General features: G+C 37.1%; 4 protein-coding genes and 1 long non-coding RNA gene across 6 annotated transcripts in view; all 5 read left to right on the top strand.

Moving 5' to 3' along the window:
* Positions 1-2,005, top strand: part of LOC145106459 (G-type lectin S-receptor-like serine/threonine-protein kinase LECRK3) — a 2,506-nt gene extending 501 nt beyond the window's left edge. The window contains exon 1 of the mRNA XM_079043429.1: positions 1-2,005. This exon is cut by the window's left edge and continues 501 nt beyond it. Coding sequence (XP_078899555.1) covers positions 1-1,959 — 1,959 coding nt within the window. The 3' untranslated portion in view covers positions 1,960-2,005.
* A 29,027-nt stretch (positions 2,006-31,032) lies between these two features.
* LOC145157722 (G-type lectin S-receptor-like serine/threonine-protein kinase LECRK3) lies at positions 31,033-33,513 on the top strand. The gene has a single exon (XM_079076722.1). The coding sequence runs from the start codon at positions 31,036-31,038 to the stop codon at positions 33,418-33,420; it is 2,385 nt and encodes a 794-aa protein (XP_078932848.1). The 5' UTR covers positions 31,033-31,035; the 3' UTR covers positions 33,421-33,513.
* A 3,487-nt stretch (positions 33,514-37,000) lies between these two features.
* Positions 37,001-37,324, top strand: LOC145120155 (uncharacterized). Its single transcript, XM_079055968.1, has one exon. It carries the CDS (start codon positions 37,001-37,003, stop codon positions 37,322-37,324), a length of 324 nt encoding a protein of 107 aa, XP_078912094.1.
* Positions 37,325-38,585: 1,261 nt separating this feature from the next.
* LOC145120152 (uncharacterized) lies at positions 38,586-39,107 on the top strand. Its single transcript, XM_079055957.1, has one exon. The coding sequence runs from the start codon at positions 38,586-38,588 to the stop codon at positions 39,105-39,107; it is 522 nt and encodes a 173-aa protein (XP_078912083.1).
* A 9,850-nt stretch (positions 39,108-48,957) lies between these two features.
* On the top strand, positions 48,958-55,239 carry LOC145157719 (uncharacterized). 2 transcript variants are annotated; one of them, XR_013737217.1, is made up of 2 exons: positions 48,958-49,602; positions 50,262-55,239. It is a non-coding gene; the product is annotated as an uncharacterized LOC145157719 (long non-coding RNA). The 2 variants fall into 2 exon arrangements; XR_013737215.1 differs by having other exon boundaries at positions 50,253-55,239.
* The last annotated feature ends 16,850 nt before the right edge of the window (positions 55,240-72,089 follow it).

The raw sequence follows: 72,089 nt of genomic DNA, 5'->3' as shown, positions 1-72,089 counted from the left end.
GATAGTTTCGAATTTCCATCAGATACTATGTTGCCCAACCAGGTTATGGAGAAAGGTGGAGAGATTTACTCAAAAATGAATAGAACTAACTTCTCCAGAGGAAGGTTTCAGCTACGTCTGCTTGAAGATGGGAACCTCGTTCTTAATACTCGAGATATAGCAACCAATTATGCTTATCCTTCATACTATGCCACTAAAACTGGTGATCTCTCCAATCAGTCGAATTCTGGTGAACAGCTGATCTTTGATGGAGTCGGATACTTGTATTTATTGAGAAGAAATGGCAGCAAATTTGATCTTACTCCAAGCCAGGAACTTCCATTTGGAGACTATTATCACAGAGTTACGCTAGATTTTGATGGGGTTTTTACCCAATACTATCACTCCAGGGATTCCACTGATAATTCAAGCTGGGAACGTGTATGGTCATATCCAGAAAACATATGCCTTAGTTTCCTTGCGTCTGAAGGAAGTGGGGCATGTGGATATAACAATGTCTGCAGCCTTGATCAGAATAATCGACCTAAGTGTGAGTGCCCAAGAGGGTTTTCATTGCTTGATCCCAGTGATCCATATGGTGATTGCAAACCATATTTCTTTCCAAACTGTGACAAAGGTGCCTCAAATAGAGAAGATATCGATTTTGTGGAACTCAAGGATATTGATTGGCCAACATCTGACTACGTCATCATGAACCCAACTAGTGAAGTTGACTGCAAAAACTCCTGCTTGAATGATTGTTTCTGCGCTGTTGCAATTTACAGAGGCAATAAATGTTGGAAGAAGAAGCTTCCACTCTCCAATGGAAAGGTTGATGTTTCACTTAATGTGAAAGCTTTCGTGAAATCTCGGAAAGGCGATCTTCCTCTTGAAAACCCTCCTCATTTTTCTGGAAGCAAGAATAATCGGCAAAGTTTGATAATCGTGGGTGCATCCCTCCTTGGTACCTCTGTTTTTGTAAACATCATATTGTTTCTTGTCATTTGTCTTGGTATCTTTCTAGTCTACAAGAAAAACACTATTAAACTGAATCCAAGTGCTGAAACAAATCTGATTCGTTTTAAATACCAACAACTTGTCCATGCTACTAATGGGTTCAAAGATGAACTGGGGAGAGGAGCTTTTGGAATAGTCTACAAAGGGGTAATGGGGACAAACACTGTGGCAGTGAAGAAGTTGAATCAAATGGCTCAAGATGGTGAGAAGGAATTCAGAACCGAAGTCAATGCTATTGCAAGGACTCATCACAGAAACTTGGTTCAGTTGCTTGGCTTTTGTGATGATGGTGAACAGCGGTTGCTAGTTTATGAGTACATGAGTAATGGTACTTTGGCCAGCTTTCTATTTGGAGAAATGAGACCAGGTTGGAATCATCGGTGCCATATAGCATTAGGCATTGCAAAGGCACTCTCGTACCTTCATGAAGAGTGTAACACTCAGATCATCCACTGTGACATTAAGCCTCAGAATATACTTCTTGATGAGTATTATAATGCTCGTATTTCTGACTTTGGACTAGCGAAGCTTTTGGTGATGAATCAAAGTCGAACAAATACTGACATTCGAGGTACAAAAGGATATGTGGCTCCAGAGTGGTTTAGAAACGCTCCAGTCACACTAAAAGTTGATGTCTATAGCTTTGGTGTGTTGTTACTAGAGATTATTTCATGCCGAAAGAGTGTCAAAGAAAATGAGAGTGGTAATCAATATGAAGCCATCTTGACTGATTGGGCATGGGATTGCTATCAGGAAGGTAGAATGGATTTGCTTGTTGAGAATGATTTGGAGGTTCTTGATGACTATAAGAAGCTAAAAGTGTTTGTAATGGTTGGACTTTGGTGTGTACAAGAAAACCCTTTGTTGAGGCCAACCATGAGGAAGGTCATTCAGATGCTTGAAGGGGTTGTTGAAGTGACTGAGCCTTCATGCCCGTTCCCTTTCTCTCTTACCTTAGGTTAATCTGGAACTGGTTTTACATTTCTTGTTTAGAATAAATTCAGTTTATTCCTATATAGTTGAAGAGTCTAATCAAGTAGCAGATAAAGATATTACATGCCCATTGATGTTTGTTTCTGTGACATTTATATCTGTTGAATATTCTATGTTAGCATCTAAGGGTGGAGTTGCTTAAACACACCATTCGTTGAGCAGCCAGTTTTGCTTGGGTTGAGTTTGATTTTGATCAAACCCTCTGTGCCAAGATTATTACATGCAAAAAATGATGGCTGCTTTATATTCTCTCTTCCTCAGATTATGTGATTGTGCATGCCCATAGATCTCTAAGTTTAGTTACCCCCAAATAGTCTTTAACATTTTTGGAGATGTAACTTTAATTAAAATGATGTATCTCATTTACTTGATCATTCATTAATGAGAACTCCAAAAACAACTTTGAGGCTGAACGGTATGGGTGAGGGAAAGAGAGAGGAAGCTTTCCCTCTCAGCTCAACACCATCACTTGAGTGAGGGAAAGGTGGTGAGGGAGCCCATTCCCTCACTCACTCTCTCCTATTCCTATTGGCTAACTTTTTTTTTTTTAATACTTATTAAATTATATACCTACTAAAAATTATAAAAAAATATATCAAAACTCATGGTTTTTAATTCCCTACAAAATGAGTATAATATTTATAGGAAATATATTAAAAAAAATAAAAAAATAGTGAGAGAAACTTCCTACCCATTCCTTGGATTTTAGGTGAGGGAAAGGAAAGTGAGGGAAAGGGTGATGTGGCCCAAAAAAAGTGAGGGAAACTACCCACCTATACCCTCCGGTCTGAGATGGATGGGCTATCATTCAGGAACATGTCATCATTCCCATGGATTGCCAAAGGGTTTGGGGGTTTACCTTTTGATGGAGTAATACAACCAAAAGGACAATTTCTTTGACTGATTTACAATAAGAATACTGAGAACTGTATCAACCCACCAACCGCTCCATGTTGTTTTAACCTCCTGCTTATGGTTACCATCGTTTATGATTTGGCATGTCTAGATCATTCCTTGTTGAAGATGCTCCGATTTTTTTTCTTCATGACAATGTGTTGCTGTCAGAATATTACATTTTCTATATTACATTTTCTGAAAGTGTTGTATTTGACCGATATGCATGAACATGTTCTTTTCATTTTTATACAAGTTGCATTTTAGTAATTTATTGTGAGGGCCGAAAAGTCCATCTATTGCTGATTTTTAACTTAGAGGGTGTTTGAGATTCCTTTTAAAACTGATTTTTTGGACTTTTGGCTTTTTTTAAAAAGCTAAAAGTTTGAAAAAGTATTTGGCGAATCTAAAAGTCCTTTTAAAATGACTTTTTGGCAAGAAGAAAAAAGTGGTTTTAAAAGTTAGGAATTTGTGACTTTTGGTTCTCTCAAAAGTTAATTCAAACACATTTTAAAACATTCTTTTGGAAAAAGCTATAAGTCAAAAAGTCTTTTTGTTGAAAAAGACTTTTTAGGTTAAAACGCAATCACAAACACCCCGTTAGTTATTAAATATTGTCATAATTAATTGGGAATTATCCCCACTATTAGGGATTTTAGAGTATGATTAGGTTTCTTTGCAAAACTATATATAAAGCCATTAGATGTCATTATTTTTAGGGAAATTGACACATTAGCCCCAACAATGTATTTCGATTTTGTCGAATCAGTCGCATAACTTATTTGTATGCTTTATGAGGGAATAAAATTGTTTTTGTCGGGTCTAATTGGTCACTTTGAACAAATTGAATGGGTAACCAGATTACTTTTTTGCCATATAGACACTTGTTTACCTATTTTCCCTTAACCCACATTGACTTTGAAAAGACCCACCTATTTCGAAAGCCATTAGTTGACCATCTCTTCTTCTATTCATATGATTCAAAGCAAGCAATCCTCTCATATTTGACATCTTCCAATGAAACACAATCGAAGGAACCGACCCTTTGACCATTCTGGCGTTAAAATTAATGGCAAACAAAGTAGCTTAACATGTTACGCAATCATAAATAATTAATCAATAAAAGAAAAAAATGATTTACCAAACCCCCTAAATGAAAAAGCTTTAATGTGCAGGTTTCATCCTCTTGCCGTTGTTATTCTTCTTTTCAATATTTTCTACTCCACATATATATGCTTCACTAGGGGTGGCAAATCGGGCCATGATGTCATGTTTTTGTCTAACATGACACGACACGACAAAGTTTTAAGTAACATAAACACGACACGACACGATGTCGTGTTTTTTTAACTAACACGAAAACGAATCGATTAAAAAACGACAAACACGACACGACACGACAAAGATAAAATAAAATAAAAACTAGTTTATTTAACTAATACTTAATCATATATAACACAACAAACACGAAAAATACGAAAAACACGACAGACAAATGCTAAATCGTGACAATTTCGTCTCGAATTTTAAACACAAACACGACACGACACGACGTCGTATTTTTTACACTTGACGCGAACACGACACGAACACAAATTCAAATTTCAGTTTCGTCCCAATTTTGTTTCGTGTCGTGTATTTTTTTCATAGCTATTAAGCCTACTGTTCTTCAATTTTTATGTATAATTATAGCTTTATAGCACTTTTTCTCTTTAATGGAGGTCTCATCATCATCATCATGTTTCTCCCCACTTTCGGTTTATCGACTCGATTTCACCCACCTCTTTGACCCATGTATCGTTTCTCCTCCAAACTAGTTACCCGATTCAACCCTTCCACCACAGGCAACACTACGTCATCTTCTTTCGCAACATCGTCCTCTTATTTTGGAGTTTCCATCTCTCATAAACCCTTGAAATCGAAGAATAGTCACACCCTTTCTCGGAAAAAACGTGGAGCATTCTATATTGTAGTTGGTGTGTTAGAGAGATTTAGCGAGAGAGCAATCAAAGATGTGATTTTTGTCAAAGGGAAGCTAAAGCTTTGGGCAAATACATGGTTTTTACACAACATCTTTTATTGGGTTTAATCGATGAAGATCGTTCTCTTGGTGGCTTTCTCGAATCCGACATCACCATAGACACTGCTCGTGAAGCTGTTCGAAGTATTTGGGATGACGAAGAAGAGGGTGATAAAAAGGAGCAGATCACCTCAACGCCTGCCACATATGTATCGTTTTCAAATAGCACAAAAAGGGTGTTCAAGTTAAGGGGAAAACACCCTTAAAATCGAAGAATAGTCATACCCTTTCAAAAAATCATCCGTTTGGGTTGGAAGGAGAAGTCAATTTTTTTTTCACAAAAATTGTATTGTTTGAGTCTAAAATTTTCCCTGAACTCAAACAATACAATTTTTATGAAAAAAATGGCTGCTCCTTCCATCCCAAAAACTCAAAAAAATAATAAAAAAATGGTGTGACCTTCACATTTCAATCAAGGGTTTGTGTAACTTCTTCTCGTAAAGGTAATCTTCGATCTATATTTTCCAAAACCCAAAATTGTGGCCTTCATATTTATCGATTTTAAACTTCCTGTAATGCCCCGATTCTCGAGTATCAATTTATGGTTATAAATTCTCATGATTTCAAGGTCTACTCGACGAGTTGGTTGCCTGACTCGTCGAGTAGCAGCGGGTTGGTCCACGTGTTTAAGTGACCTACTCGCCGAGTCCACGAAGGGACTCGACGAGTAGGAGCTGGAGGATGAAACCCTAATTTCCGGGGTTTGCACCCTATTTAAAGGATCATTGGCCTCCTCAGCCTCCCCTTACAGCCTCTTGATAGTCCATAAACCCTAATCCGTGTGTGTGCATCATTCTTGTGTGTTTTAAGCTTTGGAAGGAGAATATTTGTAAGGAGAGCTTGGAGAGCAAGTGACTAGAAGCAAGGAACATGTGGGGATCTGATATCTACCTCAGTTGGCATCTTTTTCGAAGGTATCAAGTCGTTACCTTGACCTCATTTCATTCTAGATCTCGTTTGGTTAAAGATTTGGGTTTTTCTAGCATATTATGAAGCTATTATTGGGCATGAGCTCAGATCTGAAGTTGTAACTTCAGATCTGAACTCTCTTTGGTCTCTAAGTCCATAAAGCTATCAACTTTGGCAAGTATGAACCCCTCCTTAAGTGTAAAACTTCATTGCAAGCTTGGTTTTGTCATTATAAGACTTTAGAGCCTTGCATGGACGTAAAGTTTGCAACTTTACGTGATAAACATGCCGTGGGAAGCTGGATCTGCAATATGGAACCTTAAGATGGCTTAAAAAGCATCTGAATGGAAAATGGACTGAAGGGACTCGGTGAGTTGCATGGTCAACTCGGCGAGTCCGATGAAGATTGTCGTGGGCTCGGCGAGTCAGTGGAGTGACTCGGCGAGCCAGTTAGGGTTTTCCCAGTTGTTGGCACACATGAACTTGGCGAGTTGCAAGGGAAACTCAACGAGTTGGCCAAGGAGTTTTTGACCGCAAATATTAGGAACTCGACGAGTCACTCAAGTGACTCGGTGAGTTGAAGAGTTATTCAAGGAACTCGACGAGTGGATAGTTATACTTGACAAGTTGAGGTCAACATGGACTGTTGACCTTGACCATTAACTTGGGCTTTGACCAAGGGTTGACTATTTGACTTCTGGGGACATTTTGGGAAATTGGAAATTTATGGATATGGTTTTATGGTGAATATAGGTGGTGGAGTTGTGAGGTGAGTTATCCTCACTATATCAACAGGGTCTAAGGCACCAAGGCCGGCCCTTTCTCGGATTGTATACTGGTATTTGTTTGATATGCTTATTGATCTGTTAGATCGGCATCTTAGTAATTAGGACGTTATTATGTTTAGTGACCTGGTTTAGGTCGGTTTCCTGGTATATAGGATGATACTATGTTAGTGACCAGTTAGGTCGGTATCCTGGTTGTAGGATGTTTCTATGCTATATGATCTGTTAGATCAGTTTGTTTGTCTATAGATTGTTATGTGATTATCTGTTATATGTGCACATGGTTCTTTGATTGGGGTTGGGTTGAGGCGGGTCCTGCTTTGTGCTGTAGGCCAACATACCCAGGGCGGACCGGATAGACTGCAGACCCGGGAGGGCACATAGTCAGGCCGAAGGCCCGGCGAGCGGTCCGGATAGGCTGAAGGCCCCGAGAGGGCGGTCCAGACGTGCCGAGGCTTGGAGAGTGGGCCAGATAGACTGAAGGCCCGGTGTGGGCGGTCCAATCATACTGTAGACTCAGAGAGTGGACCAGGTGGACTGAAGGCTCGGTGCGGGCGGACCAGTCACACTGCAGACTCGAGATGCATGGTTGTTCTGTATTTGTTGATATGATATGATTATGATTATATGAGGTTGGTATTTTGGGGGTAACTCTCTATGCCTTTGAGCTTACGATTTCAGTTTATTGTTTTAGGTGCAGCGGATGACCGCAGGAAGGCGAAGGCATGACCGTACACTTCCTCGATTGATGATTATGATTTCTGGGAACTCTGATGTATAAACCATTTTGAAAACAAATTGTAATAATTGAATGGTTTCAAATGATTTAAAAAGTTTTAAATTGGCTCGAATTTTATGGGTGTTAAACTTCCCATCTTCAGCCATAACTTTGATATTGGCTGCAGGGTTTAAGCACTTCAACAATTTGACAAACAATCTCACACACACAGTAATAATGCAAACGAAAAATAAAGCACAATTTTTAACTTGGTTCACACAACTAGAGTCAGGACCCATACTTAGTATGCCTATAGTGGCTATATCGGTGAAAGTGTAGTGACTAAAGAACATGGTTTGGCATGCGGAATTAAAGATTGCACAATGAACATGGTGATTTGGGTGTTCAAAAGATGTATTGAATATGTATGATGTTACAAAAAAGGACATAGATCTACATCTACATAAATAACACACACTCACACACTCAACTTTTACACCTCTCAAGCACACCTCTACAAGTGGACTAAACCCACCTTATATAGAGGTGTTTACATTTCTCTCTTTCACTCTCTATCTCATGTCAAAAGGCTAATGCACCACATGCAAGTGGGTCTACAAAAGTCAGACATTTACAAAGTCAATCATGAATAACTTTGTACCCCAACATTCTCCCCCTCAAAGTTAGGAATGAATGACCCGCTTCAAATCTTCCAAACTCAAGCAACTACGCGATTCGAGCCTTAAGGGTGACACATGTCAAAATGAACTTCAAATCTTCAATTCTTCCATGATTCTTCAATTTGGGCTCTAGGATGTGAGACCATACGAACCAAGCATCAACAAATGATTAAGAGTATCCCAAACTCCAATTAATCACCCAAAAGTTGAGCATAAAAACACACCCCAAAAATCTTCAATAAAACGAAACCCATTTCGAAACGAAATCACTTCCAAACTTCTAATTGCATCATTTCGTGTACTTCAAAAATTCAAGGTCACTTCGGTCTTCAAATCCGCGTAATATGAAAAATTCAAGTTCGAATTTCCATATAAATTTCTCCCCCTTTTTATAATCGAAATTTGATTATAAAACCATCAAGGAAAGAGAACGTGCTCTATTCGGAATTTTTCGTGTTAAAACTCCCCCTTAACATGTGGCATAAACTTTGTGCTTCAATCCGGAAAATCCAAAAAATCTTCAATTTTTAGCTTCGTTCACGAACCGCCTTTGACAAATTTCTCAAAATGGGTAGAAATTGTCAATTTCAAAATTCTGCAGTGACCCGATGCACCCAAAACAGCCAAAAATGCGAAACTCTCCCCTTTCCCGAAGCTGGGTAGAAAGCGTCAATTCGCATAAACTACAGGGGCCTGAAATGCATTTTCTTCAATTTTTCAGCAAAATCAGTCCATTTTCGAATTTGGTATGAACAGCCAAATTTTCGAAACCTCAGGGACTAATTTCGACAATTCTGCCCTTTGTTCAAAAATTGTCGAAATTTTGACCATAGTGTCAAACTGTCGAAACACCAGGGGCTGTTGTCAAAAATTCTTTATTTCCCAACTTTTATCCAATTGTCGAAAATTTGGAAAAAGTGTTAAACTATAGAAAGTTTAGGGGCCATTTTCGTAACATTTGCCTTCTTCTTCAATTCGTACAAAACTTCATCCCTTCGTACGATGAAATCATCTGCCCATATGAACGAAAGTTTTTCTCTCTCCCCTTCGTTAGATTCAATCAGAGTACCAAACCAACGAAAATTTTTCCACTGCCATTTTAACGAAAACGAAGGCACACGAAGCCTCTGAATCTTGTCTGAATCATTCAACCACTAAATCAAGATCCAAATAAAAAAAACTTTCGTTCGTTCAATAGCAATTCATCATCAAGAAATCTGAACATTCGTGCTTTAGCCCCAAAATCGATTCCATAACTCAGTCCAAATCACGATTCCAAACATTCGACTGTAAAATCAACGACCTTACATGAACTCTTCGTACATCAACCCAATCGACTAAATTACCAATAGCGAACCATTCGATTGTTAACCCAAGCACCTCGATTCCAAATCTTCGTACATCAACACAGTTCTTCCCAAATCAAAATTATCGATCATCACACCAAAGGCTTCGATCGAACGACTCCAAAAACGAATTCTCAAGTCTCAAACATATTTAGTCTTCAATCAACCATCATTCGCTTTCAAAACCATCATCAATATCACACATCTTTTCGTCACTGAACAACCCTTCCTAATTCGTTTCCAAACCAACGAATCACAGTTCCAAAATCAAGAGTCAATTTCGAAAATTACAAAATTGACTGCAAACAATCCAATATCGACTTCCTGTTTGACTTCACAAACGACTCAAACAAGAACAACCAATCCGATTTTGATTTCCCCTTCCAAAATTTAATGTCGCAAATCAATTTCACTTCACCAAATCTTCGAAATCAAAATCATTCACCCTTATAACTCCATCTCCAATTGATTTTGACATCTAAAGCCTCAAACCGACTCTTATTAACCAATTTCAGTTACACATTCACCGAATCATCTCTTAAGTCTTGAGTTTGACTTTTCGAAGTCAAAGATCAAAAACACAAAATCGAGGATTCCAATACCAAATTGTAGATCAAACTTTGTTCAAACATCTGTTCTAACCATGTTCTTCACAAAAATTTAAGATTTCTTGAACAATTTCATCAACCTCAAATACTCAATTGTCGACTTCACGGTTTGAACAAAATCGATTTCTTAGTCATATCTTAATCATTATCGATTTTGAAACACAAGAAACAAAACCGATTCACAAGTTTATAATAACACACAAGATTAATCAACTTGTAAGGATGACAAGAATAAACCGATACAAGAACATGGATACCGCGTATGTTGAACATGTACATCAGATCAAGGCTTACGGAAGAATTAACTCAAGCATATATATCAAATTGATTTTGGAGAATCTTTGGGCTTGTTTTATTAAGATATTGATCCATGGACTCAAAATTTGGATCGAATGAAATGGTTTAGTGACTTATAGTGGGCTTCGAAAAATATAGATTGGATGAATAGTGACTGAACAACAATTAATATTTGATTTTGATTTTTTTGATTTGATCTTAAAAAAAATTATGTTGGATCATCAATGGGGTTTGAAACGGATTAGATCCAACGAAACAAACCGATCAAAATTCAAAAACGTAACGCATGAATCAATGAGATTAAGAGAGATCATAGAGGGAGACTCTCCAAAATTGCTCCAATTGTGACAAATGTTGCCAAATCGAGAATCGTTCTTCAAAAAATCACGTTGATCACTGAAGACCCGCTCTGATACTAATTGTAGTGACTAAAGAACATGGTTTGACATGCGGAATTAAAGATTGCACAATGAACATGGTGATTTGGGTGTTCAAGAGATGTATTGAATATGTATGGTGTTACAAAAAAGGACATAGATTTACATCTACATAAATAACACACACTCACACACTCAACTTTTACACCTCTCAAGCACACCTCTACAAGTGGACTAAACCCACCTTATATAGAGGTGTTTATATGTCTCTCTCTCACTTTGTATCTCATGTCAAAAGGCTAATGCACCACATGCAAGTGGGTCTACAAAAGTCAAACATTTACAAAGTCAATCATGAATAACTTTGTACCCCAACAGAAAGGGTGAATCAGTCTCCAAAAATTAACCATAACGATTTGGAGTTTTTAGATGATTACAAGAACCCGACAAGGTTTGTTATGTTTGGTTGGCAAAGCCGATTTATTATCTTATGCTCTTCCTAGGTTTCTTAAGGAAATGGTTTCTTTTGATGATACATTTATTGTATGAAATAGGTTTTTTTGAATGAAACACAAAATAGATTAGATGAATGATGTTGGTACATTTATTGTAAGAAATAGATTTGAATGACATTAACTTTTGTGCAATGGATTGTATTTTTTGTATATGATATTTTATTTTCTATTATGAGACATTAAATGCAAATTTAATTTGAAAATTAGTAAATCTATAAATATATTTTTTTAAACAATTAAATTTACGATATACAAAAATGTGTGTCATCTTCATTTATGACATGACCTTTCTTGACAGGGGATTTAATGATACACATTAATTGAGTGACGTAAATGCGCATCGTAAGGTTACGACACACAAATGCGTGTCTTCTTCTTTTATGACATGACCTTCTTTGACACGCATTTGCGTGTCATGTGTACTCTTTTATGACACGCAATGCGTGTCATTAAAAGGTATTTTTCTTGTAGTGAATTAACAGTATTGGGGCACCTACTCACTTGATCGACATAAACAAAAGGCTGTGGGAACTGGGAAGTGAGAACAAGGTACATGTGGTCAAACTTGACAAAAGTTCATTAGAAAACATTTGTTTTTTATTCTAATTTAATTTGCATAAAAGATTTAATATTAGCATTAATGTTAATTAATTCAATGGTTTGTTAACAGCCTATTACATAGCTTTACCAAATTAATATGATTAAAGGTTAAAAATCACGTTTTTTTTTTTTTTTTTTGTTTTTTTTTGTTTTAACTTATACACTTATATTTCAGATAGAGTTAATGTATTCAATCAATTAAGAATTCTACATAATAAGACAGGTTAGTATTTAACTGTGCTTTCTAAAAAATTACAAAATACCTCTATAATGTTAAAACTTATGTTTTTATAGAATTAATTAAAGGTTATATTATTTTTGTGTTTTATGGGCATTGGAGGATCATATGTAGCATTAGATATGTTAAATTAAAGGTTATATTATTTTTGTTTTTTAACGTGGGCATTGGAGAATCTTACATAGCATTCGATATGTTATGTCGTGATTCATATAATATATATAAACAAAAAAATATGTTATTTGTAAAAGCAAATTATTATGACCCGATCAGATTATTTTGACCATTTTTATTGACGGGATCATGTAGTCATTTGTTAGTGCCCCCACCCGATAAAATTTCTAGATCTGCAACTGTTGGTTGGCGTGTACAAGAAAACTCCGCGGTGAGGCTGTCCATAAGGAAGGTCATCAATATGCTTGAAGGATGAGTTGAAGTGGCAAAACCTGCATGCCCATATCCTTTCTTTATTACGACTTGCAAAAGTGTAATTGCTCTACTACTGTCACGGTAACCATTGTTCTCTATGTTTTTATTATTATTTACTTAGCTTATAACCCGTGAGAACCACGGTTACAAAATTAATTAAATTTTAATAGTAAAAATTCAAAATTATTAATCACTTATTTTAAATAAATTATTAATTAAGAGATTTTTTTTAATTATATAAAATTATAATCATTGATTTAAATAAATATGTAAAATTATATCACTTTATAATTTGTATTAATTTTATTTTAATTTAATATAATTAGAGTAAAAATTTAAAAATTGAAATGGAGAATAATAGGTTGACAAGTGGCATGCATTAATTAGGAGACATAATAGGTTGACACATGGCAAAAGAAAAATAAAAGATGCATTAATTATGAGAGCTAATATGGTGACACATGTCAAAAGTAGAATAAAACTATTTTTTTATTAGAATAGAAATGTGTTATCACTACCTTCGTAGTTGACTTGTAATCCACAAGCAAATAAAGAGTGGAAACTACTATTGATTATCACACTCTGGAGAAAACTAGGTTGGTTCTCTTCCAAATTACACCACAACCATAAATTATAAAGGGGGGCTATTTCCGATGGCTAAATCTGTCTGTAACACCTTTTACCAACAAATATCTATGGATTTCGAAAAAATCCATCCACAAAAGCATTTGTAATTTTTGCTTGATTGATTCTTACAGATTTACTCTCACTGACAAACAAATTATATTAAATGACATATTACCAACAATTTTTTTAGTTTTTTTTTGAACGACAAATCTAACATATTTCACCAACCTACTCCTAGTACCACCTATGTCTCTCGGACGAGACTTGAACCCTCAACCTCAAAGAGAGAGGACAACACCTGATATGGTACCGCTGGGCTAAAAGCCCTTTAATTTTTAATAGAATAACAATACAGATATCCGATGGATATTATTACCATTTTTAGTGATAGAATTCCTTTACCTCCATTTCAACACGTGCTTCCAAGTCTTGTACCTAAAAGAATGTTTAGAAAAATATATGTAACTAATAAAGAATATAAATAGAGAAATTAATAACATTGTACTTTCTTGTTTTACCAAAAACTGATTATATATATATATATATATATATATATATATATATATATATATATATATATATATATATATATATATATATATATATATATATATATATGAATGTTCAAATGAGAACATTTAGAACAATTTTTACCCAAACATTCTTAACAGAAAAAAGTGCACCTAACTTTTAAAGAAGTCGAGGGTATATGCGTAGTTTTTCATTTGTTTACGAAATGAAAGCTATTGAACATCTATTTGAATGTATACCATCGCAGCAACACCACTTACTCCCCACCTCCACTTTGCCGCTGCCTATCAACCATCAATCGCACCACCATATTCCATAATCTTCTCCAATAAGCATAGCGAGAACACCACTGTCTCCACCACCATATACCCTAATCTCCACCGCCTCGGTTAGGGTTCAGAAGCTGATAACATATGAACAAAGTTGGAATGATAAAATTCATGGCTACATAAGCGAACGTGTTGAAACTAATTGGAGCAACGCTCCTCCTCCAACTAAGCTTCAAATTGTACAACTAATCCTCTCACTCTCCCTCAAGGTCATTGATACATAAGCATCTCACAGAGGAATTATCTAATTTTGGGAGAATTTAGGAGTAGTTAATCAAAAGATGTTGAATAGCTTCCCCCGCTGTAATTTCTCTTTCTATTCCCCCACATTTGTTGATTTTACGTCCAACGAAAACTCAAATTTAACTCTGTGGTCTTCAAGCTCTTCAGGTACTTATCTATTCTCTTTGTTCTGTATCACATATTCACATATACCAAATTATACATCTGACACTGTTTTATTCATTTTATCGTTACAAGTAATCAAGTATGCAAAGTAATGTATCATTGCGAGGCCTATATTGTATATTGAGCAGCAGTCTGTTTCAATTTTCAGTTGTGAAATATTCATTTTGTGTTAATCACACATGTGGTAGATTACTCATTGTGTTATGCAATTCTAGGTCCCCAAGGGTTGCGATAAGCTTTTACAGTTATCATCTATGTAGAAACAGGAAAAACTCTCACCAAAACAGGTCGAGCATCTGTATAGAATGGAAACTGTCGATGGAATGAGAATTTGTCAGAATACATTTCACTTGCCCATGATATGGTTTCAAAAGGGCTTGATCAGTGCCTATATAAGCTTCTTATTTCAATGGTCTGATCCTTTTCTCGTTTCTAATTAAGTTTCAGTTCGATCAAATTTATATTTACCCACATGCTTGTAATGATCTATGATTATTCCACTAATAAGATGTCTTATGTTTTTAGGCAAAATGGCTAGTTGAATAGTCTATGTGATGGTTTATGCATCATCTTTTTTAGTAGCTTTCCATACCAGTTCTTGTATTTGGTTCCTACATTATATTTGTAGTACATTTTCATGTTAGGAGTATCTATTATCATGTAAGTAGCTTTCAAATACCATTTTAAATTCAATTATGGAAATTCTTATTCGTTCTCTAAGAATATGTATTCTTTATGTCCCTTCAAGGGTAAGGATAAACTGGCTATTTTAGTTGTTTTATGTAGTACATAAGAAAACATATATAGATTGTTTGAGCATAAATATATACAAGTTTTAGCTTTATTTTCTCCATTTACATATATTTTTATGTATTTCATGGTAGTAAAGTATAATACTATTTGAAAGGCTATAGAAGCTTAAAGCTACAACATGAAAGAGGCGATGTGAGCTTGTTCATCAAAACCATGAGCATCTACATTACAACCTATTCCATTGTGAAACCATTTTGAAGGGCATCATGCAGACTGCAAAGTTCTACTTTATATACTTTTCTAAGTTCCGTTTTGTTTGAAAGGTTATTCATCCGTATCATGGACATCTAAGTGGTATACATGGCTTATCTCTTTGTGTTACTATTACCCGATGTCGTTATTAAGTATTTCGAGTATGAAATTAATCGTTTTAGGACAATTGATTATAGAAAAATACAAGGTTATATAGTTTAAATTTAACAAAATATCAGTTTCAAGTGTGGGAGAGATAGTTTGCTTCTGCTGTTCTACATCAGGCAACCGCATAAAAAAGTTTAACCTTTTGGAGGAAAATAAAATGATGTGAGTTTTTTTACCATTCAATCAAATTTATACGATTTAAAATCACCAACAAAATGGATATTTTTTATGATTTATTTGTTTGAAACTATAATAAATAATATTATCGTTTAAATTAATCGACAACTCACTTTTGAAGACAATAATTAATGCAATGATAGTTAACGAGAGGCCTTACTTTCATTACTGTTTCAAGTGCAAAACTTCTTGCTCACAAATGATCCAAAATATGACATTAATTTTCTTTTTAAGTAACAAATACATAAACTGGTTCGTGAAAATATGACATTCATTATCTTTTCAAGAAGCAAAGACACAAAATAGTTGTAAATGTTCACAAGATGTTGGTAATATTAGTTAGAGTAATTTAGAATATATATCCATGAACTTCCTAAATTTTATTGTTTTTGGTCCAAAACTAAACTTTTTGTTAATTTTAGTCCATATTTTATATTTGATTAAATACATGAGAACACCTATTAATTGGAGAATACGAAAACAAATTTTGTCCACATAAATCATATTCGATTAAATACATATAATCGCAAGTGATTAAATACATGAAACAACTATTGAATCGAGAATTCGAAAACAATTTTTATCTGCATAAATCATATTTGATTAAATATATATAATTACATATAATTAAATACACCAGAACACATACTAAATCGAGACACGGAAATAAATCTTCTAAATTTAAATCATATATGATTAGATACATGTAGTCACATGTATATTTACTATTTAATCAATAACACAAAAGGGAATCTTGCCCTTATAAATCATATGTGGTTAAATACATATAATCACATGTGATTAAACATACAATAGCATTTATTAAATCGGAAATACAAAAATGAATATTATCTATATAAATCATATGTGATTAGATACATATAACCACATATGATTAAATACATTAGAAAATTATTGAATCGAGAATGGAAAAACAAATCTTGTCCATAAATGATTTATGTGATAATATGTGTTTAATCATAAATGGTGTTGGTGATTGTAGGTAGTGGGTGGGTGGTGGATAGTGGTTGTGGGTGGTGATGATTATGGGTAATGGGTGGTGGACAATATAATAATATAATCTTTATATGGAAAATATTTGTTTTTGTTTTCAATTCAATATTTATTCTCATGTACTTAATCATATTTGATTATATGTATCAAACCACATATGATTTATGTTATAATATGTGTTTAATCATAAATGGTGGTGGTGGTGATTGTAGGTAGTGGGTGGGTGGTGGATAGTGGTTGTGGGTGGTGATGATTATGGGTAATGGGTGGTGGACAATATAATAATATAATCATAAATGGTGGTGGTGATTGTAGGTAGTGGTTGGGTGGTGGATAGTGGTTGAGGGTGGTAATGATTATGGGTAATGGGTGGTGGACAATATAATAATATAATCTTTATATGGAAAATATTCGTTTTTGTTTTCAATTCAATATTTATTCTCGTGTACTTAATCATATTTGATTATATGTATCAAACCACATATGATTTATATGCGCAAGATTTGTTTTTGCGTTCTTGGTTCAAAAGTTGTTCTTCGTCCATATTAATCATATGTGATTAAATACATATAATAACATATGATTAAACACATAAGAAAATTATTGAATCGAAAATTCGAAAACGAATATTGTCTATATAAATAATATGTGATTAGATAGATATAATCACACATGATTATATGTATTTAATAACATATAATTTATGTGATTAAATACATATAATCACATATAATTATGTAATTATATGTATTTAAATACACAAGAACAACTACCGAATCACATACGATTTATGTGGATAAGATTCATTATTGCGTTCTCGATTCAATAACTGTTCTTTGTCAACTTTAATAATATGTGATTAAATACATCTAATCACAAGTGATTATATGTATCTAATTACATATGATTTATATGGACAAAAAAAATCTTGTCAATATAATTCATATGTGATTAGATACATATAATCATATTTGATTATATACAAGATAACAACCATTGGATCGATAAAACAAAAACAAATCTCTGTTCACATTAATCATATGTTATTAAATACATATAATCAAATATGTATTGAATGGAAAACATGAAAACTAATCTTGTTTATATAAATCATATGTGATTAGTTACATATAATCACATGTGACTTATGTGATTAAATAAATATAATCACACGTGATTTATGTCATTATATGCATTTAATCACACATAGTATTGGTAGTTGTAGGTAGTGGGTGGTGGTCATGTGGTGGAGATGCATGGTGGTGCTTGGTGTGTGGTAGGTGGTGGTGGCAGTGGAGTTAGAGGAGGATGGTGATGGGGGTCGTGGGTGATAGGTGGTTTATGGTGGTTATGGGTGGTGATGGTGAAGGGTGGTGGGGTGACTGGTAGGGTGGTGGGTGGTGGTAGTTATGGTGAGTGGTGGATAGTTGTGGGGTTCATGGGTAGGTGATGGATGGTGGCAGCGTGTGGTGATGTTTGGTGGTGGTGGATGGTGGTGGTGGTGGATGGTGGTGGTGGGTAGTGATTTTAGTGGTGATGGTGGTAGGTGGTGATGATGTTGATGGGTGGTGGGTAGTGGTTGGTGGTTTTAGTGGTAATGGTGGTAGATGGTGATGATGTAGGTAGGGATGGTGGTGGCAGGTGGTAAGTGGTGGTGGTAATGGGTGGTGAAGATGAGTGGTGGTGGTTGTTAGTAGTCAGGGTGTTGGTGGTGGGTGGTAGGGGTGGTTTTTGTGGGTGATAAGTGGGGTGGTGGTGGATGGTGGTTGGTGGTGGTAGCGAGTTTTTGTAATGGTGGTGTGTTGTGGTGGGGGTGGTGGTGGTGTGTAGTGGAAGTGGGTAATGGTGATGGGTGGTAGTGGTGGGTGGTGGTTGTGGGTGGTGGTGATGGGTGATGGTTAGTGGTGGAGGTGGTGGTAGTGGTGGGCGGTGGTGGCGGTGGTAAGTAGTGATGGGGTTGGTGGTGGTATATGGTGATGGTAAATGGTGGTTTTAGTGGTGATGGTGGTAGGTGGTGATGATGTTGGTGGTGGGTGGTGGTGGTGGGTGGTAGATGGTGGTAATGAGTGGTGGTGGTAGGGGTGGTGGATGTAGGTGGTGGTTGCGGGTTTGGGTAATGGTGGTCGGTGGTGGTGAGGCTGGTGATGGTGGGTGGTGGAGGTAGGTAGTGGTAATGGGTGGTAGAGGTGGGTGGTGGTGATGGGTAACAGTTGATGGTGGAGGTGGTGGTGGCGGGGGGTGATGATATGTGGTGGAGATGGGTTGTGGGTGGTAGTGGTGGGGGTGGTTGTGGTATGTGTTGGGTGATGGGTGAGGTGGTGGTGAATGGTGGAGGCGGGTCGTGGTGATTGGTGGTTGGTGTTGGTGGCGGGTGGTGCTGGCACGTGGTGGTGATGCTGGTGGGGGTGGTGGTGACGTGTGGTGGTGTTGGGTGGTGGAGGTGGGTGGTGGTGATGGGTGGTGGTGGTGGGTGGTGGTAATGGGTTGTAGATTGTGGTGATGAGTGGTTGGTAGTGGTGGTGGGTGGTCATTAAAGGGTGGTGATGGGTGATGGGTGGTGTTGGTTGAGTGGTGGTGGGTGGTGTTGGATGAATGGTGTTGGTTAGTGAATTTTTTAATTGTTTGTTACTATTTTTTGATTTATATGAATATTATTTTATAATTTCAATTAAAAAAAATTATGTGGTCCAAAATTGTTCTCAAATGTTTTCACAATAAGGGGCGATTCACTTGAGATAAGAAAAAATAGAGATCTTGAGATTCGACCTCAACCACATATTTCTCATTTGTCGCTCTAATGCTCCAGCGTATCGGCAGCAGGGTATGCCTAATCATAAATGATTATATGGCAGAGAGGTATAATCATATATGATTATACATGTTTATACGTATATGCCTAATCATAAATGATTATACATATAGGTCTGTGTTAACAGATTGAGTCATTATATATGATTATAATGGTTGGTGGCAGAGATGATAATGGTATAAGTAACGGAGGTGACAATAGTGGGGTCGGCTGATGGCAGAGATGGTGGTAGTAGTGGTGGTGGGGAAGGTGGTGGAGGTGAAAGGAACGGACAACAGTATATAATCAGTTATGATTATAACCGACTCGCCGCGCCGGTATGCCGGAGGGCTAGAGCGGCAGATGTGAATTATGTGGCTGATGTTGAATCTCAAGATTCATATTTTATTTTGAATATCAACGGAACCTATATATATATATATATATATATATATATATATATATATATATATATATATATATATATATATATATATATATATATATATATATATATATATCTTAACTATATTGTTAAGGATATTCAACTTTTCTTGAAATTTAAGAGGTACAAATATTACTCCATTATATACAACCCTTTTAAGCTTAATGACTTGCAATTTGTGTAACGTCTCCGATATATAAAAAAACTCAAACATGCTCCTCCTGTTGAAGCCCCTCTTCCTCTCTAAACCCTAGATCTCCTCTGCCCATTACTCTCCGCCCTTGCACCACTGACTGCCAACTACACTTGTATCTCCTCTATCTGCTACCATATTCAATCGACTCTACAAGCTAGAAGAGAGTCATCGTCCATCCCTTACCCTACCAATCCTCACGTGCTCACTCATATGTTTTTCCCTCTCTACTGGATGATCGACACACTGCTACCATCTTCAATCGCCTTTACAAGCTAGAAGTCTACCTGTATCGCCACTAGCGTCCGCCACCCCTTCTATTGTCTCGCCCTCCATGTATGATATCGTTATCCTCATCCTATGTCCCAAACTTCACCATCTCCTGTCTCTCATATACCATTGGAAACCTAAAAACAGAAAAAACACCTCTCTTGGTAACATAATTAGGTAATTACACCATACATGTGTTTGTTATTGCTTAAAGGGAATGTATGAAGTTCTTCTTTTCATAGGTATGAAGTCATAGTGAATAACTTTATTGTACCCATCATTTGGTAACCTAATTTGTGTTGCATAACTATGGTGTTAGCTACGATGCTCTACATAAACTTGGAATTACACATCAGATGTTTCTTTGTCCATCCATACAGTCAACACTTAGTGCCCTCTCAAATGGGAAACCTTATGTGTGAGTGGTCCCCCTCTTCAAAACCTACAAACAAGTTGTGCCTAAATTGGGTGTTTTAAAGCTTTAGTTGAATTTCTACTAATAATTTTTTTAGTGTGGTGTTTATCGGCATTTTGGCCAACAGGTACATCTTAAACTATGGGAAAAATGGTAAGTTGAAGATTATGAACTTTTTGAACTATGTATTTGATTTCTCCATTTTTATTCTAATTCAAATGTATTATCCTTCTACTTTTTCTTGGTTTTGCAACAGAAGATATTTACAGGTTCTATAGCTACAGAACAACTAAAAGATCTACTTGATGTACAAAGCTTCTTTATGTCAAACATACGGTACACTTTTATTTTAGATGCTAACATTGACCATCCTAAAAATAGTCAAATCCCACAAGAAACATATCAAGAAAAAAAAGACGATGACTACCATGAGGCTAAAAGTTATCATCAAAAAATCACAAGAAAATATGGAATAACTGAAATCATATTAGCCCCAAAATATTGGTAGTAGTCAGTAACTGCCATCCGATCTCAAAGTTATTATTACTTTTTTCATTAGACATGCATTATGACTTCACTTTTCTATCTCTATTTTAGGTATATAAGTACTCTTGAGCTAGATATGTATTTGAACTCATGAGCACATATTACATGGTTAGTAAGTTGTAAGTTTAGTTATCTCAGACTCTCAGTGATATTTTTGAACATAAACCTTCATTTTAGATAAAAAAAATGTTCAATTTTAAGCATAAAACTATTACTCATGCATATCTTTTGGAATTTTTCGAATGCAATCCACCAACTTTTAACTTTTATCTTCTATCTTTCATAAACTTACATGGAAACTTTTATCTTCTATCTTTCATAAACTTGTAGAATTTTACTGAATTGTCCCATGGTGCTTCAGGCTACATCCTCTCTCAGGTATTCACTTTATAAATCATCTTCTCTGTTGAACGCGTTCTCTTTACCGTCTCTCTCTCTCTCTCTCTCTCTCTCTCTAAGTATTCAGAACCTTAAACGCATCTCTCGACCCGCCACCATCACTCTTCTCCATGGTTTTGATTTGTGTATCTGATCTAGATCTGCTTATCAACATCATGGATTTTTTTTCTGATTTAGGTTTTAACTTGGCTTGCAGGTATAGATGCGACGAGATTTTCATGGGAAAGCACGGTTAAGGCCATGGTCTTATTTGCCTCAGGTCATCAGATTCTTGTTGAGTTTCGTAAGTCTTCCCTCAATTTGGGTTAATCTGAAACAAAGCGTAATTTTCACATCTAGAAGCTGCTTAGTGCGAACCGAGAAGACGAATGTATGAAGGTGGCTTGGTGTATCATTGTACCCAAGCTTCTCTTTATTAGTTTTTTGTTCATAGCCATTAAAAATGGATGTATATGTTTATTTGTTGATTTATTGTGTTGGAAGATTAACCCAACATCCAACAAGAATAATGATTTGTATATTCTCCATTTCTAATGATTATCCGTTTCTTGATGTTTTCAAAATTTGTTTATCAAGAATGATATATTCTTTGTCTACCCGATTATATTCAACGTAAATTAAGATATCTGATTTTTGTACATTATCAAGAATGACTTATGTTCATTGAAGAATAAGCCACCATTTTACAAATGTTATTCTCCTTTATGCAGGTACAAATGTTTCTATGTTCCCCCTCTCTCTACATCAACAATGTCGTTCTGTTCCCTTCCCTGTATCTTTCCTATGCAAGGGCTTTAAATTATTTTTATTTTTATGATTAGGGCTTGTTGAACATCGTGCCTCTCTTTCTCCCTATCTACATCAAGGATGCTTGCGGGAAATGAAGGTAACAGTGTAAACTCATCTGTTTTCTTTATATTTTTTTAGTATACACTTATTTGAATTTTATTTTTGTTCTAATTTATCCCATGATTCTTTTATAGGCCATGGTGACCAATTTGCCCTTCATTTTATCGTCCTAACAACCAATTTGGCCTATCACGTCGGTATGTTGTATTTAATCGTCTAAATTGACCAATTTACCCTTTGTTTTGTTGTTGAAGTGACATATTTGCCCTTTATTTGGCCTATTAGGTTGGAAGAAAAAGAAAAATATGTGGACAGTTTTAATCTAGAGTTAACTGGTATTGTAGCAAGTATTACATTGCTATTTCTTCCGGTTTGTGCTATAATTATCACAAGATTATTTGAAGTGATCATCTTTCTTTCAGTTTGGAAGCAAAAGAAAAAGCAATGCTAATCATGTATCGAAAAGAGCCAGGGGGTTGCAGGCTCACAGACGTTGATCATCTTTATCTTAAAAAATCACAAATCATCCAAAACCACATTTAGTCAGGTATCAAAATCCGTTTGGTCTAAAATAGAGTTCTTTTTATAATATTTTAACATAGAATTTTAGAGAAAATTGTGAATTGGATGAGAGTTTCCATCTGGATCTGTCTCTCATATACACATTATTTTATAAGAAATGTTGATGTATTTGTATGTATGTGGGTGTATTTATATTTGTAGGTGTGTTTGTGTCCTCTTAACATCCTTTGTAAGACCACCCGATAATTTTGAACTTATTATACCAATTAATTTCATTATTTTGTCTATTTAAAAGAAATGAAAGGAGCATGCTAAAATTGTCAAACAAACATTAACACAATTCTATTTCATGGGGTCTGTGTGGAAATATCAATCTACTTTCGTTGTTTGTGTTTGTTGTTGTGTATGTGACTTTATCCGTGTGAAAGTAGAAATTTAATTTTGTTATGTGTATTGTTGTGTATGTGGGTTTGTGTGAAAAGTACTATGTCTGTGTGGAATAGAAATTTAATTTTGTTCTGTGTATTGTTGTGTATGTGGCTTTGTGTGAAAATAACAATATACTTTCATTGTTTTATCTTTTTTAAAAGAAATGAAAGTATGTGTATTAATTAAGACATGTATGTGTATCTTTATGCATGTTCGGCAGTGGAGGAGGGAAAAAAAGAAGGCTTTGTTAATGGTAATCTTGTAAGTTCTTATGAAATCCTTATGCTTGGACAACTTTTTTTTTTATTTTTTTTTATTTTTTTTATTTATAATTTTAACCTTTTTGGTTACTGGACTTTTATTTTAATAAGCCTTTTGGCTGGCAGAGTGATAGGAAATTGGGTGCAAATAATAGTCACAGTTGGATGCCCAAAATTGGACTAAACGAGAATGACTCAGGATATCTTGAATATGAAATTCATATTGATTTCAGATGCAATGCCTTTTTTATTTTTTTTATTGATTATAAACTTGGTTATAATAGTTTTTTTTTTCTCTATATTATAAAACTTAGTTACTAAATGAATGGACGTTTACACATATTTTATGGGGAAATCAAATTTTCATTGAATACGAAGCGTCAATTGAGGAGGAGTAATTTCCTGATTATTAATTGTTGAACCGTCTACGTTAACAGTTAAATACACAACATCATTAAACATGTATATATATAAAAAAAATTTATCGTAACCAATGTTTATGTTTTCTTAATAATTTTCAGGTTTATCAATTTTTGTTTTTTCTTTATTTACTATTGATCGGGATCCCCAAACCCATTAAAGTAAGAGTTTATTTTAATTATAATTGTGTTTTATTAAATAAGATAAAAATATATTTATAAATTATAATTTATTCTACACTTAAATTTTACGTAATACTTCATGTTTTTCTTTTTCTATATAAATTTAATCATTTGATGATTAAAAGTTCATAAAGATGTTATCGATTGTTTGTGTTTTCGTTAGATAAAAAATAAGTTTTTGGTTCGATTTTGGGATTTGGCAAGAACTAAAATAATTAGTGCATTCTTTTTACAATTTATAATTGGATTTTATACAAAATATAAACTTGTGGGTTATATCTAATTGGTTCCAAAATAGACGCTAAACCAAGTATATACTTAAGATACAATCATGTTTTTGTAATATTACAAGTTTCTGAAATGAAACAATAGGATTAAAATTCGATCGATTTGACGTGCATTCATATTACGATTTATAATTGGATCTTATACAAAATATAAACTTACAGTTTATATCTAACTGGTTACAAAATATACGCTAAACCAAGTATATACTTACTATACAACTCGAGTTTTTGTAATATGGCAAGTTTCTGAAATGAAACAATTGAATACAAATTAATCGCTGACCTGAAATTATTCGGAAAAAATGAAATTAATTGTCGTCCGCCATATTATTATATGTAATCATTTATATACAAGTTTATACAACAGTTTATCACTCATTTGGTCTTTATTTTGATAGGTTCACACGCGAATGAATACGCTAGAACATAATCTTGAAGAAGATCATGTTCAACGAAGAATAAAGCGATGATGATGTTAAAAAATTAGAATGAATGATCATGCAGGCTATTGAAGAGTTCACGATCATCTAGGCTCCAAAGGAAAACTTGCTCATTGTTAATGGTTTACCCCCTCATTACCTTCGGCTGAAAGTTGGATGTCTGATAATATTGTTGCGAAATCTTGACCTATGAATGGATTGTGTAATAGCATCCGATTGATATGTAAAAGAATTCAACACAATGTCATTGATACGGAAATAGATGTTTCTCAACATGCAGGAAAGATGATATTTTTGCCAGGGATTCTTCTATGTTTGTCTAAAGATGACATGTTTCCATTCAAGCTAAAGAGAAAACAATTTTCAATTCTACTATGCTTTGCGACGACAACAAATAAAGCTTAGGGACAAACAATTCAAAATGTATGTATTTATCTTCCAGAATCGGTTTTCTCACATGACCAACTTTATTTGACACTATTCAGAGGGATATCACGTGCCAATACAAATTTATTAGTAAAATCTGATGAACAATTCAACGAAATTGAAGTCTATACATCAAATGTGGTGTATAAAGAGTGTTTCACGATTAATAATGCACAATGAATCATGCGTTCATGTACATTTATAAAGAATCCTAACTTTTCATTTTTAATTCTTATTGATTTCGTTTATGCTAGCAACACTCTTATTGATAATTGTTTAGATATAGAAAAATATTTGGCAAAAGAACTCATCGTCTCTAAAAACTAATTTCTGAAAAAAAAAATATTCGAACCCGTCGCTTGGAGCGGGTAAACGGCTAGTATATATATATATATATATATATATATATATATATATATATATATATATATATATTAACGTATTAAGTTTTTTAAACAACAAATGTATTAAGAGCATCCACAATGATGAGTTCAATGAGAGAGTTGAATGAGATGACAAGTCTATGTGTGATTCACTGGATGAAACTCTACCATTGTGAGATGCCACATTTTCATTCAATAGATTTTGAGTTCAATGGCCATTGAACTTTTCAATGAGAAAAATTAGGGGTGGAATTGGTACGGTACCAATTCATTTTTCTCTAAACCGTGTACCATACCAACTATAATTGGTAACAAAAAATTACTACCGGGTACCGTACCAAGTATACTTGGTACCAATATAGTTGGCTACCAACAAGTTTGGTTGGTACAACTTGGTAATGGTATATACCAACTTCTTTTAATTTTATATTGTAAGATTTAAAAATAAGCAAAGACATTGAGTAATTTTGATGTTTAATATAGAAAATAGTTACGTAGTTCTTACAAAATAATTCTATTGAAGTAACGATAAAGTAACATTTTTAGTTTGTGCTTTAACGTGGTAATAACTATTGACTAATGCGACCAAATGTATTGTATAATTTTCTTAAAAATGTAAACACTAAACACAATTAGAAGTTGAAATATACGATTTCGTTTATATATATATATATATATATATATATATATATATATATATATATATATATATATATATATATAATAAATGAATTGGTTGGTACGCACTACAAGAAATAAAGGCAATAGCAGCGACGCCATTAGCGGCGACGCACACTATTAGCGGCGACACGTAATTTGTGCGTTACGTGTCACCGCTAATAGTGTGCGTCGCCGCTAATAGTAGAAAACCACGATCCGTGTAACAAAGAACTGGTTAACCGTGTTCGTTTATCTGGACCAAATCGAATGGCCGAAAACGATGTTCGCTCAACGTATTCGCGGCGACATCAATGGCGGCGACGGCATCGCCACTAATGCTCCAAAAAAAGGCGCTATTTTTTCCCTCGTAAGGGTGTCGCTGCTAAAACCCTAATGTCGCCGCTAATACCTCTCCGTCGCCGCTAATAAGCGTCGCTGCTAATGGTCATCGCAGATATACCCCTCTTCCTCCACTGCTTTCTGTAATCTGTTTCTTTCACTTGCTATCGACGACTCATATCGAAGAAAAATCACCAACGACATTAGGGTCTATCACGGGCGACGACAAGAGCGCCATCACCGGCGACGGAAGCCTCATCACCGGCGACAGGTAATTTCTGATTTTTTATCCCGATTTCTTTTCTGTCCATCGACTATATAAGTGATTAACTAATGATTTCGGTGTTTGATTGTATGTATTAAGCTTTGTTGACCTCTAATTTCAGGTTATCATCACCACCACCAAACCATCGGATTTTTTTGCCACCACAACACGCCCACAACACCACCATCATTCTGATTTCATTCCACTCCAGGTTCTATTCCATTTCATGAAGTATTCTGATATAATTCTTCATATTGTATGCATCATGTATGTATGTAATTTATTTGATGAATGGAAAAAAAATTTGTATAATGAATGTGAATAGAAAAAACTGGAAAAAAAAGTAGGATGCAATAATGGAAAGAATGAAAAAAAATATGATGTTATAATGTGTATTTGTATGTATATTGTGTGTTTATGTGTATTTTTATGTATAATGTGTGTATTTATGTATGAAAAAAACAAAGTAGGATGCTATAATGGAATGTGTATTTATTTTATTATATGTGTAATTGTATGTATAGAAATTATGTATGTAGTTTGTGTGTTTGTATTTGGATGTTATAATGATATAGATGAAATTGTATGTACAGAAATTCTTCATATTGTAATTGTATGTATAGAAATTATATGTATAGAAATTATTTTATTATATGTGTATTTATTTTATTTTATTATATATGTAATTGTATGTATAGAAATTATTCATATTGTAATTTTGCAGGCTATATATGGGGTTTAGTTGGGCGATACTCTTTTACGTGATGGCAGATGTTATATGCTTAGGACATGGAGGTGATGGAGCCGGGGATCCACGGCTTTGGTCGTGGACAACACGAACAGGATGGTAAATTTTATTATGATATATTCATTACCTATTTTTATCTATTTATTATAAGCTGTCGTGACTAATATTTTTAATTATATTTTTCAGCTGAGCTTCCTAAAAAAAGAAGAGGCCTAGCAAAAAACATCCAACTATCAAAGTCGATACGGGCAAACAAGGGAAAGCCTGTAGAATTGGATTTCGACAGGGAGATCACATATTCCCCTGTCGGGAACCGTGGTAATTGGTTTACCCGTGAGATTGGGAAGTATATGTGGATGAATATCCCTTTGAGCGTATCTGGTTGGGAAAATGTTTCCCCCGCTTTAAGAAATGCCACAGTGGTGCATCTAAAGGTAACTTGGTTAATATTTGAAGTTTAGTTGTGATTGGTATTTAATTAAATAACTTTTTTTGAATTTTTAGAATAAGTTTGATTTGGATAAGGTTAACTTGGATCCCGAGCGTGCTCAGTTGTTGCAGAGCATTGATGCGACTTTACAAAGAGTTTATAGAGGTCGGAAAAATAAAGCACATACTTATTTTCAGAATGTCGGGGGGCTTACAGATATCCAAAGAGCATTATCCAACCCCCCCCCCCCCCCCGATGGTATGTCACATGAAAATTGGGCGCAAGCAGTCGAACATTTTCAAACTCGCGAATTTTTAAAGCGTTCGGTGTCAAACAAAGGAGTTCGTGCACAACAACAAGTTGTAAATAAAGGGGGGTCGTGCTCGTATAGCAATGCATGTTTCAAAGAAGTAAGTTATGATATATTTAAATATTTATTTAAATTATAATTAATCTAATTTTTAATGTTAAATAGGACATCACTCGAATCGAAGCATTTCGTAAGGCTAATACTGATCGTCAAGGGGTATTTACTAGTTCTGCAGTCGAGCAACAATACGTAAGTGCTTAATTTGTATTTTCATATAAGTGTTTATATTGTCAATGGGTATTTAGTAATCTAATTTTTATGATGTTTGTCATTTTTTGAAAATACAGAATGCTTTACTCCATGAGATCAGTCAACAAACTCAAGCTTCTTCTGAAGCCAACGGTCTAACACCAAAGGATACACAAATTTGTTTTGAAAGAATATTGGGTGTTTGACGAGGCCATATTAGAGGCATCGGGCGTAAACCTTCTACGGTTGTGTCGATGTACGATGAGGAACGGCCACTGACACAACCACCACCACAATCACAGGTGAAAAGACTATTTAATTTTGGTAATTGTTTCAAATGTTGGTAATTGTTGGTTTAGTATTAGGAATGTTGGTAATTGTTAATTTGATAATATTTTATATGTTGGTAATTGTTAGTTTGGTTATACTTTGATATATTGGTATTTTGTAGTTTGGTAATTGTTAGTTTATGAAAGTGCAATGCTATAATGGTATTTTGTAGTTTGGTAATTGTTAGTTATTGTACAATGCTATAATGTGTTATATGCAATATGTGTATTTGATAATTGTTAGTTTCTGAAAGTACAATGCTATAATGGTATTTTGTATATAGAATGTTTTAATGTTGGCTTAACTAATTATAAGACTATGTTGTTTTCTTTGTAGTTGGAAATGCTTCAAACGATGTTAAAAGATCCGACATATAGTGCCGCACTTGAAGATTGGTTTCGTTCGTTGCCACAAAGAAATGAAACCGAAGGAAACGAGGAGAGCGATGATGACGAGTAGCTAGTTGTATGATTTTTGTATGTTTTGTTTGTGTAAACATTTTAGACTAGTATTTTTGATATTTTGTATTATGTTAAATTGAATGATTATTTTAAATGGATGTTGGATTAATATTTTGGAATGGAAGGATGTAGGATTATAATAATTAATATCATAGCAGTTTTTATAGTTTTTATGCAGGTTTTTTAAATTATAATATGAAATATTAAAAAAAAAACAAAAAAACAATACCGGCGACGCCTTTAGTGGCGACAATCGGTTATTAGCGGCGACGGCCGGTTATTAGCGGCGACAACTCGTAGTAGCGGCGACATTTGGATTATCAGCGACGAGGCATCAGCGGCGACCTTTTAGCAACGACACGTCGCCGCTAATACTATTAGCGGCGACATACGCTACTATTAGCGGCAACGCTTGTCACCGGTAATACACTAATTTCTTGTAGTGACGGTATTACCATGGTACTCTAACTTTTGTACCATTACCGTACCAACATTGCTCAATTGGTACGGTACTACCAACCAAACATGTTGGCTACCAATTATACTGGCTACCAACTTTCTTGGTTCGGTTGGTAACATGTTGGTTGGTTGTTCATGGTACAATTTTGTCAGCCCTAAGAAAAATGAAAGTTTTTAATTTCTAAATATTTACTATAAATTACATTTTGTATCATTCTTTATATTGAATTTTGTGGATTTCAATGCATTAAGAAAAAAATTATACAGTTGTATGGGTTGTAGAAAGATGATGTAACAATCCATTGAACTTTATGAAGTTCAATGTATTGTGAATGACCTTAGTTAAAAAGAAACACGCCTTTTGTATTAATTAGTTTTGTAAGTGACTATGAATATGAATAGATAATTTGACTTCAAAACCCCTTAATCTTGTTTGTATTAATTAGTTTTGTGATTATGAATATGAATAGATAATTTGACTTCAAAACTGCACTGTTGTATTTATATATGTTGTTCGATTGTGGACCACAATTGAAAATTTATTTTAATTTGCACCGTGGAATAATACCTGGTTCTGCTGTGCATGACAAGAAAAGTACGTAAAATGATGAAATTAAGTCTTTACAAGAAAAGGAAAGGAGACCCACAAACGATGGTTCATTACGATAAGAAAACTTTAGTCACCATAAAAGACTTTGTCTTATTTTGTGGACTGTAAATCTTTTTGTTGATTTTAAGGCAATCATCTTTTCCTATTTTAAGAGTCCTAATGTTGTCATTGTTGGCTATCATTCCACCAATTTCCTATGGCTGTAATCCTACTGCGTTTACTATTTATAACTATTTGTCTACCTTTTATAGCTGCACAACAGAGTAACGGTACTGTACCGGTTGGTGCATCACTGACTGCCACACCCGACGTCAAACCATGGCTTTCATCATCTGGTGAATTTGCCTTTGGTTTCAAACAAGTTCAAGGGAACAATAATTTCTTGTTATCCATATGGTACGAGAAGATACCTGACAAGACCATCGTCTGGTATCCAGAAGAAGGTCGGATGGTGCCTACAGGATCCAAAGTTGAGCTACTTCGTGAAAGTGGACTTGTACTCACTGATCCTCAGGGTACACAGGTATGGAGATCTGGATCCATTTCGGGTGTTGCATCAAGTTTTATGAATGATACAGGTAACTTCATGATTTTTGGTGGCAATTCAAGCAAGATATGGAGTAGTTTTGATTATCCAGTAGACACACTGTTGCCGACTCAGGTTATATTGAGAGGTGGAGTGATCATTTCAAAAAGGAGCAAAACAAACTTTTCTGGCGGACGATTCTTGTTTCAACTTCTTGAAGATGGGAATCTTGTTCTTAATACTCGAGATATACCCACAGGTAATGTTTATGATGCTTATTATAGCAGTGACACTTTTGATTCCTCAAATTCAACAAATCGTGGTGAACAAGTGATGTTTGATACAACGGGATACATGTATTTATTGAGAAGAAATGGCCAAACATTTACTCTTACTCCAAGAGGCTTACTTCCATCTGGAGATTATTATTACAGAGCTACTCTAGATTCTGATGGGGTCTTTAGACAATATTACTACCCCAAGAATCCCACTGGCAATTCAAGCTGGGAGGTAATATGGTTTAAGCCAGATAACATATGTTTTAGTATGAGTGGGGTTCGAGATAGTGGTGCTTGTGGGTTTAACAGTGTTTGCAGCTTTGATGGTAACTGGCCAAGCTGTGAATGCCCACAGGGTTTCTCATTGCTTGATCCAAATAATCCCAGTAGTGATTGCAAGCCTGATTTCACTCCAACCTGTGATGAAGTTGATTCAAATAATGTCGATTTCATCGAGCTCAATGGTATTAATTGGCCACAATCTGACTATGCGCACATGAAACCAACTAATGAAGAGAGCTGCAAAAGTTCCTGTTCTAAAGATTGTTTCTGTGCTGTTGCAATTTATGCAAATGCCCAATGCTGGAAGAAGAGGTTTCCACTCTCTAACGGGAGGAAGGAAACATCACCTCCTGCAAAGGCGTTCGTTAAATTCCAGAAAGGTGATCCTCGTCCTGGAACCCCTCCTCAGCTTCTAGCAAAAAATAAGGATCAGAAAAGTCTGATACTTGTGGTATCGACCCTCTTTGGTACATCGGCGTTTGTAAACATCATATTGATCGGTGTGATTTGTGTGGGTTTCTTTGTAATCTACAAGAAGAAGGCTAGAAATATATATCCAATTAGTAAATCTATTGAAACCAATCTGGCTCATTTTACATATCAAGATCTAGTCGAAGCTACAGATGGATTCAACGATGAATTGGGAAAAGGAGCTTTTGGGGTAGTCTATAAAGGTGTCATAGGGAAACAGATAGTGGCTGTGAAGAAGTTAAATAGGTTGGTTCAAGATGGTGAAAAGGAATTTAAAACCGAGGTCGATGCTATTGCAAGGACTCATCATAAAAATTTGGTGCGGCTTCTTGGCTATTGTGATGAGGGTGAGCAGCGACTATTGATTTATGAGTACATGAGCAATGGTACTTTGGCAATGTTTCTTTTTGGAGAAACGAGACCTACATGGAAACATAGGAGTTATATTGCTCTAGGGGTTGCAAAAGGACTCGCTTACCTCCATGAAGAGTGTAGCATCCAAATCATTCACTGTGACATAAAGCCTCAGAATATACTTCTTGATGACTATTATAATGCTAAGATTTCTGACTTTGGATTGGCAAAGCTTTTGATGATGGATCAAAGTCATACAAACACTGGAATAAGAGGAACAAAAGGATATGTTGCTCCTGAATGGTTTAGGAACATGCCTGTCACAGTAAAGGTTGATGTCTATAGCTTTGGAGTGTTGCTACTAGAGATCATTTCATGCCGAAAGAGCCTGGTTTTTGAGCGTGATAATGAAGGAGTGGCAGTTTTAACTGATTTGGCATGGGATTACTATCAAGGAGGTAGATTGGATGCATTTGTTGAGAACGATTTGGAGGCCTTAGATGACTACAAGAGATTGACATGGTTTGTGATGGTTGGTCTTTGGTGTATACAAGAAAACTCCGCACTCAGGCCAACCATGAGGAAGGTCGTCCAGATGCTTGAAGGAGGAATTGAAGTGGCAGAACCTCCATGTCCATGCCCTTTCTCTATTACGACTTGCAAATTGTAACAGCTCTACTATATGTTTTTATTTTATTTTATTATTTGTGTTATCACCACCTTCCTAGTTGGCTTGTAATCCGTAAACAAATAAAGTGTATGTTGGATCATACTGCATTTGACAAATTAGAGTTATCTTCTTTTCTTGACGACGGACCACCTATATCTCGGCTGATCCATCATCGACACCTGGTCCTGCTATGAAACCCATTGTCGCTGCTTCTAATCAGTCCACTTCAACTCCTTGTGGCCTTTGTGAGCCCACGCTGCACTCCATTCCAGCAGCCCAACACGATGATCCGTCAGAACTAGCTCCACACGATGATCCACTTGAGCACGAACCAACCCCTGTGCCTCCTCGTTACGGCGAATCCACTCATCCCATGGTGACTCAATCTAAATCAGAAATTTCTAAGAAACGTCACATTGTTGACTATGCATCGCTTGTTGATCACGGATTGCATGTTTCTTTATTTTCCAGTCTTGAGCCCAAAGGTTTCAAATCCGCTTCCAAAAATCCAAGATGGTTAGCTGCAATGCACGAAGAACTTGAAGCCCTTTGTCAAAACAATATGTGGACCTTAGTCCCTCGTCCACCTTCCTCTAATGTTGTTGGCTCCAAGTGGGTCTATCGGACTAAATATAACTCAGATGGCCCTGTTGAACGTTTTAAAGCATGCCTTGTAGCTCAAGGTTTCTCCCAAATTCCCGGCATTGACTACACTTATGCCTTTAGTCTGGTTGTCAAGGCTTCCACAGTTCGCATTGTCCTATCCTTAGTAGTCTTGTATAGTTGGTGTTTGCATCAAACTTGATGTAAAAAATGCTTTTCTTCATTGTCAATTAGATGAAATTGTCTTTATGGAGCAACCCCCCTAGATTTATTGATTCACGATTTCCCCATCATGTTTGCAAGTTATCCAAAGCTTTATATGGATTAAAACATGCACCAACGCCTTGGTTTCATCGTCTTAGCTCGTTTTTAGTTACCAATGGTTTCACTTGCAGTTGTGCTGACACATCTTTATTCATTTTTGCTAAAGATTCTTGTATTATGTACTTGCTCGTCTATGTGGGTGACTTGATTCTTACATGAAATCAAGAATCTGTTATTACAACTTTCACTACACGCCTAAACCAAGAATTTGCCATCAAAGCTCTTGGTGATCTTAATTACTTTCTTGGCTTGGAAGTTAGCTACACTGACAATGGATTGTTTCTACAAAAAAAATGTTCTTACTCGTGGTGACCTACTTGACTCAAAGCATTTTCACATGCCTTTAGCTACTCATGAGAGATTTATTCGAGGTGGTGCTATGTTCTCGGGCCCTACTCGTTATCGCTCATTGGTAGGTGCCCTTCGGTACTTAACCATTACTAGACCTGATCTATCGTATGATGTCAATCAAGCTAGCCAGTACCTTCATGCTCCCACATAAACTAATTTTCGGCAAGTCAAATGCATTCTGCGCTACGTTAAGGGTACTATTCCATTTGGTCTCACATTTAGCCAACCACACACTAACTCCATCTTGGGGTATTCTGACTGGGTAGATAATACCGAACTTATTTATTTAAATGTATATTTGTTTAGCTTGTATTTATCTCTCTGTCATATTAGGAGAATATGTTGTAATCAATTCATATAAATATACATACTACACAATCGATTGATGTGTGTGTGAGTAAATCTCACTTTACACCGGTGAGCTTCAGGTGGTTAAAGATTGTACTAAGGTGGTGCTAGGGAATGTTAAAGACGTGCCCTCTATTCCATAGTGAATTCAAATTTGTAATGTGGAAGGTTTTTTCGAGGAGGAGGTTAACTACAATGGTGGCACGTGGACATAAATATTTAAGAATTAAAAACTTTCCTTTTTCCCATTGAAGAGTTCAATGGACATTGAACTCCAAATCCATTGAATGCCAACGTGCCATCTCACAATGGTGGAGTTTCATCCATTGAATGACACATAGACTTTCCACCTCATTCAACTCTCCTATTGAACTCACCACTACGGATGCCCTTAAGTTTAGACATAATAAATGAATTAATGCGTACTTTAAAAAGCTACAAAATGTTGCCAGGAACTTTATTATATAAAGGAATTTAGTATTATTTAGTATTTATCCGTTAGTATAATAGTTGTCATCTTTATCCTTTTATTAGTTTGGTTGTTAACTCCTTGTAAATTGTGGACAATTTATTTAAGCCTTTTACTGCTTAATCAAATATCAAGAACCTGTTCCATAAGATTGTTTATGTTATCAGAGCGGGTCTGATAGATCCGTTTCATTAACACCAGCGTTATCACGATGGGATGAGAAGGATCGCAATCGAAGAATGATGGGAAGAGTACCACTTATTCTAACTCTCCTGTTAGGAAATCAAATTATACTTGTCAAGACTCAAAACAAATCTGATGTCACTTGCCAATTTCTGATGACCCAGGAAGTAATGCGGATAACAAGCAAAACTAAAGGTACATAAAGACACAATATTTACGTGGTTTGGTCAAGGTGACCTACGTCAACGGACAGGAGGGAGTATTCTTTATTTTAGACTTCTCAAGCAGAGGTTACAAATACGATTTACCAGAGATTCGTCCTACTCACTAATGATACATGATACAAGACACATCAAATGACTAAGCAACATCCCTATTTAGAGTTGAGGGATCAGACCTAAACCCTTAATAGGCCAAGCCCATTGGCCCATAGGCCCATGAAAGGTGACAACCAATCATATTCTGCCATGCAGCATCTTCTAGAAAATTCTTCCATGACATACAACCCATGAGCATCAACAACACATATGATGGACCACCTTGACCATAGTGGAGCAACATCATGCACACATGGAGCATCATGATCACTAATGGTCCAACATCCATCATGGTGGCACAACATGGTGTATTTCTTGAGCATGATCACCTTCTAAGCATACGTTGATCAACATGGCACATCAAAGGAATCAAGATGGCGCAACTTCCCTTCTTGATGGAGCAACAACATATTCATGGCTCAATATCTCCTTAGCTCAACATCTTCACTTGGATCAACATCACCTTGGCGCAACTTTAAACACGATGGCACATCATGCTATCATTTTGTGCAAAATCCCGAAGGATTGCGTAACTTGCTTCTACATGGCGCAACATGTTGTTCCATGTTGTTCCATGTTTCTCCAAGTGCACCAAGTTGCTCCCAGTTGCTACCATGTTGCTCCATGTTTCTCCAAGTGCACCAAGTTGCTCCCAGTTGCTACCAGTTGCTCCAAAAGCTCCAAGTTGCTCTAAGTTTCTCCAAGCCACTCCAAGTTGCTCCAAACCACTCCAAGTTGCTCCAAAACCCCTTTTGGAAGACACGTTCCTTTTACACTTGATCAGTTCCTTTGTTATATGATCCAAAGCCATCTCAGATGATCCATTCCTTCGTCACTTGTTCACTGAACCTCAAGTGCTCCATTGAGATCTAAGTGCTCTAAATGCTCCAAATGATCGAGTCACATTTAACATCCCCGTATTATATTCATGCTTCTGAATACTCAAGACAGATGCACGTGAATGATGTGCTTACCGATAACAACTATGGTGATTGGGAGAAAGAGATTAAGAAATTTCTCTTTGCGAAAAAAAATGGGTTTTATTGATGGTTCCATCAAGAAACCAGAAGAGACTTCGACACAATACATGGCATGGATGAGATGCGATGTCATGATCAAAGGATGGCTGACCACTGTCATGGAGAAGGACATAAAGTCGAGTGTCAGTACTGAAATAGTAGCAGTATTGTGGACTGATCTTGAAGAACGATTCGACAAAGAAAGTACACCTCGTGTACATGAACTAAAGCAAAAACTCAACAACACATCCCAAGAGGGTGCTTCCATCTTATCTCATTATATAAATTGAGAAGATTGTAGGATGAGATACAAATTGTATCACCCACACCCAGTTACACATGTTAAAGATGTATCTGTGACATTGGAAAGAGTTTAAGTGAGTCTAAAGAAAAAGAGAACCTCTATGAGTTTTTGATGGGGCTTGACACCATTTTCTCGACCATAAAAATGCATATAATAGCATCAAAACCTACTCCCACTCTAGGAACCGCTTATCATCTTGTAGTAAAAGATGAACAACAAAGAACCATATCTGCCACACGAAGACCAGGAGACAGCTGCTTTCCAAACATTCACGAATCAGCGTCAATGTTCATTTTCAGGATCACATAACAATAAAGGAGCCACAAAGGATGTAAGGCGTGGGAAATGGCAATGAAATCTCCGTAATTTACAAAGTGATAACAACCAAACTAATAAAAGGATAAAGATGACAGTTATTAAAATAACAACTACTATACTAATAGATAAATACTAAATAATACTAAATCCCTTTATTACAAAGGAGAGAACTAGGTGGTTAGAAATTCTTGGCCTTGCTTTCTGTGCTTGGAGTGGGTTTTGTTAAAGATCATCACTAGCCCAATAAGAACAAATATTATCTAGAAGACTTTAGCTTGTTCTAGAATGCTCTAGAAGATTCTAGAACATTGTGGAAGACTATGGAAGACTCCGGAATATACCGGAAGAGTCTAGAATACTCTAGAACGATATGGAAGACCCTGTAAGGTTATGGATCATTCTAGAAGACACTGGAGCATCCTAGACCTCTCCAGAACATGGTAGAATATTCTAGAAACATATGGAAGCATATAGAGTATGTTAGATAGTTCTAGAGTTATCTAGTATGTAGTAAGTGTAAACTAGTATCTAGAACCTTCCTAAGAGGCCTATAAATAGGTGTGGAGCTCATTTGCTCCAAACCATCCAAGAAAGCCTCAAAGAAAGCAAAGTGTATAGTAGTCTCACAAAGTGTAAGTTCTTCTTAAGTGTCTTAATAAAAGTCTTGTTGTTTCCCACACAAAGAGTCGTGTTCAACAATTTGGTATCAGAGCAAGGTTTCTTGATAGTGAGAACGAGTGATTCTCGTTGTATCGTGAGTAGTTTGTGATTCTGCAAGTTTAGTGTCGAAACTAGCTTGTTTGGTATTACTGAGGTACTGCCAACACGATGGGTGATCTCCAAGTTGTCGGAGGAATCAAGAAACTCAACAACAACAACTACAAAACGTGGGAAACATGTATGAAGTCCTACTTACAAGGATAAGATCTATGGAGGTCGTTGGTGGAAGCGAAACTACGCCACCAGAGGAAGACGTTAATGGTGCTTTGCACAAATGGAAAATCAAAGCAGTCAAAGCAATGTTTGCCTTGAAGACCACAATCAAAGAAGAGATGTTGGAGCATATTTGGGATGAGAACACCCCGAAAGAAGCTTGGGACACGTTTGTGACGCTTTTCTCAAAGAAGAATGATACGAGCCTACAACTTTTGGAGAACGAGCTATTATCAATATCAAAACGTGACATGACGATTCCTCAATATTTCCACAAGGTCAAGTCGATATGTCGGGAGATTACTGAACTAGATCCGCAATCCGTCATTGCAGAAGCTCGAATGAAGAGGATCATTATCCATGGACTGAGTCCGGAATATAGAAGCTTTGTTACTGTTGTACAAGGATGGCCCGTTCAACCATCACTTGTAGAGTTTGAGAATTTGTTGGCCAGCCAAGAAGCTATGGATAAGCAAATGGGAGGCATCACGCTGAAGAGTGAAGAAGAAGCACTCTAAACAAGTAAAAGTCGGAGGAATTTCATGCCACCTTCTAAAGAAGGATACAAAAATGCTGACAAAGGGAAGAGTCAGCCAGGAACCTCACAACCATGGAGATCTCAAAAGACCGACAATAAGAGTTCTCGAGGGAGGAGGTTCGAAGGCAACTGCAACAATTGTGGAAAGTGGGGCCACATGTCTAAGGATTGTTGGTCAAAGAAAAAGTCTGTGGAAAGCAATGTCGTAACTTCCAAAAAGGAAATAGAGGATGAATGGGATGCTGAGGCATTATGTGTCATAGAAGAAAACGAGTTGGAACTCATGGCAATGATGGGAGAGCGTATCAACTATGAGAATGACTGGATAATTGATTCAGGATGCTCCAATCACATGACTGGTGATCAGAACAAACTACAAGACGTGAAGGAGTACAAAGGGAGTCGCATGGTATTTACAGCCAACAATGCACGACTTCCAATTGCTCAGATTGGAAAAACAACGATCATGCCTGGTAATAAATCTGACATGGTGTCACTACATAATGTCTATCACGTGCCAGGTATGAAGAAGAACTTGTTGTCGGTATCGCAACTAACATCGTCAGGCAACTACGTCTTGTTTGGCCCACAAGATGTGAAGGTCTATCGAGATCTTAAAATATCAGAAAAGCCAACAATGGAAGGACGGAGAGTGGAGTCCGTCTATGTGCTCTCAGCGGAGTCTGCATATGTAGACAAGACTTGAAAGAACGAGACATCTGATCTATGGCATGCACGATTGGGACATGTTGGCTATCACAAGTTGAAGGTAATAATAGAGAAATTCATGCTTAAAGGCTTACCTCAACTTGAAGTCAAAACAGATATTGTTTGTGCTGGATGCCAGTATGGTAAAGCTCATCAATTACCATACAAGGAGTCAAATTTTAGAGCAAAGAAGCCACTAGAGTTACTTCACTCGGATGTGTTCGGTCCAGTCAAGCAGACATCAGTTAGCGGGATGCAGTACATGGTGACGTTCATTGATGATTATTCGAGATATGTGTGGGTTTGCTTCATGAAAGAAAAATCTGAAACATTCTCAAAGTTTTTCTAGAATTCAAGACAACGGTCGAAGGAGAAGTGAGAAAGAAGATTCAGTGTCTACGCTCAGACAATGGAGGAGAATACACCTCAGAAGAATTCAATCGCTATCTGAAAGAATGTGGTATACGTCATCAATTCACATGTGCCAACACACCTCAACAAAATGGTGTAGCTGAGAGAAAGAATCGACATCTTGCAGAAATTTGTCGAAGCATGCTACACGCGAAGAATGTCCCGGGAAGATTTTGGGTTGAAGCAATGCGAACTGCTGCCCATGTGATCAATAAACTTCCCCAACCAAGGTTAGGTTTCATCTCACCATTTGAGACACTATGGAACATGAAACCTACTGTTAGCTACTTCCGAGTATTTGGTTGCGTCTGCTACGTATTTGTACCTAGTCATTTACGTAGCAAGTTTGACAAGAAAACAGTCAGGTGTATATTTGTTGGATATGACAATCAAAGAAAAGGATGGAGGTGTTGTGATCCAACAAGTGGAAGATGCTACACTTCAAGAGATGTAGTGTTCGATGAAGCATCTTCATGGTGGTCATCAGAGAAGAAAGTATTACCAGACTCGGAAAATATTGAAGAAATTCTAAAACAAAAGATGGGGGAGCAAATTACACACATTTGGTCAAGTGTTGACACACCTGAAGATCCAAGTGACACTGATGTCACTGAGCAAGAAGTAACTCAAACAAGTAACGCTGATGAAAGGGAGACGTCACCTCCACAACTTCGAAGGACGGAAAGAATCCGAAAGCCTAATCCCAAATATGCTAATGCGGCCATTTTAGAAGACGGTGTTAAAGAGCCGGAGACGTATGAAGAAGCATTTAAGAATAAAGATTGGCAGAAGGCAATGGAAGAATAAGTTACAACCTTAGAGCAGAATCAAACTTGGGAACTAGTACCAAGACCAAGAGATATAAAACCCATTTCCTGCAAGTGGGTTTATAAAATAAAGCGTCGCCCAGATGGATCAATTGAGAGATACAAGTCTCGTCTGGTGGCTCGAGGGTTCTCACAACAATATGGATTGGACTATGATGAAACATTTAGTCCAGTGGCGAAGATAACTATTGTACGGGTGCTGCTAGCTCTTGCAGCTAGTAAAGACTGGAAATTATGGCAGATGGATTGGAAGAATGCTTTCTTGCATGAAGAATTAGACCGGGAGATCTACATGAACCAACCAAAGGGATTTGAGGATGAAGTTAATCCCAATCATGTGTGCAAGCTGAGAAAAGCTCTTTACGGATTGAAGCCGGCCCCAAGAGCCTGGTATGGTAAGATTGCTGAATTTCTTACCCGAAGTGGTTATTCAGTTGCACATGCAGACTCAAGCCTGTTCGTCAAAGAAAAAGAAGGGAAGTTGGCAATTGTGTTGGTTTATGTGGATGACTTGATCATCACCGGGGATGACAAAAGAGAAATCATCAAACAAGAGAAAATCTATCGGTGCGATTCCAAATGAAAGAGCTGGGGGAGCTTAAACACTTATTGGGGCTAGAAGTTGATCGTACAAAGGAAGGGTTGTTCCTCTGCCAACAAAAGTATACAAGAGATATACTTCAAAAGTTTGACATGTTGGAGTGTAAGCCAGTATCAACACCAATAGAGAAAAATGCCAAGATATGTGCTCATGAAGGAAAAGAGTTGGACGATGGAACAATGTATCGACAACTAGTAGGTAGTCTTATCTACCTAACTTTATCTCGGCCTGACATTGCTTATGCAGTTGGAGTTATGAGTCGATACATGCAAAGTCCGAGAAACCTCATTTGGATGCTGCCCGATGGATCTTGAGATATGTCAAAGGTACAATTGACTATGGTCTCTTGTATAAAAGAGGAGAAGACTGCAAGTTGGTTGGATATTGTGATGCTGACTATGCAGGAGACCATGATACCCGAAGATCAACCACTGGGTATGTGTTCAAGCTTGGGTCGGGGTCAATATCATGGTGTAGTAAAAGACAACCAACCGTATCATTGTCAACCACAGAAGCGGAGTACAAAGCAGCAACCGTAGCAGCTCAAGAAAGTACGTGGTTGGTACTCCTAATGGAGGACTTACATCAAAAAGTTGACTATGCGGTACCACTTCACTGCGATAACCAATCTACAATTCGGCTGGCAGAAAATCCAGTATTTCATGCTAGAACAAAGCATGTGGAAGTGAATTATCACTTTATCAGAGTGAAAGTCTTGATGGAAGAAATTGAGATGCGACAGATCAAGACCGATGGCCAAATAGCTGACTTGTTCACCAAAGGGCTGAGTACTGGAAAATGTGAAGGTTTTCGCTATCAGCTTAACATGGTACGAAGAATGGGGGCTAGTGCTGAGGGGGAGTGTTAAAGATCATCACTAGCCCAATAAGAACAAATATTATCTAGAAGACTTTAGCTTGTTCTAGAATTCTCTAGAAGATTCTAGAACATTGTGGAAGACTATGGAAGACTCCGGAATATACCGGAAGAGTCTAGAATACTCTAGAACGACATGGAAGACCCTCGAAGGTTATGGATCATTCTAGAAGACACTGGAGCATCTTAGACCTCTCCAGAATATGGTAGAATATTCTAGAAACATATGGAATTGAAGCATATAGAGTATGTTAGATAGTTCTAGAGTTATCTAGTATGTAGTAAGTGTAAACTAGTATCTAGAACCTTCCTAAGAGGCCTATAAATAGGTGTGGAGCTCATTTTCTCCAAACCATCCAAGAAAGCCTCAAAGAAAGCAAAGTGTATAGTAGTCTCACAAAGTGTAAGTTCTTCTTAAGTGTCTTAATAAAAGTCTTGTTGTTTCCCACACAAAGAGTCGTGTTCAACAAGTTTTCCTTCAAGAAAGTTTTCAGTTTATATGGGACGGTTTTATTCATGGATGATGATTTAAAAGAACAGCCCAGGGGGAATGTGTGTGTTAGTACTCATATTACCAGTCATATTTCTCATAAGCCGATTGTAAACATTGAGGGGAAAGATTATGAAATTTATGCTCATGAAATTGCTTCCTGGGTCCCTTCTATCAAGAAACTAGATGACAATTCCAATGATGATTCTAAGCAACATTGTGAATACTCGGAGGATGAAGATGAGGAAAATGAAAATACAAAAGATATTGAGGTGGGGTTTATTATGGGGCAGTTTATGCCGGAGTCTAGTTACAAAGAGGCAAGAGGATGTTTTCAAAGAAGGTATCATTGAAAGTCCCGACCCTAAGGGGTACCAGATGTGCGACCGTACACCACGTATAAAATAAGGCCTGAGTTTTAGCAAATTATATATTTACTTTTTAGATATATATGAGTGTGGGGAAAGATTTTACATAGTTATTTTTAGTTCAGATACCAAGTAATGTACTTTTTTTTGTCTTTTGTCACTCCATTCGATTCTATGCTGCTCTAGATTTTTTTGTTTTGTTTTGTTTTTTTTCTTTTTTTTTTCATTAATCAGTTTGTTCTTTAGTTCCTAATGAGTCTCCCCTTTATTTTCCAAAATTCATATCTTTAAATTGATTAATCAATTTCCCATTGTTAATCAATTTCTGCTTTTTTTAATAATTCACATAACCTACTACAATTAATTAGAATCCATTAACCTTTAAATAAGTTAGTCGAATAAGAGGTTGTTTGATAGTTGTTGATTAAGTCAGATCTGACCGAGTCAGAAGAGCCTGACTGAATCAAAAGTTCCGACTAAAATTATGTTGTTTGATTACGTATCTTACTAACTATGATGAATGGTGAAAATGACCCATTTACCATTCTGTTTAAAATAATAATATAGACCAAAAAAACCATCAATGTTGGTTCATTAAAACAACTATGTTTCTCTATGTAACACCCAAATTTTCAAAACAATTTTTCACTTTTTAAAACCATATAAATTCATCCACAATTGCTTTCAAAAACAATGTATCAATTTTATCTCACTACAAATCCCAAGATCAAATCATAATAAACTCTACGGGTGTGTGTACAGATCATGCCGGCGCCTTCCCGCGATCACCACTGGTACCTGAAACACATAACACATAACACCGTAAGCATAAAGCTTAGTGAGTTCCCCAAAATACCACTCTAACATATATTAGCCACTCGAGGCTATAACTCTGCTGACCCTCTGGTCAGTGTGTCTTAGTGGGACCCTCCAGTCCCAACTCTCTGTGGGCTCTCTAGCCCTAACTCTATGGACCCAAAGGTCCTAACTCTGATAACTCTGGATCATGCATATCACATATCACAATAAATCTCAATACATAAATAGCATACAAATACACTGGCACATAACTATAGAACATAACACACATTAGCCACTCGAGGCTATAACTCTGTGGGCCCTTGGGCCCTAACTCTGTGGACCCTCTGGTCCTAGCTCTTTGGACCTTCCGGTCCTAACTCTGGTATACACACAACATAAATCACATAGAAATAATGCCGTGCCACAAATCACATAGATAGCATACAATAACTCTATCACATAACTCTGTTACCACTCTAGGTAAAGTATAGTGAGAAGACTCACCTCGGATGTCTCGGATAATATCCCGCTCGCGTATACACTGATCTAGCCTCTGCCTAAACACATAACATAATCACCTCAATCAATAACGGCCCTCTAGGCTAGACTAGACTCTCACATGTTCTCTAAGAAGGCTAAAAGGCTATTTTACCCTTCAAACAGTCCACAAGTCCCATTGTTGACCAAACCCTAAAAGTCAACAAAAGTCAACGGTCAACCCTTGACCAGACTCGCCGAGTGCACAAATGTGACTCGGCGAGTTCAGTCGTGAACCCGAGTCCTCTATCCCCCCTCTGACTCACTGAGTCATTCCCCTAACTCGGCAAGTTACTCACTGAGTGAATTACGGGAAACCCTAACCCTACTCGCCGAGTCTGCTCTTGGTACTCGGCGAGTTCACGCCATGCTCGAGCTCAAATGAGCTCCTGAGGTCAGATCCGCTCCTCTAACTCATAGATCTGGCCTCCTTAAGCAATATAAACACGTAAAGTTTGGATCTTGATGTCCATGCAAGAACCCAATGGCTTTATTTGAAGAAATGGCCTCAATATGCCACCTTAAGCTCATACTCTCCATGACACCCATAAAGATCAAGAAGTTAAGGTCTCTGGACCTCTTTGGATCCAGATTCGAAGCCCCAACACAAGAAGGGACCAATTGCTTCACAAATCATACTAAAAAAGGGGCTAGAAACCCCAACTCTCAAAGCTTACACCAAAACTGAAAAGGGGATCGAATGTTTACCTCAAGATGAAGTCCCTAAGCTCTGAAATCCACAGATTAGCACCCTCTTCAGTTTCCTCTTGCCTTGGTCACCTTCTTCTTGCAAAATCACCCACTTAAGGATCAAAAATGGCTCCCTTTCTCTCTCAAAATGTTCACACACTCTGGGGTTTCTCTCTATCAACTGGTAGCCGCCATTGAAGGCCATAAGGCCTTTAAATAGGTCCCAAACCCAAGAAATTAGGGTTTCATTAAACAGCGTGGACTCGTCGAGTCCACGTATGGACTCGCCGAGTCCCTCCTTAGTCAGGACACTCGTATCGCGATCCAACTCGGCGAGTCGGGGTTACTACTCGCCGAGTCCCTCTCTAAAATTCAATATAATGAATAATATCATATACCTGGGAATCCGGATGTTACACTCTATCAGTTAAACATGCATCATAAACATTAAAAAACTATCCAATCTTTCGCTTTAACTGGAAACAAAGTGCACTTGCAATAAAACAAAAACAAAGTGCACTCGCCTCACTTTTGATAGGAATTATTAGTACACTGTTATTTGTTTGATAAAATGTAAACAATTCTTTCAGAAACACAAAGAAGCACCATAAAGTATATTTGATTATTTAAAAGGGATAACTTTATAATCTTCACCATGATTATGTCACCAAATAATAGAGCAGCCTAAAGAAAAAGCATAAAAACCTCATAGGTCATTATATTAACATGAATATGCTATTGGTACAAATCATAAAGTAACAACTATGATAAGGAAGTTCAACAAGGGAAACCAATACACATATTTCATTTAACGTTAGTCGTAAGGAATATATCTTTCGAATAGCACACCATTTGAAGATAAGTAGACTTTAAATTGGTTGTTTCTAAAAATTGCCACACATTTTCTTGTAGACATCTGGAGCCATGATCATCTCCTGCCTCTCCACTCTTTTCTTCCATCATTGAACTCAATCAACACTTCCACTTTAAGCATCGTCAATAAAAAATATTAAAATCTACCAGGTTAAAATTCCCACGTCAAGTGGAACGCACCATATTATAATTAGTTATATCTTAAATTTGGGAAAATGACTTACGAGTCCAACGAAGTTTCCAGATCATTAAAAAAACCCCAATCATGTTTTTTCTGTTCAAGAAAACCCAACAAACTTAACCTTTTGTCTAAAAAAGCCCAACTAAGTTCCACTTTTGTTCAATTCTATGAAAGTCAAAGAAGAGAATGGCTTATTACCATTTCCTGAAAATGACTTGTCAGACCAACGAAGTTTCCAGACCGTTACAAAAACCCCAATCATGTTTTGTTTGTTCAAAAAAAAATCCAAAGAACTTAACCTTTTGATCAGACAAAACATGATGGGGTTTTTTGAACGGTTTGAAAACTTCATTGGGCTTTTTTAGACAAAAGGTTAAGTTCGTTGGGCTTTCATGAATAGACAAAACATGATTGATGTTCTTTGAACTTTTTGGAAAATTCGTTGGGTTGTCAGTCATTTTCCCTTTCCAATTCAAACCCTAATTTATTTAATTGCAAAAAAACTCACTAATTATCGACAAGATGGAAGTATGCCGAAGTAAAAGCAGCCGGTGGGGGTTTTCGATCTAGATGGAGGAGTGGCGTTGGACGATGTTGTATGGCGACGGTGTAGGTGTAGGTCGGAGGTGGGAGGAGTAGCGCAAATGTGGGGTGGAGAAGGGAGGAGCACTGTCGAAAGTCGGGGATAGGAGTAAAAGAAGGCATCTAGGGAAATGAGAAGGAAAAAGGGGAGCATCACCAACGTGAAGGTAGGCTACTTGTAGTTGCTCTGAAGATAATGAGGAAGAAGAACGTTTGAAGGAGGAATAGCTGTGTGAGGGAAACGGTGAGTTGAAGGAGGAGACGTTATATTTTATCGGGGAACAAATGTCAGATTCCATAAAATGGTTTGTTCAGTCTCTTTTTTCTTTAGGACCGAGTCAGCCGAGTCTGAAGCAATAAGAGCATGTATCAAACATGCTGACCGGACCAGGTCAGCCAAAAAATACTGACTGGACTAGTTAGTAAGGTATCAAACAACCCTAAGTAATTACACTTTTGATATAATTAGATTAATTAAAATAATAATTCGTAAAACATTTTGTTTTTGACAATCTACGTATATTTAAAATTTTAATAACTCTAAATATATTTAAGTATCCAATAAACAGTACTAACGAATAGTTTTCATTTGCAATCTCTCTCACTCTCTAGATCTCTATTAGAAACAGTTATTATGACATTTGGATTATGGCTACATCTTTATGTACGAATGGACGTATACATCGTGTTTTTAATGATAGATTCAAAGGCATGGATAGATCGAAGGTTCTCATGGAACTCATCAACAATCAAATTTTCTTTATATATATATATATATATATATATATATATATATATATATATATATATATATATATATATATATATTGGGTCCATTCGCATGACACAATAGCTTGACTACCTCGCTGCTTGGCAACAATGCTAGCCAGCCCTGCTTGGTTGCATCATTGACTACATGACAACACTACTCAACCACTCGACTGGCTGACACTGCTGCCATCTAGTTGGACCTGAATTGGGTTGGCCCATCGCCTGACCTAATCCTTCTTAACATAATTACCCCTATAAATAGAATGCTTCCTCCTATATGAGGGGGGATATCCCTTTTGGATCCTTAGACCAACTTCCTCATATTAGCCACCATGCCTATAAACTTCCCCATCACACCTCGATGGCTCTCTCCGACCAGGAGAGGTCATCTCTTCATTTACACTGATTTGACTTGATCGTCAGAGCCTGCTCCCGAGGCTAGTTCCTGGGGTGGTTCTAACGGTCTTGTTACCTGTTGCAGCTAGGAATCTCGTTGCAAACCAGCTAACGACGCTCAACTTCGATCCATAATCCAAATGCAACACTCAAGACCCGATGACCAGATTCATATGTCGCATCATTGGCGTAATCCATGGGACCTTAGCAAATAGCCACCTTTTCCCGGTCTCAACCTCTTTTTCACCCCGATATATTCAGATCTATTGAATTTCGCCTCATGCTTGTCTAGATATCTCCATTTCTACCATCATCTGTTCAGATCTGCTAGGATCTTGCCATAATCTATCCAAATCTATTTCACCATTGCTCAGATTTCTAGATCCGTTTTTGTTTTCGTTTATTCCAACATGTTTGGAGCTTGCAAATATCTTTTCAGATCTGTTTTCATTTATATTGTGGTGATCTCTTTAGCAACCTTGGAAGAAAAGAATTTTCTCTTTTTTTAAACCCAACTATGATATTTGTAGATCCCATAAAACTCCAAGAAATCGTTTATCCTTTTTACCAAAATAAACCCAAATTACCTTCAGCATAAACCTCAAAAAACTACACCTACCATATTACCTTTACAACTCATTGTTGTACATATTATATAAAAAAAGGTTACTTAGTCTTATCTCCTCTAAACCTACAAAAGCAAAAGAAAGAAGAGTGGCTGATAAGTCAGCAAAAAAAGACAAAGAATAAGGAACCAGATCCCACTTGGGACCATCTCCTTATCAAAAATCAAAAGTCGGCTCTTCATCTCCACCACCGGTAGCGTTCGTCTCCGACGAACCACCTTCAAGATGTCCCTTCCTCCAACGAAGCAAGACAACGATCGTCCCCCCCTCCCCGCTCTTGATTTGTTGCCACAAACGGAACCACGACACCACTGGTCTCCATCTACAAATCCATCATCTGATCACCACCACCTCTAACCCCAACGATCATCTCCAACTAGCCACCTCTAGCTTCGATGAAATGACTCCGACAACAACTATCGTCTCCTTCAGAAGTGTTCGCTACAGTTAATGACCCCCATGCTCCGATCGTTGGCTACCCTAGTTACCCGGACCAATTGTCAATACCCAATGACAACAACTTCACCGCTTCTTCCGACCAGCACGTCCTAACCCTGCACAAACCGTCGATCTCTGGTCACTGTATGCAATTCATTCACCAACTCTAACACTGCTCACTGGCGAATTCCGCTCCGATCTCTCTACAGCCGATGAACTCCAGCAAGGAACCTGTCATCGCAGGTCGCCAGTGTTCTTCTTTCCTTTAGCAGCTCCTTGTGACATGCAGATAAAGCGAGGTACCAGCTTTTAGATTGTTTTCATTCCTCAAATCTGATAAAAATCATGGTCCATATATGTTAACCCTTTTGCACAGTCGTCTCACATAAAGATAAAAAAGAAAAAAAGGATTTGTGTTATCAATTTGAAAATGGGCTACAATACTTATCTTGAGCTTTTATTCTATTGGGCTATCACTCAACCAACAAATGACCAACTTTTACAAGACAAAAATCAGCCATTCAATGTATGCGTGCTTCAACTCTGTTCAACAAAATTTGATTCTAGAAGATGCGTTGTGGTTCACTCGATTTATTAAATAAAGGGAGAGGAATAGTGCACTCTTGCTACTTCGGGAAGCATTTTGAAAAATAATTATCTTATGATTTCAAGAAACATACTAACTGCTCCCTCCGTCCCATATTAATAGTCCATGTTTCCTTGTTGGTTTGTCCCAAAATAATAGTCTACTTCTAAAAATGTGTACCCTTTTTACTAAAATACCGCTAATTATTACTTAACCTACTATGAAATTAAATGCATCAAAAGGAGAAAATATGTCATTTCATTTAATAAAGTCGGTGGTAATTAATGTTTCCTTAATTTATGTGTTTTTTGTTAATGGACAATAATTTTGGGACCGATGGAGTATTAAATTTAATTTTGTTAGACTTTTCAGATTCAAGTATTCCTAGCTTGGCATTTTGGCAGCCTCGCTGCTATGTCAGGCCGCATCATGACGGCCAAATCAGACCAGCCCACATCATGTCATCCAAAAAGCTCAGTATGTAAAGAATTTGTAATAGACTTCTAAAAGGGTGAACTATTGATCGGTCCCTCAAAGTTTCCCATCTGTGGGCATAGAAATATGATAGTATACCTTCCATTCACCAAAGGCACTAGCTGCATAACCAGTCGAGCCGGCTGACCTGGCCGCCTCATCTTGTTTCCAGCCTGCATCGGACTATCCTCCGATGTCTGATGGCCAGCATAGAACATGAACGGGAAACCGACACCTGCTAATTGCTAACTCCAGTGAAGGTGCATGCACCACTACCATGGCTTAGCCAGTCACAGCTTGGACATGGGACAAAGGTACAATATACTAATTAGCGCCTTTGTCCCGATCATGGTCTGACACTCCTGTCTCCAAGAACGAGATCTGTGCCCAGATCCTCACTATAAAAGGCCACATCCCTTCAATGGTAAAGGGGTCAAATCCCAGCTCTCTTAGCCTTATGCTACTTACATACTTATCTCTCCTAGAGACAGACCAGACCGTCAGAGCGTTCTCCTGGGACCTCCTCCCAAAGATCAGTTGACGGCATGTTTCCTCTTTTCGTGATAACAGATCTACAATAGAATCCAGTCAAGTACATCGGAGAAGACGATAGAGGTCCAATATCACATCATTGGTGTCATCCGTTGTAGAGACAAGCGACACAAAAAGCTCAACGGTCAACTTCCAACGATTGCAGATGATAGCAAATGCAGAACCAACAACACCACACGAAGCCCAGTATGACCAATTCTGTCTCTTGAAACAGCTACCAAAAAAACAAACCCAACTACCACTCCACCACCACACACTCTTCTACATCAAGCATGCCAATCAACCGGTTATGGGTTACTCTGCTAACTCCAACGAGTGGACAATAATCAACCCAAACCAACCTGACTCCCAACACGGAAAAATGTCGACCTCGCTGCTTTCTGGCAACATGCCACTATATTCACCACCCTAAATGGGAACAGAGCCACACACGCAAATACCGGTGATGACAAGTTTTCAGCAAATCTCCTCAACCCTAGAGGTAATATGCAGCCAATATTCAATTTATCACTCCTATTTGGTACGTCCTCCCCATATCGAAATATGCAGTTCTATAATGTCAACACACAACCTCTACCTACGTTCACCCAAACACCCATAAACAACATGCACCCATCACACTTACGCCCATTCCAATAAACAGTTTTTCCCCACAATCAAGGAAACACACACTTCATCCCAGTAAACCAACACACCTTATAATTCTTACCAAAGGTACATGAATATGACATGCCTACCACAACTAAGCTCCCACGTGTTAAAATATATATTGGGACGACTTGCCCAGATAGTCGCATAGATACATATGACTGACACAGTGACACATGCAGTTGTTGAAACTAGACAAGAGATTATGGTGTACCCATTTTCTAACCACTTTGGATAAGAATGCGGGGTGATGGTTCAAAATTTTGGGGCCCAACAATATCAAAAGTTTTTCAGAACTAAAAGTACTATTCCTCACATACTTCATGTAACTGAGGAAATGTAAAGGGGACATATGAGAAACTATAGGATGCAAGCAATATGATGGGGAGTCGATAAGGGATTACTTCAAATGCTTCAACGAATCCACATTAGACATCCCAAGGCAGAGTGACCACCTTGTCACCGGAGCATTCACACATGGCCTTCTACTTGGATCATTATCTAAAAAGTTCTTGGGGAAAATGCCCACAACAAGTTAGGAGATGAATAAAAGAGTACAACAATAACTTAGAAAAGATGAAGAAACATCGGCGAAAAAAGCATACCTCAAGGTAGCATCAACACAAAAAGGAAAGAAAAATAACACGGAGATAGTCACCAATTTGATCGAAACTACGGAAACCATAGAGGACGCTACCACAAACAATATCTCCATACCAAAGGGATGATAGACGACCCAAATGACCAAACATGTTATCAATCTCTGACAAATCATGCGACATAATTCTTTTTGGATAAACCAAGTGACAAATCCAAATATTGCGAGTTCCACAAGCGCCCATGACACGATACAACCGAATGCAGTGTCCTCAAGAAAGAATTAGTCAAGTGAATTTGCCAAGGAAAGATAAAGGAGATAGCCAGAAGCCTTCAGGAACATAACAAAATGAAGCGACCCAACAAAATTAGACAATGAATATCCAGCCATCTCAATAGCCGTCCGAAGAGGCAACACATTTTTGGTAAAGTCAATTGTTGTTTCAAACCCAGACAAATGAGAATCATCTTTCAAGAACCAACGAGGAAAGAATCCACAAAACCCGATCCTTGCCCCTCTTCCTGAGAAACCACTACAACACCACCATCCCCAAACCCAAGAAACTAAACACCCCCGACATTACCCACAACAACCACTTCCACACAACGAGAAGCCTCATGAGTAACAGCTTGATCAACGAAAACATCAGTGACAAGCACATTCGAATCACGAACAAGACTCTTCACCACATTCATGTCATCAGGAATATCTACAACTCAGTTGGAACAGTCGCCACCTTAGAGCCACCTCCAACCAACCAGCATGAGTGTAAACGCCGCACAAGGGCAAGACAATTAGCATCAACGTTACTTACACTCTAAAAATCCGTTTTGCGCTTATTCGCTGGAGGAATAATCCCTTTTTTGTTATCCTCCACAAACTCTTCTTCCACAACTTTCTTTCCAGGCGACTCCACGACCCCATCCAAACTCACAGGATCAATTGAGGCAGATCGAGAAGGTTGTGTAATAGTTCGACGTCACTCAACATCTTTAATGGCCATAGCTCGAGCAATGACGACTTCGTTACGAAAAGCAAAAAAAAAAGGAAAATCCCTGTCCACAAGATCTACCTCACCATACCAGAGACTCCCTAGCCACTTCTTGGCTAACACATCTAGAAAGTCAACCTTTTTCTCAACTCCTATAACTAAATTACTCCCCCTTTATCTTCACTTTCACCATGACGTAAAATTCTGGCATCTTGCCACGAAGCCTCCACAAGGTACTCATCCTAGCATCAACAAGCACGTACTTTGGGAAATTGTCAGCTACCACTTGCGAGGAACAAAGAACCCTAGCCATATACTCTTTATCAGAATAAATACCAAATGGTTGATCAGAAATCAAAGCCGTTCGACGATCCATAAAGCCTACACGATCAGTGTTGACCCAGTAGTAATGACTCGCCTAGTTCTTCGATGAATTCTTTAGCTCTGCTACAAGGACGTGACTATGCTTATGAACAACAAAGGTGTAACTTTCACCAGAGAAAGGCCATGCAAAGAAGAAGAAGAAGTGATGAAACACCTATAGATCGGGAGTGATTATGTGAACATGACATTAGGCACCAGTTGGTTAATATGAACTTTCATTCCGTTATGCACAAGTTGGTTAATATGAACTTTGTGATGACGAAGAACCTCCCAGAAAAATTTTAACATCAGGAGACGGTACCCGTCGTCGAAATGCTTCATGAAGATACTAGTATTACACTCAGGGGGATTAATAAAACTAACATCCATACCAGGGAATGTCACGTCGTCCTCCGGCTAAAACCCATACTTTTGCTGAAGAGCAGCGAACTGATTGGGAGTCGGAACAACGCTGTTGGAGAATCAATAACAGGAAGGAAGAATAACGAAAAAGAAATCGCATACGAAGAACGACAGTAAGGAAGGAGAAAATTGGAAAGGACAAAAGTTATAAGGGGCAACGTTCAGCAGGAAATTCGAAATCCCTAAATGATGAAGGGTGACATCACAACTGGGAAACTGTTGCGACATGTAGTCGAAAAGATAGGAGCCAAGAATAGTTTGACACATCATTTCAGGCTAGTCACATATGTTGCAACAAAGTAAGCCTACGCCACAACGAATAATACTAGGGAGACTTGATAGCACACCTTCCATACACCAAAGGCGTTAGCCACCTAAAGAGTTGAGCCGACTGACATGGCCGCCTCATTCCGTTTCCATCCCATATCGAAATATCCCCCAATATCTGATGGCCAACATGGAACACACACGATAAAGTCATCAAACGAGAAACTGGGACCTTCTAACTCTAGTGAAGGTGCACACACCAGTTCCATAGATATGCCAATCACAGCTTGGATAGGGGACACAGGTACAATCTACCAATTAGCGCCTCTGTCCTGATCAGGGTCTGACACTCCTGTCTCCATGAGCAGGATCTATGACCAGATCCTCACTATAAAAGGCTACATTCCTTCAACGGTAAAGGGATCTGATCCCAACTTTCTAAGCTTTACGCAACTTACATGCTCATCTCTCCCAGAGACTAACTTGATTGTTAAAACGTACTCCCAAGACCTCCTCCCAGAGATTGGCTGACGGCATGTTTCCTCTTGTTCTGATAAAAGATCTCTAAAATAATTTAGTCGAACGCACCAGAGAAGAAGACGACGTGGGTCTAATATCACATCAAAATACAACCCGCTACCCAATGATGGCAATGGGTCCTACCCCCTCTCCGAGATAGGCGCTAATTTCTTGATGGAGTTTCCAAGTACAACTTTTCAGTTTCCCATCCATGTACAAAGAAATGACAGCCCCTATGTCATTCGGAGATCTCTGCCTTGAGCTGAAGCCCTTTCTTGCATAGCGCACGACTTCTTCAATGTCGTTTTTATGAATAATTTTTCACAGTGACTAGAAGGCAGGTATCACTGATGAAGTACATTACATCTATTTTACGGACTTTGACGCTTGATACAACATTTCTATTGCAAAACTACACTTCTTAGCTACCTTGAACCAACATTCTATTGACATCATTGTAGCATAGCTCTTATTGCAGTCATGTTTCACGTTATCCAGACAACAACCTTACTGTATACTGTCAAACCAGCTTTGTGTTGTGTGGATCCAAATCTACTTTAGATCTACTTTATTAGACTATGGCCTCTTATGGGTGAAGTTAGTCATTCCTCTTAGGTTGGGGCAGATTTGATGCCCTGTCTAATGCAATTGTTTGCAAATCAATCATATCGGACTGGGGGACTTGATGATATTGGGTGATTCGCATGACCCAATAGCTTGATTACCTAGCTGATTGGCAGCAGTTCTGGCCAGCCCTGCTTGGCTGCTTCATTTCTTGCCCGGCACTACTACGCGACCGCCCGAATGGCTTGCACTCCTGCCTGCTAGTGGGGCTTGAATTGAGCTGGCCCAAGGACTGAACTAATCCCTCTTGACGTAATTGTTCCATATAAATAGAAGGATTCCTCCTCCATGACGGGGGGAATTTCTCTTTCTGATCCCTTGAACAACTCCCTCATATCAGCCACCATACCCAAAAGCTTCCCCATCACACCTTGATGGCTCTCTCCGGTAAGGAGAGAGGCCATCTCTTCACTTACACTGATCTGAGGGTCGTCGGAGCCTAGTCCTGGGGCATAGTCATTGGGGTGGTTCTAACGGTCTTGTTACCTATTTCAGCAAGGAATCCTATCAAGAACCAACTAGCGGCGCTTATCTCCAATCCACTATCCAGATCTAACACTCAAGACTCGATGACCTGATTTTGATGTCGCATCATATATATATATATATATATATATATATATATATATATATATATATATATATATATATATATATATATATATATTACTACTTTATAATGCATGCATAATAGAATTCTAAAAGTTTTTAAGATTAAGTCTTAAAAACAAGGAGCTTGATTTTGATCCATTGGATTTTATTTAAATGGTTGTGATTAAAAATAGTGGTGATCGAAATCAAATAAACTTGACCAATAAGTACAATACTATATATATATATATATATATATATATATATATATATATATATATATATATATATATATATATACCATCTTAGAGATAATTTTACACCTGCAAAAGGTCTTCAGCCAGGACCGCCACCAGTGCACCACCTGCGACACAGGGCCAACACACCACAAGAGAACCACCTTCACCGCAACCACCCTTGATGACGATGCAGTTACTAAACACGACCAACTCTATTTGACATGATGAAACCCTAGATCTATACCGCTGAACACCATTGATCCTTGACGGCTCCCGAAAACCCTAGATCTACGTCGACTCCACCACCATGCTTCGTCACGAGCACTGACACCGCCGATGAACACCGCGAAACCTAGAGCCATACTCAGTGTCTCCATTTCTAAGCAGCATCATAGTTAAAATACTTACTCAAAACATCATAGTCTATGTTTGACTCCGACATTGACCTCCACTAAGCGCCAACGTGCTTTCTCCTTCTCCGGTCACGACACCTCAGGGCCGTTTTGAAACCCTAAGACGTCGCCAAAACCAGTGAATTATATCGACCAAATCTTCTTGATCCTATGTTTGTCTTATAAATTTATTTATGTGTTTATGTTTCTGATGTAAAAAGTAGTTTGAATCTTAGTTTCTCTTTCATATGATTATATCTGTATATATATCGACCAAATCTTCTTGATCCTTTGTTTGTCTTATAAATTTATGTATGTGTTTATGTTTCTGATGTAAAAAGTAGTTTGAATCTTAGTTTCTCTTTCATATGATTATATCTGTATATATATCGACCAAATCTTCTTGGTCCTTTGTTTGTCTTAATAAATTTATGTATGTGTTTATGTTTCTGATGTAAAAAGTAATTTGAATCTTAGTTTCTCTTTCATATGATTATATGTGTATATGTGTTGGTTTATGCTTAAAAGTTTTTGAATATTGGCTGTTTTTCTGTGAAATAAGATCTGTCTGTTGGTGTTCACGAGTATGGGTGTGTTTTCCCAAAAATCTGATATGCTTTTACATTTTTGAAATCTGAATATGTTTATGAGTGTGTATAATAAAATTTATAAATCGGAATTAATTATGTTTAAGTTCAGATATGTTCTGTTTGTGTATATGTATTAGACTTTTCCAACGAGCAACATCAAAATATTTGACAACATAAGCACAAGTTAATATGATATTACGAAATAAACATGGATTTGAAATATGATATTACGAAATAAACATGGATTTGAAAGAAATATGTATACAAATATTAAGTTTATTAATAAAAAAGTAGATATTTAACATCGGTGGCTTAGGTTAATCATTACACATATTATATATTTATTTTTTTATGTAATTTACGTTTATGGTTTTTGACAATTTCTATATCATTACTTATCGGCAGAGAATATAAATAAAGTTATAAATACATATAACAAACTATGTTTTATATCTATTTCTTAATTTTTAATTATGCCACAAATAAAAATAAGACATAATAATAATAAGAGATTTAGGTTGATCCGTTGATAATATTTGAAAAGAATAGAATATCTACTAAATAATATACCCAGTCATGATAAAAGTTTAAATTGATAGTAAAATCTAAAAAAGTTAAAATACTAGAATTTAAAATGAGATTGACACATCTATACATATCTTATGATGATAGCAGTGATACGGATAGCTACGTTTAAAGATTAGCATGCGGTGTAAAATGATGATCTATGCCTATCCCTAAGACAAAGAATCAAGTTCTATTTCATTTAATTGTATTTTATTTTAATCTCTTTATACAAGTTTATCAAAATAAAAATAATTATGTAAAAAAAGAAAATAAAAACAATTGAGTTGACACGACATTTAAAAAAAAAAACAATGAATCGTAAAGGTTACTAAATTTTTTTACCTCATCTCACCTTATAATATTTTGTGTTTTTTTTATCGATTAAACTCAAAAAAAAAATATATGTTTGAAGAAAACCTTGTATTTTTTGTTTTTCCTGATTTGGCGCCATTTTAGTCATTTTTTTAAATGTTAGGGTTCTTTTCAAGAAAAACAAAAAAGTTTAGGGTTTATTTAGAAACATTTACAAATTACAAGGTTGAAGTTTTTTTCGAAAAAAAAGGAAGTTGAACATTTAAAAAAATAAAAATAAATACAAGGTTGTCTTCAGACAAAAAATAAATTTGAGATTTAAGTCGGAAAAAACACAAAATATAAGGTTTTTTTATATTAACCATATTGTATATAGTTTATATTACTATTTTTCTTTTTGTTTAATTTAAATACACAAAATATTTCTTTTCACGAAATTACAAAACTTTTCATTAAATTTCGGATTGGTTCTTAAAATTTTGGAGGTGTTGTGCTGCTTTTTGAGTTTTCCTATAATCATTCACCATTCCTCTCTATAACATCAAATAGCTACATCTTTAAAATATAAACCTTCCTATCATTTATTTTATTTAAACGTTTCTCAATTTGTCTAAAACTATAAAGTAGTTCCTAATTCTTCTTTCATGATAGGTCATGAAAATTTACCTATATAAATATTAAATGAAATTAAAAATTTATGTGTTCCTAAGACCAACCTTGATATATGCTAGATTCCCTCATGTATGTTCCCTTCAAATGTACAAATACGCCACCCAAAAACTATTTTCTTGGAAAATATTCATCGTTGAAGAACGATTCGTCGAAAGGAATTATATGCCGCTGCATCGCGCGGGTATATATATATATATATATATATATATATATATATATATATATATATATATATATATATATATATATATATATATATATATAGGGAAAGGTTATTTGGAAAACAAAAAAACCCTAAAAATCAAAAAAATGCATAAAAAAAATACCTAGATATTACAAAACTTTTTTTTGAATTTTTTTATCAAAAAATTGCAGCCTTTTTGACAATTTCGCTGAAAAAAAAAAAATAAAAAATCATTTTTTTTCTTTTTGTAAATTTTTTTTTTTCAAAAAAATTTTCAGCGATTTTATGTTAAAAGCTGCGATTTTTTGATAAAAAAATTCAAAAAAAAGTTTTGTGATCTCTAAGTATTTTTTTATGCATTTTTATGATTTTTAGGGTTTATTTGTTTTCCATAAAACCTAAACCTATATATATATATATATATATATATATATATATATATATATATATATATATATATATATATATATATATATATATATATATATATATATATATATATAAGGGATCAATCTATAGCCAACTAAAACTCATAGAACGATAGAACCACATAAAAAGAACTATGTTCATAGATAAACATTCTATATGTTACAAAAAACTTATTTTGGTGGAAAAACATTAACCCTAAGTTCACATGCATCCTAAAGGATCTATGTTCTCCCTATGATTTGCAAACAAGTATTGAATATCAAGAACCCTAAACGTAGGTTGCTATTTTCGAAATTAAGAAAGGTTTATAAGAAAATGATACCTATAGTTTATTATTGCAAATAAACTAATAATCATTCCTTGTTGGTCTTCAGAAAGCAAGCACCAGAAGTCTCGTGCCTCTAATGGCTCATACCCAAACCCTAGCAAGTTGGAGGATAAAGAGGAGAGAGGAGAAGAAGGAGGATTTTTGGTTTTCTCTTAGGAATAAGTGATGTCCAAAAATATGAACCCCTCTAAATAGGGCTGTAAATGAACTGAACGTTCAACGAACTGTTCGTGAACCGTTCGGCGGGAAGTTCGTTTATGTTCGTTTATTTAATAAATGAACGAACATGATCATAAATTCTCGTTCGTTTAGTTAAACGAACGAACATGAACAATGGTCTCGTTCGTTCAATAATGTTCGTGAACGTTCGTTTATGTTGTTCGTTTACGTTTGTTTATGTTCGTTCATATAAGTTCGTTTTATCTTTATATATGTTTAAGTGTGTTTATTACATTACTATAATATATGTTCATTTATGTTCATATATGTTTGTTTATCTTTGTTCGTTTATGTTCGTTTGTTTATGTTCGTTTAACATGTTCACGAACATAAACGAACGAACATGAACAATAAAACTCGTTCGTTTAACCGTTCGTGTTCGTTTATTTGTTCGGTTAACTTAAACGAACGAACATGAACAAGCCTCGTTCGTGTTCGTTCGGTTCGTTTACAGCCCTACCTCTAAGTGTTTATATAGAATTGGTCAATGTTCAACTTTTGAACATTGTCACCTTTAGTCCTTCTACTTTTAATTAATCCAGTTAATTCCAAAATTAATTCCAGTTAATTTCTGATTATTTTAATTAAACAATACTGTTTCTAATTAATATATTATTCTCAAAATAGATTAATAAATTATTTATTTAGATTTCTAATTAATTAATTAACCATATAATAAATTAATAAATCAGTCTCTCTCTCTCTCCAAAAAGCATTCCAGTCAATTACTAGGTTTGAGGGCAACGCCAAAGGACTTTGATAATAATTGAAGATTATACTAATTTAGTTATTAGCTTAGAGAGCTAATCCAAAAGTCTCCCACTTGGATAAGTCTAAAACTAAATTACATATATAACTTCTAAATCAAAGAGCAAAGGGTGCTTTCCAAAGCAAATGCCGAACTCTGGTCCGTTTAGATATTGGTCCTTAAATAAGTGATCAAATATTCCATCGTCTTACAAGATATCATAAGGTTATGAGACATGGATTAGAATCAAACTCATTGTCCAAAATTCTGTTTCCTGATTTCTTGATTTGTGATGACGTCATAATACTTTAATTGAACACATCAATTTAGTCCTGGCTAGACCCAACACTATAAGCCAACACAAAATCACCCAGAGGCCCAAATATATCGCTTTTCGCGTTAGGGAAAAAGAAACAAATAAACTTTGACTCATATGATTCTATCTTTTACTCACCAAATCATACATAACATCATGTTTTATAACATCAAGTTACTGATGCGTTTACATAACACCAATGCACAATTGGCTTGTAAATTACAACTCATATATCTCCATTTTAAGAATATAAGATATTATCATTTTAGAATTACTCGTGATATAGTCCATGAGGTAATTCTCTGAGTTTGGGTTTATCCAATACTCAAATCTCCATTTTCCAAGTACTTATGAATTTCGTAGCAATACAATTACCGTGTCTAAACTCCTTATACAATCTACAATCCAATTCATGACAGTCTTCATTCACTACTTACTTCCTAAAGTATGAGTGACTATGGAGCTTCTAATAATCAAATTATTCATGAAATAAAACATGCAAAATGAAACACAAGAATAAATAATTAACAAATTATTCATGAAATAAAACATGCAAAATCAATTACATTTATTCTGTTACAAGTTTCAAACTAATCATCTAACTACTAAAACTATTTTCATCTCTGAAACCAATGCTCCTAGCATGTTGATTATGCTTTACCCTACTCAGAGCCTTTGTGAGAGGATCTGTAGGATTCTCTTCTGAATAAACTCTCTTGACTATGAGATGACGTTATTCAACTCTATGTATGATATAATGGTAATTTCTGTCAATATGTCTTGATCTACCATGATATCTTGGTTCTTTGGTCAAAGAAACTGCTCCTTCATTATCGCAGAACAGTTCCATTAGCTCCTAAATGGTCGAAACTACTCTGAGATCACCGATAAAGTTCTTCAACCAAGCTGCTTCCTTTGATATTTCACTCGATGCTATGTACTATGATTCACAAGAAGAATCAACCACTGTGTCCTACTTGGAACTTTTCCAAGTGAGTGCTCCTCTATTCAACAGAAACACCCAGCCAAATTGAGAACGAAGATTATCTCTATCTGTTTGAAAGTCGGAGTCACTATACCTACTTACTCTCAATGTATCACTTCCACCAAGGACTAGAATAAGATCCTTTGTCCTTCACAGATACTTAAGAATGTTCTTCACTGCTATTTAATGAGCTCTGCCAAGATTTCCCTAAAAGTGACTGACCATGCTTAAAGCAAATGACACATCTGGGCGAGTACATGTCATAGCGTACATGATTGATCCTACAGCCGAATCATATGGGACTCGACTCATTTCAGCTATCTTTTCATCTGTGCTAGGGCTCTAAGTCTTACTCAACTTGGAATTACGTTTTAGTACATTATCCAAGAATGTACTTTGACTAAGACCAATTAGTCTTTTCTTTCGATCCCTTAAGATTCTTATCCCAAGAATATAGGCTGCCTCTCCTAGATTCTTCATAGTAAAACACTTTCCAAGCCAATACTTTACTTCTTGCAAAGTTGGAATGTCGTTTCCTACAAGGAGTATGTCATCAATATACAATACTAAAAAGGTTACTATACTCCCACTAGCCTTGACATACATACATGACTCATCTTCACTCCTAGAGAAACCAAATTCTTTGACTATCTCATGGAAGAAAAGATTCCAACTACGAGATGCTTGCTTCAATCCATAAATGGATTTCTCAAGCTTACACACTCAACTAGGAAACTTTGCATCTACAAAACCCTCTAAATGACTTATGTAAACATCCTCAGTCAACTTTCCATTATGGAAATCAGTTTTGACATCCAACTGCCATATTTCATAATCATGAAACGTAGCTATGGCGAGCATTATCCTAATAGACTTTATCTTGGCCATTGGTGAAAAAGTCTCATGATAGTCAATCCTTAGGGTTTGAGTAAAGCCCTTCGCAAACCAGTCGTGCCTTGAAAGTGTGTACCTTTTCATCCATGCCGGTCTTCATCTTGAATATCCATTTACAGCCAACCGTCTTTCGACCAGGTTCTTGATCAACCAAATTCCAAACTTGGTTATTATACATGGACTTGATCTCGCTATCTATTGCCTCTTTCCACTTAGCAGCTTCAGGGCCTTCCATTGATTCCTCGTAGTTAGTTGGCTTATCCAAATTTACCATTGTACCATCACTGATAAAAGTGTCACCATCTAACGTTATATGGAAACCATGGAACGTTGCTGGCATGCTAATCTATTAGAATGTCGAAGAGGTAACAAATTGTCAATGGTTTCAATATGAGTCTCATCCTATGGTTGAGCGCTACTATCTTCTAAGGTTGCTCCATTGGTTGACTCTTGAATCTCTTCAAGGTCAATTGTACTCCCACTGTCCTCTTTGCGTATTAGCTCTCTCTCACGAAAGAATCCTCTTCGTGCTACAAATACCATGTTCTCACTAGGTCTGTAGAACAAATATCCAAAAGACTTCTACCCCGTAACCAATGAAAATACATATCTCACTTCTAGGTTCTAGCTTTTTACGAGTCTCTCGTCTAAGGAAAGCTTCACAACCCCAAACCTTGATATGTGCTAACGATGGAACTTTCCTGGTCCACATCTCGTGAGATGTTTTGGAAACCTTCTTGGTAGGGACAAGATTGAGGATATGGGCAACTGCCTCAAAGGCATACCCCCAGAAAGAAATGAGAAGAAAAGCTTGAATCATCATGGAACAAACCATGTCTAACAAGGTCCGATTACGCCTCTCAGCAACACCATTAAGTTGTGGTGTCCTATGTGGAGTCAGTTGTGAAACAATTCCACATTCCTTGAGATAATCATGGAACTCAATACTTAGATAAAATCTGCCTCTGTCAGATTGGAGCATCTTTATCTTCCTGCCCAATTGATTCTTAACTTCATGTTTAAACTCTTTGAAGTTTTCAATGGTTTCTGATTTATGCTTGACTAAGTAGATATAACCATATCTACTATAATCATCTGTAAATGTCACATAAAATTGATTAGCATCCCTTGTGGTGGATCTGAAGGGCCCACACACATCTATGTGTATGAGATCCAACAAACCTTCACCTCTTTCACAAGATCCAGTGAAAGGTGATTTTGTCATCTTCCCCAAAAGACAAGATTCACATTCATCATCTAGCCTTAAGTCAAATGATTCCAACACTCCATCCTTTTGGAGTTGGGCGATGTGTTTCTTGTTTATGGGCCCAAGACGGCCATGGCACAAGCATGCATTGTCTAAACCATTAGACGAATTAATATGAAATACACTATCACCTAAGTTATCAACACAAATCACAGTTTCATACGCCATTACAAGGTAGCTTTTCAAACATAAAAATGCCATTTTTATAAACCAAAATCGATCAGTTTATGTCACAAACAAATATTGAAAACCTTGTCTAAAAAGTGAATGAAAAGAAATAATGTTTCACATATTTTCTGACGAATAGAAACAATTAACCGAATCTAATCTAACATCACTACTATGCATAAGACTATAAGTTCCAATCTTAGTAATAGGAAAAGATCGCCTATTCCCCATGATTAGATTCATCCTTCCATGCTCCACCTCTTCAGTTTCTCTTAGTCCCTGTGAATCAGAACAAATGTGAAAACTACATAATATATAAAGGACCCGAGAACGAGTAGGTTGTAAGTTATTAGTTTGAATAGTGTAAATACCTATTGACAATGGCTTCACTTTGCCATCCTTAATGTCCTATAAGTACTTGGGCAACTTCTTTTCTAATGGCCCTTGTCATTTCGGTAAAGAAAATGGCCTCGTATCGAAGAACCATCTTGATGTTATGCATCCAATAATTATAGTTGGTGCCATCCATTGTGTGACATCCCCATTTTCAAGGCCAGAAAAGACCGATTTTTTGTTTATGCTTTATAAAAATCAGAGTACCTCTTTTAATAAAAATGTTGCGGAATTTGTTCCCAGTAAAATATGATAAGTACGTTATCAAGGCATTTCCGAAGAAAAGTATTTTTTTTATTCATTTTAAAACATTTGGGATGTCATCGTCAATACAGAAACATAAGCATAAACAGAACTTACATTCATTATCACTAGGGAATTATATCTCCTTAATCTCTCAGTGTAATGTAACTTCATATCGACACCTGTGATAGAAATGAGCTGGAGTGGGTCAGGTTGGGAAACTTGGTGAGTACATAGGGTTTTCAACCCACAATAATATAATTATTATGTTTAAACATCAAGCAATCAACCCAATTACTCATCCCCATTATCTTCTTTACTCTTAAGGATCTACCCTAAGAATCAACTATTCCTCGTTCATTCATTCCTGAGGATCATCCTAAGGAATCGGCACAAAGTCCATCGTTTCCATGGTTTACTCAATAGGAACTAAGTCTCATAGTCGCCAAGGTTATTCTATTTTATAGATTCCGAGACTCCTCTCACAACACATGTCAAGGGGTTTAGGCACTACGTTGCATAGTCACCAGGGTTAATCTCGTCTATCGACAGTGTCGTTTCCGAGACTCCTCTCACATCACATGTCAAGGGGTTTTTAGAGTACAGCTGGTGAGCACACAGTTCAAAACACCTACAGGTTGTGAGCCTGCTAGTGTCCACTGGACTGTCTAGAATAGTCCGTAGTTGTCATCCATACTCTGCTAGATGACGGGGCCAACACTTGGGTAAAAGGCTTCTCTCATGGTTCACCTCTCACCCTTATCTCATGGTCTACATCACCTCTCATCATTTTGTTTTTGTCACACAACAATTATTTCATCTACCTTGGCTTTACCTAACAAATTTTGTAGATATAAAATACATATACAGTTTAAATCATTTAAAACATGTATAAAAATCTTTCACCCAACATAGACGGCAAGTATACAGATAATATGCACACAAAGCATGTAATTTATATTAAATACTTCATATCTATGTGTAAGATGAAAGTAACTATGCACTCAGTTGTTAAGGTGGTGATTCCGAACTCAGACAACGCTTCGTTATCTCAAAACAATTTTCCCTTGACAAAACCTAATATCAATACCACTAGGGTTTAGTCTAACGTCAACCGCAACTAATTAATAGTCTAGCTATTATTATTATTATATAAGCGTTAAGAAACACTCTTATATAACTTATAATAATAGCCCAAATAATTATTTTAAGGTCCTAATAACATTACTATAATTAAATAAAAGATATATTAAAAATAGCGTAAGCGTAGCTCACTTACAACGGGTTTTCTTGAAAACCGAGCTTCGCTTGGAGCAGCGTTTCCGAACCAAAAGACCCTTTTTCTCGGGACTCCGGGAGCCTCGGGGCTTCCTTCGGGTGCTAGGGGGTTTATCTAGGCTTGGGGGGGGGGAGGGGTTGGCATCCTAGAGAGAGAAAGAAATTAGAGAGAGAAGTGGAAAATGTGCATGGAACTCGGCAGCCTCGCAGCCCTTTTATAGGCGCCAGCCTCGGACATACGTTGGGCGTAGTCCTTGGCTATGCGGGGCGTAGTTCGGATAAGGGTGTCAGGTGGTGCTCTTCGGATGGGGCTATGTGTTCACTTCTCGGACCACACAAGACCGAAGTACGCTGGGCGTACCCGGTTTTGGACGCGGGGCGTAAAGCGAAGCGACGTGTCGCAATCCAAAGCGAGTTCTGAGATCAGCGATGGATGGCTAGGATCTTGCCACGTCATCGTTATTGCAACAAACTTCACAATTCTCATTCCGACTTCAAAAATTCGTATCTTTCGCGTACGAGCTCCGTTTTCGACGTTCTTTATATCCACGCGTAGGTGGGGACGTACTCAACAACTTTCGTTTAGATTCCGTCGGCTAATTTTGACTTTATTTTAAAAGTTATATTTTTAACAGACCGGGACAGGATTGGTCCGTTAAAAATTCATAACTTCTTCATCCGACGTCCGTTTTCGTCTGTCTTTTTATCTTTACGCTACTATTAACGACATCTTCGATTCTTGTTTAGGTTGTGTCGGCCAAAAACCGCTCGATCTAATATTCGAACTTCGGGCTGTACACTGCTAAGCCAAAACTTCAAAAAATCATAACTTCCTCATACGAAGTCAGATTTGGGCGTTCTTTTTATGGACGCTCTCGGTTTAGCATATTCCACGACTTTTGTTTAGATCGCTAAGGCTAAAAGTCATTCTATTGTAAATTCACTATTTACGCTTCCCGGTGTCGTGCCGGTTCCGTTGTGAAACTTCGACGGGTCATAACTTCTTCGTTGTAACTCGGATTTCGGCGTTCTTTATATGTACGGAACCCATGAGACATATTCTACAACTTGGTTAAGATTATTTATTCTAAATAATATTTTGTCGAAAAGTCGTTTTCGACCCCTATTATCTCTAAATTGACTAGCCCGGATCTACGGGCGTACAATTATCTCCCCCTTAGGATGATTATGTCCCGGAATCATCAATGAAACAAGGCTCACATGATGACTTCATATGTTATCTCTTCATCCTAAGTAATAACCGTAACTTTGATGTTTCTTCGAACGAGTATCTAACTCTAAGACTTCCTGACTATAGGCGGTGCCCGATCTTGGACCCGCTCTCTATCTTATGTTAGACTTCCAATCATGATCTTCAAGTGACGATCTTGATATTTATTAGAGACGCCTTCTTTAACAAACTTGAGATAAGTTTCTTCCTTCGATAATCATAATAGACCGATGAGTCATGTTCTAATGACCTCTCATCGTATGATGCATTGCTTGGACTCAGGTCTTTTAGAGTCAAATTCCAGAACAGACCATACCTTCCTTCATGTTCTAATCATATCTTAAATGGTAGCATTTCTAGCTACAAGCAACTATCGCGATACCTCTACCGATCTCTTTAATTATCTTTTATTTCAATCTTCCAGCTTAAGCCAGATGTTACATCAAACCTGGTTCTCCGAACCACGTAACATACTCCTCGTAGTCGGACTCAATTCGATATGACCACTAGGGTCGGAATAACAACAATCTTCTTAGTCATTACCGAAACGATGGTAACGACAGACATGAACAAAACAGAATCAGTTACTAGTGCCTTGGTAACCTTGCAACTTTCCCTGATCCAAGCGTGAGTCATGTGCTTCCAGTAGTATAGGCCTCTACTACCTTTCACACCTACTCATACTCGTCCCAAGTATTGTTTCGCAGTTCACCCAAGTCACCATACAAGAAAATCACATAATAACTTGACACATCAGATAACAAAACGAAGGTTTTATATTATTCCCTGAAACTATTACATAGGTGTTCAAGTTCAACGTATACTATGCCTCTAATAGGCTACACCACGTGGTACTATCTACACGACTACTTCATAGATCCTCATTCCTGATCCCTTTCATTGCCATCTGCTTTGTCAAGGATCATATGGAATGCTCTTGCCTTCGGTTTCGGTGGAATGTTTGGTCTTGCCGCCACTTTCTTCTTCGGGAAATCCTTAGCAACGTGACCTTCTTCACGACATTCATAACACACCCTTTTGTTGGCGGTGCACTCGTTGGCGTAATGCCCGGTCTTCCCACACTTGTAGCAGGTCACTTCCTCGCCACATTTCCCGAAGTGCTTCTTCTTGCACTTCTCGCACCATTTCGCTTCGTTTCCTCCTCTACTAAACTCTTTTGAACCAGAATTAATCTTCTTATTGTTGGGCTTTGTAGACCCCTTGAACTTCCTCTTCTCGCCAACCTCAACCTTGCTGGCAGCTCTTCCCTTAATCATATCCTCCACAGACTTGGCAGCCCAGATAGCTGCCTCCAGAGTAGGTGCCTGACGCACTGGCACAGCGTACTCCCATGGAAGTCCCTTTGCGTACTTGTTGATTTTCGTCAGCTCATCCGGAACAAGACGCAAGGCGAACTCCATATTCTCTGTGAAGTTGTTGGTGTATTCATCAATTGACATGCTTCCTTTCTTCAAGGTCAGGAATCGGTTCTCTAGCTCGAGCAGGTTTTGGGCTGAGCAGTACTTGCGTTTGAATTGCACCAAAAATACTGCTCATGTTAGTTGCAGGGGCTCATTGGGGCTTAGAGTCTTCTCCAGGGTATTCCACCAGCACACAGCGCTTCCTCGGAACTGACGCACTAGAAACGTGGTTTGTAGCTTGCCTTTGCAACCACATGTCATGAAGGCTAATTCCATCTCCGAGACCCAATCCATAACTCCGATCGGATCTTCCTTCCCAGTGAAAGTCGATGGCTTGCAAGTTAGAAAATCTTTGTACTTGCATCCATTCCTCTCGACTCCATCATCTTGGTTGTTCCTCCTAATCATCGGTGGATCAGGTTGACCAACGGTCCTGCTGTAGTTTCCCTCCTCAGACTGCCCATCATTCAATTCAGGCTCTTCAACAGGGATCGTAGGTTCATCCCTCTCTTGTAGCAGTAACCACCTTGTTTCCTCCATTTGACGATCCAACATCATCTGGATCATCGCTTGTACCCTGGCCATCGTGCTTGGCTCAGGAACGGTTACTACAACGGGTATTTGCCCAATCACTGGTGGGTGATTCCTGTTTCCATTCACGTTCCCAGCTCCACTGCGGGTTCTTGCCATTTCGATCTATACACCAATTCAGACGTTCGGTACGAAACAACGAGAATTAAGATAGGAAAGATTTTACGATCGACGTGTAAATCTCCCTACTACTCCGAAAAGTTACATGCCAATTCTAATACCGTAATTAAAGGTTTAGAAACCTGAGAACATAAAATTTCCAGATCCGGTCGGCAACAGACCATAGATCGGATCAAACATTTAGCATCATAAATCATTTAGCACATAAAAGCATGTTAGGCATTTTCCCTAAATTAGCTAGTGCTTGTGTCTATTCAGGTGTATTACCTAAATTTTATTAGACACACTTCTCACAATCATTGCTTAGCATTCTAAGTTTAAGTCTAGAAATAAATCCATATTCCTAGTTCGCTTAAACTAATGCTCTGATAACAACTGTGACATCCCCATTTTCACGGCCAGAAAAGACCGATTTTTTTTTTATGATTTATAAAAATCAGAGTACCTCTTTTAATAAAATTGTTGCGGAATTTGTTCCCAGTAAAATATGATAAGTACGTTATCAAGGCATTTCCAAAGAAAAGTATTTTTTTATTCATTTTAAAACATTTGGGATGTCATCGTCAATACAGAAACATAAGCATAAACAGAACTTACATTCATTATTACTAGGGATTTATATCTCCTTAATCTCTCTGTGTAATGTAACTTCATATCAACACCTGTGATAGAAATGAGCTGGAGTGGGTCAGGTTGGGAAACCTGGTGAGTGCATAGGGTTTTCAACCCACAATAATATAATTATAATGTTTAAACATGAAGCAATCAACCCAATTACCCATCACCATTATCTTCTTTACTCTTAAGGATCTACCCTAAGAATCAACTATTCCTCGTTCATTCATTCCTAAGGATCATCCTAAAAAATCGGCACGAAGTCCATCGTTACCATGGTTTACTCAATAGGCACTAAGTCTCATAGTCGCCAGGGTTATTCTCTTTTATCGATTCTGAGACTCCTCTCACAACACATGTCAAGGGGTTTCGGCACTACGTTGCATAGTCACCAGGGTTAATCTCGTCTATCGACAGTGTCGTTTCCGAGACTCCTCTCACAACACATGTCAAGGGGTTTTTAGAGTACAGCTGGTGAGCACACAGTTCAAAACACCTACAGGTTGCGAGCCTGCTAGTGTCCACTAGACTGTCTAGAATAGTCCGTGGTTGTCATCCATACTCTGCTAGATGACGGGGCCAACACTTGGGTAAAAGGCTTCTCTCATGGTTCACCTCTCACCCTTATCTCATGGTCTACATCACCTCTCATCATTTTGTTTTTGTCACACAACAATTATTTCATCTACCTTGGCTTTACCTAACAAATTTTGTAGATATAAAATACATATACAGTTTAAATCATTTAAAACATGTATAAAAATCTTTCACCCGGCATAGACGACAAGTATACAGACAATATGCACATATAGCATGTAATTTATGTTAAATACTTCATATCTATGTGTAAGATGAAAGTAACTATGCACTCACTTGTTAAGGTGGTGATTCCGAACTCAGACAACGCTTCGTTATCTCAAAACAATTTTCCCTTGACAAAACCTAGTATCAATACCACTAGGGTTTAGTCTAACGTTAACCGCAACTAATTAATAGTCTAGCTATTATTACTATTATATACGCGTTAAGAAACACTCTTATATAACTTATAATAATTGCCCAAATAATTATTTTAAGGTCCTAATAACATTACTATAATTAAATAAAAGCTATATTAAAAATAGCGTAGGCGTAGCTCACTTACAGCGGGTTTTCTTGAAAACCGGGCTTCGCTTGGAGCAGCGTTTCTGAACCGAAAGACCCTTTTTCTCGGGACTCCTGGAGTCTCGGGGCTTCCTTCGGGTGCTAGGGGGTTTATCTAGGCTTGGGGGGGGGGGGGGTTGGGATCCTAGAGAGAGAAAGAAATTAGAGAGAGAAGTGGAAAATGTGCATGGAACTCGGCAGCCTCACAGCCCTTTTATAGGCGCCAGCCTCGGACCTACGCTGGGCGTAGTCCTCGGCTACGGGGGGCGTAGTTCGGATAAGGGTGCCAGGTGGTGCTCTTCGGATGGGGCTATGTGTTCACTTCTCGGACCACACAAGACCGAAGTACGCTGGGCGTACCCGGTTTCGGACGCGGGGCGTAAAGCGAAGCGACGTGTCGCAATCCGAAGCGAGTTCTGAGATCAGCAATGGATGGCTAGGATCTTGCCACGTCATCGTTCTTGCAACAAACTTCACAATTTCTCAATCCGACTTCAAAAATTTGTATCTTTCGCGTACGAGCTCCGTTTTCGACGTTCTTTATATCCACGCGTAGGCGGGGACGTACTCTACAACTTTCGTTTAGACTCCGTCGGCTAATTTTGACTTTATTTTAAAAGTTATATCTTTAACAGACCGGGACAGGATTGGTCCGTTAAAAATTCATAACTTCTTCATCTGACGTCCGTTTTCGTCTGTCTTTTTATCGTTACGCTACTTTTAACGAGATCTTCGATTCTTGTTTAGGTTGTGTCGGCCAAAAACCGCTCGATCTAATATTTGGACTTCGGGCTGTACACTGCTA

Source organism: Lactuca virosa, chromosome 1, assembly GCF_052849685.1.
Source record: "Lactuca virosa cultivar CGN04683 chromosome 1, Lactuca_virosa_CGN04683_v6, whole genome shotgun sequence".
NCBI classification, from domain to species: domain Eukaryota; kingdom Viridiplantae; phylum Streptophyta; class Magnoliopsida; order Asterales; family Asteraceae; genus Lactuca; species Lactuca virosa.
The sequence above is the reverse complement of the archived record's forward strand: the minus strand, read 5'-3'. Positions and strand labels throughout refer to the sequence as shown.

Coding starts and splice junctions, on each gene's coding strand:
- LOC145157722 (XM_079076722.1), top strand. CDS start 31,036: ATGGCTGTAATCCTACTGCGTTTACTATTTATAACTATTTGTCTACCT.
- LOC145120155 (XM_079055968.1), top strand. CDS start 37,001: ATGGTGATTGGGAGAAAGAGATTAAGAAATTTCTCTTTGCGAAAAAAA.
- LOC145120152 (XM_079055957.1), top strand. CDS start 38,586: ATGGAGGTCGTTGGTGGAAGCGAAACTACGCCACCAGAGGAAGACGTT.